The sequence below is a fragment of the Indicator indicator genome, chromosome 8, assembly GCF_027791375.1.
Source record: "Indicator indicator isolate 239-I01 chromosome 8, UM_Iind_1.1, whole genome shotgun sequence".
Classification (NCBI taxonomy): domain Eukaryota; kingdom Metazoa; phylum Chordata; class Aves; order Piciformes; family Indicatoridae; genus Indicator; species Indicator indicator.
The window spans coordinates 24,037,582-24,109,670 of NC_072017.1; the positions used below are offsets into that span (position 1 = coordinate 24,037,582).

General features: G+C 40.8%; 2 protein-coding genes across 2 annotated transcripts; both read left to right on the top strand.

Annotated features, from left to right (window-relative positions):
• The first annotated feature begins 750 nt into the window (after positions 1–750).
• Positions 751–2,415, top strand: TIGD4 (tigger transposable element derived 4). The gene has a single exon (XM_054382948.1). It carries the CDS (start codon positions 751–753, stop codon positions 2,413–2,415), a length of 1,665 nt encoding a protein of 554 aa, XP_054238923.1.
• A 16,406-nt stretch (positions 2,416–18,821) lies between these two features.
• Positions 18,822–32,699, top strand: TMEM154 (transmembrane protein 154). The gene is made up of 6 exons (XM_054382949.1): positions 18,822–18,888; positions 27,174–27,485; positions 29,207–29,234; positions 30,366–30,451; positions 31,989–32,049; positions 32,651–32,699. The coding sequence occupies exons 1-6, from the start codon at positions 18,822–18,824 to the stop codon at positions 32,697–32,699; spliced, it is 603 nt and encodes a 200-aa protein (XP_054238924.1).
• Positions 32,700–72,089: the final 39,390 nt, after the last annotated feature.

Sequence of the window (72,089 nt, forward strand, 5' to 3'; positions counted from 1 at the left end):
GAGGGAGGAAGCCGGACGGGGCGGTGCCGCTGCCCCCTCTCCAGCTTTATTTTCTTCCTTCTCCGGTACCAGCAGGAGCCGGAAGCGCTTGGCCGGAAAAGCAGCTGACGACGGACTCGGCGGGCAGGCGCGGCAGGCAACGGCCTCTCTAGGCTGCGGCGGGCGTGTCTATGGTCGCTGCCCCGCCGAGCTGTAGCCATAGCAACGAGAGCTGGGGCTGCAGCTCCTCACCCGACGGCAGGGCTGCGTGCTCTGCCCTGCTCTGCCCTGCCCTGCCCTGCCCTGCCCTGCCTTGCCCTGCCTTGCCTTGCCCTGCCTTGCTCTGCCTTGCCTTGGTCCGCTCTCCCTTGCCTTACTCTGCTCTGCCTGCCCTGTCCAGCCCTACCCGCGCACTGCCGGCGCTTATATTTTACTACCGCCCGGCGGATGTCTTCGGGGGCACCCAAAAGCGGGGAAGTGGTGAGATGGGGCTTCTCATCCCCCTCCGCTGGTAGCGGCTCCTCTCAAGGGAGCCTAGGGGTACAGTGGTCAGTGCAGTGGCTACGGTGGTCACTGCGGTGACGGCGTCAGCGTCCAGCCCTCAGCGTGTGGGGCGGCAGGCGCTCTCCGTCAGGACTGAGGCGCACTGCTGGGCCCGCGGCTCCGCACAGGCGGCGGCCCCAGGCTGAGGGGCCCGCAGACTGAAGCTTCGTGACGCTGGCGTGTGTGCCAGCTGGAAGCAGGAAGCTGTTCCAGCCTCTGCCAAGTGCCATGCGTATGAGATCAGAGTGTGGCCTTGAAAACCGGCCTCATCGAACGCGCCCGGAACCAAAAGCGGCAGAGGAGGAGCGCGGCCGCCTGGGGGTGGACGTGTGCGCCTGGAAGTGGGTGCTGTGTAGCATGGCAGAGTCTTCGGGGAGTCCTCTCTGCGAACCCGTAGTGAGGAGGAAAAAAAGCATATCCATACAGGAAAAAATTGACATCATAAGTGCTGTGGAGAGTGGCAAGAAAAAGGCAGACATCGCAGCCAAGTATGGCATAAAGAGGAATTCTTTGTCTTCGATTATGAAGAATAAAGAAAAAGTTTTGGAAGCCTTTGAATCTTTACGGTTTGATCCTAACAGAAAAAGATTAAGGACTGCTTTTTATACCGACCTGGAGGAGGCATTAGTGAAGTGGTACAGAATTGCTCAGTGCTTGAATGTGCCAGTAAACGGTCCCATGTTGCGCCTCAAGGCTAATGATTTTGCCCAGAAGCTTGGACACAGTGATTTTAAATGCAGTAATGGCTGGCTCGATCGTTTCAAGGCAAGGTATGGTTTAGTTTTCAGAGCTCAGCCTGTAGAAACAGCTCCTACTGCTCCAGTGGATGCTCCAAGTCTTTGGTACCAAAATGTTCTTCCATATTATGTAAATGATTATCAGCCAAAAAGTATGTTTTATATACAAGAGACTGGATTGTTGTATCAGATGTTACCACATCACACATTTGCATTTAAAGGGGAAACTTGTTCTGTGGGTAACCTAAGCAAAGAGAGAATAACTCTAGTGATGGGTACCAATATGGATGGCTCTGAGAAACTTCCTTTGCTTGTTATAGGAAAAAACAAAAGTTCACACTTTTTGAAAGATGTGAAGTCACTACCTGTGGACTATGAAGCAAATGATACGGCATTGATGACTTCAGAAGTATTTGAACAGTGGATGCATAAGCTCGATGACAGATTTCAAGCACAGCATCGACGAGTAGTTATTCTGGTTGATTCTTTCTCTACACACGCAGCAGTGAAGAACCTGAAGTCTGTTGAATTAGTGTTCTCTCCTTCAGACTCTTCATGTGTAGCTACAAAACAAGGAGTCATCAGAAGTCTGAAGGTTAAATACAGGCACTGTCTTATCAAGAGATTCATTGACTGTGTAAAAGGTAATAAAGAGTTTATGCTGACTCTTCTTGATGCAGTTGAGATGCTGAACCTATGCTGGCGGGAAATAGCACAAGAGACTATTGTAAAAAGTTATAATGAAGCAGGATTCAAATTAGAAACCAAAACAAATGGTAATGACACAGAGACTGAAAGTGATTTTGATTTGATTGCACATGCACAGGCAGCTGGAGTGGAGTTTCCAGAAGGTTTATCTTTTGAAGAATATGCAGCTTTAGATGATGGCTTGATAACTTATAAAATGCCAGAAAATAATGAAAAGATGTGCATCAAAGAAAGCATACTGGGTAACACTGAGACATTTGTGGGTGATGAAGATGGTGATGAAGATGATCAATTTCAAGTTGCTGAACAGCCTTCACCATCAAAAAATGAGGCTTTGAGTGCTTTAGATACCCTTAGAAAGTTTCTCAGAAGCCAAGACACAAATGATTCTCTTCATGATTCCCTATCTGACCTGGAGAATTTTATTCAACATGTAGCATGTAAATAGATATTTTAGCAAAGTGTGAAAGCATGTAACTGAAAAAAAAAAAAGGATTTGTGTAAGTAAAGAAAAATAAGCAGTTTAATAATGTGTTGTTGCAGTGCTCTCTAGTGTGTCTTCCTCGGGTGCCTAGATAAAATGAAATTTGAAATTAAGAAAAAGGGCTGTGAACTGAAGTTTCCCACAAAATCAGGAGGAAAGAACACACACTTTGGGGTGGAGACAGGAAATTAATTGAATCTTTAAAACCATAACTATAGTAAGTGCGTTGAAGGCAAAAGCAGTTCCTTGAGTGAAGAAGACATTAGCACTGCTTCACATAGATAATTTCACTGATGTCTTTGGCATTGCTGAGGGTGACCCAGAAAGTATTTATCAGGTTGGTGCTTTTGATACTTCAAAAAAAAAAATCATAACAGTGATTACACGCTTGAGTTCTGACAACTAAGGGGATTTTAATTTTTGATTGAATTTTCTTTTTTTGGTCCTTGTTCAAGAATTCTGGCCATAGTTTATTCTTGTAGCGAATGATGAACAGCAGAAAGCTAGCAGCTTTGGGTGTGCTTTGTTTTTTAAAAACTGCTTACATGTGAATACACCCAAATAGTGTAACCACTTATCAGAGAGTCCAAAGACAAACCTTCTTCTCCAAAGAGGTCAAAGAGGAAGGTCATTCTCTCCCTTTCAGCCTTTTTTGGTATTTGGATTTGATGTAGGTTCTTTTGTGCAACTCCATGTGTTTCTGCAGTAAATACAGAAAAAAAACCCTTACGTAGTAACTGCACTCAAAAGCTTATTGAACTTTTACTGGCTGTAACTTGAAGACTTTGCTGTAGGATTCAGTGCACCAGTGTGGTTTATTATTGTAAGTACTATTAACAGGGGTGCAGGTTGCATGAGTGCTGTGTGAGGCTGAGTAAATCATTGTACATTTACACGTCTTCAACTATGTATTTCAAGCAATTAAATCATACCAGAGTCAAAAATCTCAATGTATGTGAGACATACTGCTCGTGACTTTTTTTCAAACCCTGTTCCAAATATTTTCCATATCTATCAATTTTTATTTTTTTGAAAGTTAGAAATAGTAATTCTTCTAATTAAAGAAAGAAAATATTTGGTGGAAGCCCTTTAGGAAACCTGTGTAATAAACAATCTATTATGGTGCCTATAATTAAACCATGAGAAACAATCTTTTGCATATTTGAGTCTTAAATTTTCAATAAATAGTTTGGTAAAGCTTTTGTTTACTCTTCTTTCTGGTGGAGGACAGCCTATCCATTTGTGAAAGCATTTCAGAAAATAGAACAAATTGTTGGAGAAGTGGAAATACTGAGGGAGGAAGGAAAAAATGCTTATGACTGATCTGTGTGGATGTTTTACTAGAACCCCTCAAGAAAACCCCCACAAACTTCTGTTTTGTTGTTATAAAATTTCTGCTGTGAATTTCACCCAAAGGAGATTATGATTAAATAAAACACTTCCATTTAAATTCCAATAAATAAACACACACACAGATTTATAGATTCTCTGAAGAAGGTACCCTCTGCATTATCTCTTTTAACTATTACTTTAAAATACATGCAAAGATGCAAAGTCTGTTAAAGTCAGAAGCTGTGCCAAATAAATCAACACACTTTGCTTGCTTAAATACTTAAGAACAAGCTTATAAAAAGTACTCTTTTTTGGTTTGGGTTTTTGGTTGTTTTTTTTTTGGCTAAACTTGTTTGAAGTTCATATAAATCCCACAGAGCCCTACAGATCATTTTCCTGTGGTGATCTTTTCACTTAAAATCCATGGTTTTCTTTTCAAGACCTTCTCCTACCAAAGGCAAGTTTAGGATAAAGTTTCTATCATCCATGTGTATGAATGTATAAATGTGTATATTCTTTTAAGATTCAACACCACGTGGAGACCACCAGATAAGGAGATTCCCTGTTGCGTTCTAAAGAATTCTGAATGTGAAATTGTTGCAGCTGAGTGAGAAAAACTTGCGCAAGTGGCAAATCTTGGTTAAGCAAGGGTTCAATCTAGATATGTAATTCTTGCAAGATAAGGCTTACAAAATCAGGAGATAGGAAATAACGTCATTAGCTGTTAGTGAAGGAAGCAAATTACTAGGTTCTGCATACTGTCATACTCCCTTGTGAAAACAGCAGGATGGATGTATAAATTTGGCCTGTACTTGGAAGGAGAATTGTGGAACTTGCTGTAAAAAAAACATACAACCCACCAAAGTCCTGTAGCTTTAGAGAATATATATGAATTCTCCCAGGCTCCTGGTTTGTTCTGATAAACCAAGCTAAAATGCAATCACTGGAACTGGTTTTTTAGGTCAAACACTTTATATTCTAACTCTATAGCTTTCAGAATTCTTTAGGAGCCCAAATACTTCTTTTCACTTGGTTGCATTTACAGTCAGATAGAGAACATGAAATCCATTCTGAAGCTTGTTGCTATTTCATGTGTTTGTTCATGGGGAGATGCAGACTCCTGAGAACCAAAATGCTAGCAGTGAAAAAAAGGAAGTGGTGCGCTATGTAAATGTTAGCCATTTTAGCCGGTGTACATAGTTTGAGCTAGAGATTTGTTTACTTTGTCTAGGTAAACCATCAGGTGTCTGAGGTGGTATCTTTTGGAGGGAGAGGAAGAATATTGCTTTAGATTACGCTATATTTATAAAGAAGAACCTTTTCTACAGAAGGCAGACTATTACGGCTGTCATTTGCTTTAATACTTCAAATATTAGTTTGAACAACTATGTGCTTTTTTTCTGTACACTTTTCCGCTCTTTGCTATGGTTACATAATAACTATGTGCTTTGATGTCAAGTCAGCCAGGTGCTTTCAGTAACCCAAAGTGACTTCTAGAAGTGAGAACTGAAAATACAAAGTTTTAAAAATATAACTGACTTCCAAACAAGGCCAAAATAGAAAAACGTATTTTGAAAGTATGTTTGATATAATCAAAAGAGTCCTTGGAATCATTCTGGAGACAAATAATATGTAAAATTAATTATGCTTTTCAAAATGCATTGCATTTGCAAATGTTGATAAATATTATTAAATTACTAAATAAATTGGTTTTGTTCTTTTTGTGTGTGTTACTGCTTTGTGCAGTTCTGGATACCTTTCATGTCTATGAAACTACATCTCCTTTTAAAACTGTTATTCAAAGGAAGGTTACTCACCTCTAATGGCAAAAGGAAATGAAAAAGCCTTTGCACCCTTGGGCAAAAACAAGAGAGGGGGGAGTCAGAGATTTATAGGAGAGGAATCCCTACATGTCTGTCTCTGTCTCTGGAGAATTTCAAGGCCTGCCTGGACATGTTCCTGTGTGATCTGCTTTAGGTGATCCTGCTGTGGCAGAGAGCTTGAACTAAATGATCTTCAGAGGTCCCTTCCAACCCCCACCATTCTGTGATTCTATGTATACCTGAGATTTGTGACATTTTGGTAGCTAAGTAATGGAGGGAGTAAATAAGTAAACAGTTCCTCGTTATTAGGTAAATTTGAGAATTACAGTCTGAAATGCACAGAAATGCTAGTGATTTTAAATTTTAACTGCAATATTTTCCTAAATGGAAAATAAATTATAACTTTAAAATATTAATAAAATAGCTTCACGTCTTTTTTAGTGGTTGTGTTCATTGCAGTGGCAGTGAATATCATCCTACTCACGTTTAACCAAAACATGTAGCCTGTAGTGATAGGATAAGGGGCAATGGTTTTAAATTAGAGAAGAGTAGATTTAGATTGGATCTTAGGAACAAGTTCTTTACCATGAGGGTGGTGGAATGCTGGAACAGGTTGCACAGGAAGGCAGTTGAGGCCCCATCTCTGGAGGTATTCAGGGTCAGGTTTGACAACACTTTGGGCAACCTCATCTACTTGAGGATGTCCCTGCTGACTGCAGGGGCGTTGGTCTAAATGACCTTTGGAGGTCCCTTCCAACCCAAACCATTCTATGATTCTGTGCTCTGAGTGACAACATTTTAGGGGCTCCTTCCTTGAAAATCCAAGTCCAGTCAAATTGTAAGCAAACAAATCTAATGAATTTTGGTGATGTGATGAGTGACAGTGAGCTTCTGGCAATAGGTCCATTAATGATAGGAAAATTCTTGCAACAGATGAAAAGACAACAAATTTGTGTGCACATCTCATTTATAATGGTAAAGCAGCATTGTATAGACATGTGATTCCCTTTTAGTGGTACGACTGCACTGTGGTATAACCACATCATTTTTTTTCCAGGATTAGTAATTCAAGTTTAGCTCATTGCTCTTCTTGATAGTACAGTTACTCCATTTGAGATCTATTTTCTTTCTTAGAACTGTGTCTGTTTAACATCTTGCTCAGTAGCAAAGCTGAAAAGCTTTACTCTCTGGAGAAGTTCTTGCAAAACACTCACTGTTCAAGAAGGATTACTTTGACATGTGATAACTAGTTGCTGGATTTCTTATCTGAATTCTTTTGAGATATTCTGGGGGAATGCCACTGCATTCAGCATATAAGGAGAAAAATTACTGAAACCGCTGGTTTTTTTTTTAGTTCTAGCAGTGTTGGTGCCCCATATGTCTAAGCTGTATAAATGATACAATATGATATTTTGTTGTTCAAAAAGATATTTCTTTCCTCTTCCACCTTTTTTCATCCATTGCAGTCTATCACTTTATATTCACTGATATCCCACTAATTCTAGTGTTAACATTAGGTTTCTTGACACAACCTTTTGGCAAACTGCTTTTCTCCTTACTCTTGCTATTTCTAATATTATCTTTTGCAGGTGGTATTTTTGAATCATCTCATGTATCAACTAGTATCACCCTCTTGGTACACATGCTCATGATCTCAGGGCCTAATTTCTCCATTGCTGTATTTAGTGACCTTCCCAAATCCTTGCTTATTTTAGCTGAGAACATGTAGTGTGTCCATATTTTTTTTTGTCTTCTCTTTTTTTTTTTAGAGGAGGATGAGCAGTGATTTTTCCAGCAGACACCCAGGATATCTGAGAGAAGTGATAATAAAACATGTAATCTTTCTCTTCTTTCAGTTGTCTTCATTATACCTTCTGCTAGTAGTCCCTTCTGATCTGTACTTTTGAGATTTTCAATTTGACATTTAGTATCTTTGTCTAAACCATTCCCTTTTCTCTTTCATCTTTTACCCTTATCTGCCTGTATAGCATCCTTGTCACAGTTCATTCTTACATATCCATTTCTAAATATCATACCCCTAACCTCAGCTCTTTTGGTCTTTCTTCCCTCCTCTTTTACTGGCCCCATCTAATGTTTAAAATGCATTTCAAACACAATTTCTCCCCTTTTCATGATATGATGTCTATTTTTCTTCTCCAAAACCAAAGATCTAACTCTCTCAGAAGACAACCAGTTTTTTACTTTCTGTTTTACTTCATTATAATGAAGTGTATATATATAGTGTGTATATATATAGAGAGTGTGTATATATATATATATATAATGAAGGTGTTCCTTCATTATATTCTTAGAGCAAAGATTATGTAATAATTTGAGGTATGTTATTTTCCCTAAATTTTCTTCTTTGCATTCTCTCTCCCCCCCACCCCCTTCGCTTCTTTATTCTTAGCACTTCCATGTCTTTCCTTCGTTTGAGCCTTTCTTTTGCACTGCTGATCACCAGCATGAATTTGATTTATTTTTTAAGCTTGCAAAAACACAAACAAAACCTGCACAAAGAAAGTGTTCGGGTTTATTGGTTTACATAGCTAACCATGTTACAATGTTGCATAAAATAAATCAGACTTAAAGCCAGCTTGATTATCAGATAGTTTCTATCAAGTTTTTTCCTTGGAATTTACTTTTTTAATTGTTTATTTTCACTATAACTTTTCCTGTCAATAATTGCTTGTGATATTTCCGATATTTATGCCCTGTTTGGTTTTGTAGCCAGCCCATATGGCCTGAGATCATGGAGAAAAGCAGGTAATTATAAAAAAGAGGGAGTTGAAAGGTGAATCCCCAGTCCACTGCAATTTCCCTGCAGGAACTCAAGGAGAACTTGTTCATCAGGTAAAGCAGAGTTTTTTAGTTCAGAATCAATACTGAGAGTCTTCTGAAAGTCCACATCCATACACAAATTAGCCACACAAATTTAGACAAAAGATAACACCACAGGTTGTCTGACTTTAGGATGGCAAGAAATCACTACTCATAATTCAGCCCCACTTTAAAATTAATTGACATGAAGGTCTTTTCCAACCTGGTTAATTCTGTGATTCTGTGACATGAGTTGAATTTTTTTTCCCCAGAGCTAACAAGACATGATCTATGTAAACTGCGTCTCACTGCACTACCCACAGCTCATCTAAGTTCAGTAAGCAAACAGAAATTTGCTTAGAGACAAGGCAAGGCTGAAGCAGCATTTCTGTATAAGAGCAACATTTTTGTGGAGTCTAGATGTTACAGGAAGAGTCAGATGATCTTGGAAATTGGCATGGTATTTCAGAAGTTACTGAGAGACACTTTGTAGTACAGACTTGGGATTTGAGTTAGAGACTTACAAAGTGCAATTTCCAACAGCTACCAAACGACTTTTGAAAAGCTGGCCTGATGGATAGAAATCTTACTGCTCTGAAAATACAAGTGACAAAAAGCATTATATGTATATTCAACACAGACAAACATTACAATTCAAATTCTGTCAGAGACAAATGCTCAGTTGCCTGTAAGAGCTGAGGATGACCAGACTCACTGTGTTATATGGTGAGTGTCTGCAGAGAAGCAGGAGCAGACCTGGCACATGCTGTAGACATGCAACAGCAAGATGAAAAAGACAAGTACAGGCAGACAGAGTTACAGGCTCTCAGCTCCACTTGTTGAATGACTGTAAAGGACTGTCTTTTGCCCCATCATAAGACCTTTCCCTACACGTCCCATTGCTAGCCCATTTTTTTCCAAAAGCAAAAGAAATCATCTTATGAACTCAAAGAGATTTAAGATCTCATAATTTTGCACCAATTTGGCAATGTCATACTTCATACCCCTGTAGCATGTAGAAGTTGGCAGCAGTAACCAGAACTACAAAAGGTAAAACTGAATGAAGCTTGCAGGTTTTTATGTTCCAGTCTCACCTGGCCTTCACTCAGCTCACGTTGAGTTAGGTGCCTAAAATCATAGACTTCTAAGATTTGTCAAAATGTAATTTAATGACAGCAACTTACCCACTAGAGCTAACAGGAGAATGGTTGGCAGTCTTAATGCTTGAATGGTTAGAAACCATCTTGCAATTTTATCTGAAATATTCATGTTTTAAATAGCTTTATGAAATTAAAAGAACTTGATCAATTCCCTAACAATACCTACACCATTATTTACACCCCACCTTAATGCACATGTGGAACTCCAAACCTGTATTCCTCTTTTAAATGCCTGCATTCTCAGTGCTGATCCGCTGAGGACTAATACTGGGATGGCAGATAGAATGCTGCACAATAAGATTATATGAAATTTACATTAATGTAAGATTCCTAAGGGATTATTTAGAATGAGGATTAGGGAGCTTTATGAATTTAAAACTTCCTTCAGATTCCTTCATCCTCTCACCTCATCTCACAGAGGGGAGAACCCTGTGGCTTGAACAGGGAGTATTTTGAACAGCCTTCCTCCTGTGGGGAGCTCTGCTAGTATTCACCAACATATTATTCTGCAGGAATTAGGGTGAAATTTTGCAAAGGATGGAAAACAGCCCTTATGCTCCAGCCAGTGGGAGGTGTAACTGCTGCTCTGCCTCCTGGGTGGGTTGAGCCAGCCTCTTACTAGGGTGATGACTCCTCAGGCAAAGCACATATTTGTGAGATTACATCTACCAAAAGCAGAAATGCAGGTACTGATTTGCTTTTCATCATTCACCATGCACTCTCCTTCCTGTCTGCCATTCCAGATCCTCAGAGTTCAAAATTCCCTGTCGGCCACCTGCCTGATCTGATCCAGGCCCCCAGTTTGGAAACCTGGGATAGTTCTGTGCTGTCCACCTGCCTAATTTACAGGCTTTAAATATAGTGCCTATATTGGCAGGCATCTTTTTGCTTATTTTGAGTACCAGATATTTGCATTCTCTAAAAGTGTTTCCAGCCCTAATTGGAAAAGAATGAGTTGTGGACCTCAAATGAACTCCACATTTCTCTCTGTAGAGAAACAATTATTAGACTTTGTACTGTGCAAAGATCTGCCCTTACTACTTTGAAGGGGACTGTAGACTCAGGTTGTATATGACACTCGAAGACATGATAGAAGACGTAAATCTTTATCATTAAGTACTCAGAACCAAAATGTATTGAGAGGAGTTAAACATCCACTTTTAGGAAGCCTCTACTTCCTATAACATCATATCTACAATTCTTTCCATTGAGGGTTTTATTACCAGCCATTAGCACTGACCTCGTTTGATGCATCTGCCTGTAACTGGACAAATGCCAGTTCTCACAGGATTTTAATATTGCTTACCTCATACACAGGGTACACCCCAGTATAAAAATAGTACCTTCTGAGAGTAGATTGATCCTCAGGGAGCAGCATATAGGCAATGTAGCAGCCTGTCAGACCCAGGGATTTCTTATTCACACCACGCTTGGTGCGTCTACACTTACACAGAGTTGTGACTGTGGCATGGATAGGTATGTAGAAAAGGAGACATAGGAGTTAAGGGATATTGGTTTGTATTCTGCTGTTAGGAGAGGTAGTTGGGCTGCTAGCTCATAGTGAAGTATATTTCTCTGTCACAAAACTCTACAGTAACCAAAAGTATATCTAATAAAGGTTTGCCAACTTGCACTTCTATCACAGATACTGGTCAAAACATGGATCCACCCGAAAATGAGCTACAGCATACCTAACGCAGCTGTTTGGAAAACATTTCTCCCCATACCAGACTCAAGCAGGAGGAAGAGGACAGGCAGCTGCCTGTATCTTAGCAAATTCAGTGTTTCTACAACTTATACAAATTCATGAGGCTTCACTAACTGACATTTTAGTAAGCTCAGCACTTACACAACTTAATTAAATTCTTAAGGTTTCACTAAGTGACAGGTGTGTTGCAATGTAAACAGGAAGCCTTCTGTATATTCAGACAAAATGAAGAGAACTACTGCATGAAATTACTTTCACCGTGTAATAAACCAGTTACTTCAACCATGTAATAACTCAGCATAGTTTCCTAACGGGAATGAAGAAAGGCAGGGAGAGAGAAACAAAAATAAAGTATCAGAAGAGACACAAGGCAAAAATTCTGATTTTTTTTTTCTTTTTTCTGGTAGTCTTGTAGCACTACAGACAGGTAAACTGAACTGAAAGTTAAACACATGGTGCTGAGAAGTGGTGATTTCTGCCTTAACTCCACTCAATCTATTCTTCCCTGGGCTGTGACTGATGACAAGTAGGTGTATTTATCATGTGCATACAAGCAAGCCTCTTGCTTGTATACGCATCATAAATACAAAGTCTTTACAGACTGTCACACTTTTTCTTTTAATATCTGTCTGGTTTTCAGCTAGACGCCATCTCTTTGCTTCTATTGGGACTATTTACATACTTAAACATGTGCACAGCTTCTGCAGAGCTGGACTAAGACAGGACTGGAGGCTGCCTCCATGATTTTAGAGTGGCTCATAAGACTGGACTAGAATTGGTCTCTTGGGTTAGATCCTTTAAAGATATTTAAATGACCAAATAGGAAAATATGCTTTTTCAAAGTATCTAGGAACTAAAGTTGACCCAGATCAGATAGCCATACTCTTGATAGTCTACTATTTGCATTTTTAGTTGTTTGAGTAGCTTTAAAAAAGCTCATCTTTAATGTTTGTTTAGAGTCTGAACTCTGTATTAACACTTTATGAAGTAAAGTTCTGTAATTACAGTGAAAATATGCAAAGGAAAAATAAGAGAGCCTTTTAATTCAAGAATAGAGAAAGGGACTTATATGGGAGGATCAAATGAGAGCTGCCACAACCTAAAAAAGTATCGAGCACTATTTAAGCAACATTATCGTAGGACATCAAAGTTTATCTTCAGATACTTAAGGTGCGTCTGGAAAAATCTCACATTACAGTTCAGATGTGCTGGTGTGGTTTTTTATAGCTGAGTATTACCAAAAGAATGTGCTTTTCAGATTTTATTCTCTTCTTAGTAATTGTTCACTTCAAACCTTCAAACAGTCAGCTGAAGCACCCTACAAATAAAAATAAGAAGAGACTAAAAAAAAATCAAATTTACTTTCCCTCAAGTACCTTGTTTTTCTAGTATTCATTTTACTAAATTCACCAGTGATTACACCTAAGTCAGGTTTATGTTTGGTTTTCAATCCTTTACTCCATAAATCTCACTTTGTATTATCTCTCTAAGAGAGATGCTTCAGCTTCTTTGGGTTTTTTTTGAGCCAGTTCGTGAGCTAACACTGACTTGAAAGTGATGACTAATGAGTAGGTGCCTCTGTGTAAGACATGCACTACGGACATTTTATGTGAAGATACCTCACTGGCTAATGGCTTTTTCTCCCATTTATGTTGTTGGCTGCACGTCTATTGACTGAGCTGCACATGAAAGCCTGTGACCAGACAAGGCTCTGATCCTTGTGCCAGACACTCAGGCACTGTCATTTCTCCGGGAGCAGTTACAGAGCATTTCCATTCTCTGAAGTGTTTTTCCAAATTGCACAGATACTTTTTTTAGCATTTCAGTTTCATTGTCAGTCCTGTATCTGTCTGTACTGTGAGGTCTGCTTCCCTCCTGTGCCTGCACAGTCATTTCCATACTAAAAGGCTTTATTTCTGTTCCTGGAGAATGCAGTCAGCTTCTGCTCTGAACAGGCAATTGAGCACTCACATCCTGCTGCAAGGTGTCTGAAGCAATTTGTTCATCCTAGCTTATTACATGCCTCTACTTTTGGAGTCCTATTCTGGTCAGATGTCTTCCCAAACCTCTGGTGAGGAATGGAGGGAGACCCTCTCCTGACAACAGAATTGCAGTGCCTCGATGAACCACTTGTTTTTAAATTATTTTATTTTGAACTGTTTATACCAAATACGCACTTACAATATGAGTTTGGGGTACATTGCAACCCTGTTTCCATAGCTATTTTCAAAGCATGAGACAAATCTTTAGCTCTGCTGCTCAGCAAAGAAGTGAGAGCCTGATTTATTCAGACATAAAAGATCAGGAAAGTGACCCAAGCCCTTTCAAAAACTGGTGGTTTTTTTTTTAAAGTTTCATACCATCTCTGGCCTGGAAGGATCCTAATATACAATTTATTAATCTTTTTGATTCCTGTCACTATAGCAATATTGTTAGAACTAATAAAAATGCCTGAAAACTCTGTTTCCGAACTGCATTGTGTAGACCTTATCCAAGATGCTCATGGATTCATATCTCATGAGGGTGATCTGCATAGTTTTGAAATAAAGTAGGGCACGGACTTCTGGCCCAACCACCTAGGTTTTTCCATTTTTAACAGACAATTTTGGGGGTAAAATGGGGCAAGGCCACAACTCAGAAGCTGCAAAGTTAGGATAGAGCCCTTGTTATTCAACTGCTGAAGGGGACATGAAGCTGGTAGTGCTGAGGTAAGTACAGGTTTTCCCTAAAAACAAACCCTGAAGCTGTACTTTGGGCTGTTCAAACCATTGTTATCCAGCCTGCATTGAAACAAAGACAGATCTCATGGAGTCTCACTTAGATTTCAGTGGTAGGATTCTTGTAAGATCCTGCCTGGGTGAAGGATTTCATGGGCAAGCCTTGCACTTGGCTAGATGGAAGCACTGCTTGGGACTACCTATATTACATAGTAGAGCTGTATTTTTCTAGCTGTCAAATAAGAAGATGACTTTGCTGACCAGACACCAATCCTTTTGGAAGTGCAGTCTTCAGCTGTGGGTTTTACCTGAAGTAAAGCTAAGACCTCGGGAGGGAGTATATTTCAAAACAAAAATACAGGCATCATATTTTTCTTTCTTTCTCTTTTTTTTTTTCTTTCTTTGTCTTTTTTTTTCTTTTTTTTTTTCATTTTACATGAGTTACAAATAACTTCTGAATCTTTTGAAATGGGCAGAATTTATAATACGTGTACTGCTGCCAAAAAAATGAGTAGAACTGAAGTGTCCAGCTACACTTCAACATAAGTCTACCAGTGCTCCAGCTGGACCCTGTAGTCTTCTTTATTTCAGAGGATGTTTTTGCTGTTAGGAATATCTCTTTGATTCAATTTTTCATTTTGTTAAAGGAAACTTGCATACAAACATCTGCACTACTTTCAAGTAGTCTCTAAATTACTATAGCCATGATTTAACAGCCTGTGTTGTGTGTGAGGAAGAAAATAAAGAAAAAGACAATAAAAGAAAGCAGAAATTTACAAGCTCAGTTAAGCAAAGAGACACTTAAAACTGGCAGGTACTCAGTTTTATGCTTTTATTGTCATTCTCAGTTGTGTTATTTTATGATATGCAGTTAAAGACAGTATCTCATTGTTCTAAACATTGTTCTAATTTTGTGGCATTGATTTCAAAAAAGTATAAACCCTTTTCTTGAGCACCTCTGTGGCTGAAATAAAGTGTAATTTGTCTTTTCTTATAATTCAGAACTGAGAGAGTTTACTGGAGAGAGAGCTTTATGTCTGCAACTCACTCAGCTTGCTCAGAAACAAGTGTAACCATGGATGCAGTTCCAGATGACTGTGAAGCTTATACACAGGGATGCTGTGGAATGTAGCCTCAATTCTCAAGTCTTACTTATCTCAGAAGCCTGCTGAAGTGCCATCATAGACAGCATGCAAGCTAGCTTGAGAAGATCCCTGTGGGCTTTGCACACCCTCCTTTGCTTTGGGAACCTTTTTTTTAACGCTGCAGTGCAATTCTCATTCTCTCACAGTGACTCATGAGAAAATGTTATCTGTCCTTTCCCAACACATGTCAGAGGCAGAAAGAAGTCATTAAGAGACTAGCAGAGCTCAACTGATGCTAGCCCTTGCCTGCACTTCAGAGCAGGCAGATTAGCTGCTGACATCTGCAGCAGACTAGCTGCATTAGGAGGAGTTTCTAATGTAAGTCCTATAAGTAACAAGCAACTTGCTTCATCATTCTCAAATGTTTAGTTGTTGTTATTAGAGTTTTCCTATGAAAACGGAACAAGAAGAGTGTGGCTGCAGCTTTACAAAACATTTGTGGTTTTATGACAATGTCACACTGACAACATCCTCTGTGATGAAAACTCTTCTCTGATTAGGGAAGAACATTAGCAAACAGCCTAGCTAGGTGGTCAGAAATGCCCTTTGTGTGACAAAAAAACAATGAGACAGTACCAAAAGCATGCATAGATATTTTCCAGCTGGATAACATACACCAAAACCACTCCCAAAATGCAGTTATCATTTCTTTTTGCTGTGAAAAGCCATTTCTTTTTGCTAAGGTGCATTGTGGATCCTAGTAAATACACTAAACCATATGAAATTATCAGATACAATCTACCTCTTACAAAAATAATCTGTGACTGAATCCATGTGGGTTTCCAAATGCACAAATTTGCTTTGCAGCAAGGTTGTCATTATAGTTTTTGGTTTCCACACTTCTACTGTGAAAAGAGAAGTGTGCAGCTGAAGAGAACAACCATGGCAAGATACTAACCTTTTGAAAAAGGAAGCCTGTTGGGAGTGCTTCAGGGGAGCATGATTGCAGCACTGGTGGGATTGGACTGAGGTAACTGCCTTTCTGTGACAGTCCAATTCATCATCTTTGAAAATACCTTGCTTCTATTTCTCCACCTTTAAAAAAAAAAAAACAACTAAATAGTCAAATGCATTTCTATCACTCTAAAAGTCTTAATTAAAATGTAATGTGGCACTAAGTCACATTTCATGAACTTTAATTTGCCTTAGAAATCATTCATTTGGTACACACCAGTGGGTGGTTAGCTTGCTCTCAAGGGGCAGTGATGAGTTTAGATGAATGTGTGTCAAAAATAGTTGATGGGAATCTGAGTGGGAAATTCTACAAGCTATGTAGAAGGATTGTAAGCGAAAAGAGGAAAGGATATAAGCCTTGTACACTAGACATAGATGAAAATGCATGAGAGAGACAAACAAAAACACCCTCTCTTCCTTTCCAGTCTTTCAGTCTAGGTTTATGTAAAGGATGAGTGAGCTGCACTAAGTCTGCAGAATGGGGCAAAATAGTCAAATATGCACAGCAAGGTAAACCAGGAGAGCATGTTTGCAGCCCGTGTGATGTGAGAAAGACTGAGCAGCAAACTTGGGAAGGAGATGGGGAAGAAATGGGAAGTAGGATAACACATCATTTATACATTAAAGTGATAGAAATACTGTTAAAAAGTATGGTTTTACCTCCTGCTGACTAAAGTTAAAGAAAAGCTGAGGCTGAACAATAGTAACAGCCTTAAGAGCTGAGTCTATGCTCATGAAAACATTGTCTTTGCCCACACTGGCTCAGTGGCCAATCCTATTGCTGCACTAGACAAAGCTAGGGTGGCACTGAGCACATTTGAGGTGCCAAGGTAGGCTCAATTTTGGGGCTTTTGTATCTGAAAGTATCTATATCAATTAGTCACTATTATTAATACTTGGAACCTCCGTCATTTTTTAATGTGAAAATCTTAACAGCATTCAGAACTCTCACCCCTGATGCTTCTGTCTTGTGTTAGCATGCATTGCTATGATATCATGTTATATAATATATCTGAGAAATATTTAAGTAGTCAGAAGTTTCATAACTCAGAGCTCCTCCTTACCTTCTTGTGGCTGCATTGTTATAATTTTGCTTTGCTTTTTCCCCCACTGTTTTATGAAATGTGCAAATGTACATTGCCAATACTAAGCAACCAGTTAACTAAATCATTGAAGTGTTTTAAATCTATTAACAAGCACCAGCTTGAATCACTGGCCTATTTCTCAGCTACTCAAGCTAAGAAACTAAATGATGACCTATAAAAGCATCAGTGTGTTAAGAAAAGAATATGAGCTGGAGAGGTAAAGCAACAATTGGTTACTTCAGCAGCTCCCACCAATCTGAATAGAAAGATTCGGCAATGCTGGCTTCATCTAATTCACCAAAAATCAGATTTAGATGCAGACTAATGTCCAGGGGAAGTACTGTGAATCTGCTGCACAGGCAGCACACATCTCTTCTTTCTTAGCTAATTACTGGAAAAATTTATGCATGTATTTAAAATGGTTTGAACCTGGTATTCTCTCAAGTAAAATCTGGGGTTCAGGCTCTCCTGGACTCAGAGGGGTGAATTTTAGGCCTATTTGTGCAGTGGAAGAAACCAAACCTACCTGCCTGGGGCTAGGCATGGTTATTATCGGGCCCCAGATTCTGAGCCCTGCCTCAGCCCATCCCATATAGCAAGCATGTTTGGTTTTATGTTGAGCTCTCCATTGCACTTTTCAATGGACAGGTGAAACACAGAAGCCCTAGTCAACCCTTTCATGTTTCTGAGTGGGAAGTGGTGTGCAGTGGGGACAGAGGCTTGAGCAGTGTGGGAGAGGCACAGCCATGCCTTATGTTCTGTATACCCAGACAGAGACCACTGGGGCAGGGGAGAGAAAATCAAAAGGAGGGAGGAAGGGAAGCAAGACTTACTCGTCCCCTTGCCAACTCCATCAATTGTGGCACTGTTTACCCTCATGCTAGGCACTGCATCCTGGTAGAGCTCGTGACCTTCCATGCCCTGTCATGTACAGCCATTGTCGCACTGGTGTCTCAGTATTTTGCAGCTAAGCCACCTGCTCCTATCAAAAAATGATGTGATTTTCTGCTTTTTCCTCTTCCCTGGCTCAAACCACTTGAAAATACTCAGTTACAGGCTGCCAAGTGAAGCAGCCATTTCCCCCCGTTTGCTGGAGACAGCCCCACTTGGGGGTTGCCTTCTGTGCTCACAAATGCACACAGTGTGTCACCTTGCTAGCAGGAAAATTAACAGCTTGAAAACCAAGACAGAAGAGCATTATTGAAATCTGCTTGCACAACCACCCTAAAAAAGCAACCTAAACCCTTCCTGCTTACACACATAAATTAAATTTTGTGTCTAATTACTATTTTTATGATGTTTGTCCCCATGACACTGCATGTAGATGGAGAGTAGTAAAGTTGAGAGTCAAAAAAGTAGAGCACCTCATTCACCTAGAGTGTAAAGGTGCTTCTGCTGAGTTAGTGCTTGAAGAGCAAATTCTTTTTTTTTTTTTTCTTTTGCAATCATTGCTTGCTTGACAGGCCCAGACGGAATTACATCACTTCCTAAAACCCATCAAAGAGAGTCCATCTCCTGAAGAAATGCAGCTCAGATGCTCCCCGGCAGGAAGCAGGAAATGTAAATGTTTGGGTGAGGCAGGAGCCCTCCGAAGCACCCCTCCGGTGGGAGCGCTGCCAGGGTAGCATGCGAAAGCCAGACCTCCTTGCCTTGCTTGCTGCCCTGTCGCTGGCTAGAGGATCTGCTGGGAATGGTGAGTAAGAAAGTGCCTTTCGCCTTCTGAAGTGAGACCACGTTTCGTGCCTGCAGCACGGAGACGGAGGGCAACACCCTCCAAACTGAGTGCTAGAAGATCTGTGGGGACTTGCTCTCTGCTTCTTTTAGCTGTGTTTATCTCTCTGTTTTCAGCTGCCTGACTTTTTCAAAGCTTTGATTTTCTTTCTTCAAACCTAATCCCAAACAGCAGAACCAAATCCTACAATTCCTACGTTTCCTAAATTGCAGGTGTGTGGGGAACTGGAGTTTCCATGCTGGTTTCCAAGGCATTTTGGTTCTGATTTTAATTATTTGTTGTACTTTTTTAACCCTACACCCACACTATCAGCATTTAATAGTGAAATTAAAGATGGAGCATTGCTTCCATTCAAAAGATGACTGCCAGTTTCCGTAGTCCCAGTGCACTGAAACTAGTTTAACAAAAGAACAGACAGTTCTGGAGACAAATATTTTGAATTTTCAGCTGCAGAACAAAGTGACCAGCACCATGCTTGTAGGTTCTGACCTGAAGGGAAGAACTTTTAATGGAAAAGAAATAAAATGTTGAAGCGTTGGGATGTCATAGCAGAGGCTCTCACCTGTTTGCAGGGGGTAGTTTGTTCCACTGGCGTTTTGGCAGCCCATGACTGCTCAAGACAGCTCTTTTAGTAAAAGCTTGCCAGGTGGTGCTTATATACATTTTGGTGTCAAACAAATAGCTGCTGCAGTGTCTTTATGGATTGGAAGTGTTTATTGCCTCTGTGCTGCTGTTGCAAGCATGAGCTCCCCAGAAAGCTGGGAGAGAGAACCGTCACTGTCAGCTACGACTGAACTTCTTCTATTAAGGTTTTAAAATGCATTAGTGAAATAGGTGGTTTGGTATGGCTATTTTTTTTCCTGACAGCCAGTACTATTAGCAGGGATAAAGCTGGGCTGCTGGCTCCTGGCATGCTGCTGAGCTGCTTGTGGTTCACTGTAAGAGTGAGCTCAGTGACGTACAGAATGGTTTGGTCATGTCTGTGTTACCACAACCCTGCTGCATTACAGACACATTAGGAAAATATGCTTGCAGCACTGAATGTAGCTTAGAATCACAGTGTTCAGGGGAAAAAATGCTGCCATTGACAGAGCAAAAGGTAGGAAAACAGGGACACAACATCAGCAACACAGAGTGATCAGGCTCCAGCTTCCTGAACTTGTTTGCCTTATACTAACTTCTAGTATCTCATCACCATCTCCATAGAGTGGAGGGATGGGAATTAAAGGCTGGACAGAGCACTAGGCAGATGTCACATACCAGGTTTCCCACCCACTTCTCACTGCTTTTAGAGGCTTCCTCCCGGTTGGGCTGGAGGCTTCCTCCTCCTCCTCCTTTAAATTCTGGTTGATATTGAAATGATTTCGTGGAAGTCAGTCAGTCCTGCCACAACTCTCCCTGTCTGCTGTCAGCACTGGGTCTTCTGAGGCAGTCCTCAGATGCTGGCACTTTTTTCCTTCAGTGCCAGACACAGCACACACCTTTAAAGTGGTCTGCTGAAGAAAGGAGGCAGAAGCTCTTGGAGATCTCCCATGTCTCACCTCCACTGTCTAGAAACCATTTACAAAATAGGCAGTAGGAGTATGATTAAATCTTGCATCACAGACAGATTGAAACCTTTATAAGTCCTGTTTCCATATGTAAAACCCTGGCCTTGCCATTTGGATTATGATTAACAGACAGTTTTCTCATGGCTATGTTACAATTACTCTAAGCCAATACCTCTAAGAGCATGCCTGAGGTGCCAGCTCTCGGTGCTGGCCCTCTCTCTGCTACACACCAAGGGGACATCAGGGTTTGTACCAGTCCCCTTTCTCTTGTCCATCTCCTTGATTTATGCAGACAGGAAGTGTCCTGAGGAACAGTGGTGGCCTTCCCTCTCTGGGTGATGATGCTACCAAGGTATGTGCTGACCCTAGGAAGTGTTAAGACCCTTCTACAGCTTGTAGGAAAAGGTTCTGACCCTACAGGCATTTCCCAGGGCATGCCATCTCCCTTTGTGTTAAGTGAAATATAAGGCAAGTGCATCACAAGTGGTCTGACATGGGGAACAAGATAATGCATGAGAGAGAGGAGTTGGAAAGTGTGTGACACAAGTGGAAGAGCTGGGATGGCTGCAAGTAGTACTTTATTTTGGTTGTGACTCTGCACTGTTTTGTACTGTTGTTCAAGGAAGCAGTACTATTGAAAATCCAGATATTCAGCAGCTGTTACCATGAGCACAGGCAGCAACTCTGTCTTTGGCAGAGAAGTACCTTTTAGGTGAAGCCCCCTACAAAGCCAAGGTCTCTAAGGGAGTAGTATTTTTGACCTGTTCCCCACTACAGTAGTGAACTTGAGGTTGAGTTTGAACCCGAGTCACCTATTACAACTTTCTAGCAAAGCAACAGTGTAAGAAATAAGGATTTGGTACCTCCTCTCTTTCCAAAGTGCAGCCCCTTAAAAAGCAGATGAAAAACCCTTCTACTAAGCACATCAATTCCTTACACATCTTTATTTCTATTCCTTTTATCCACACACATAAATTTCCACTGTGCGGTATTTAAGTGCTTCAGGGGCATTTCAGGAAATTCCTCCTTTACATCAATAAGATTGTATACTAAATTTCCATCAGTGACCCCAGTCTATTTCTATTTTTATGATAGCTGGAGAGACAGTGGAGCTTTTGAATCTTTAATTTCAGAGTCATCTTGAGAGCAAGGAGCACCGAGAGATTTGTATCTCTGTGAGGTTGCAGGGGTGATGCAGTGATGCAGAGCTAGAAAGCCACAAGATTAAGTGGACACAACTAAATGCATGATTTGGTCTGGAAAATCTCCAGTACTAGGGGTGAGAAATGAGCCTATGGGTTCAGAGTTCGAGGCTAAGAAGCATGAAAACACCAGCAGTTAATGCAGGTGGATGGAAGTACAGTCAGGAGACAGCAGTTCCCATCGTCTGTAAATGAACTTGCACAGTTGTTTCCCCTTTCAGGTTGTACCTAGATAGCACTTTCTAAGCACCCCATTTTAATAGGATCTTGTCTACAGATCAGCCATCCTGAAATGTTTGTGCTCCCTCATCAGAGGAGCTTATGTACCCAAGAGCTAGCCTGCAGGCTTTTCAGGATTCTTCTTTCAGCCAGACTGACAGGCAGGACCTGCCACAACAGGCAGCTGGGCAAGCCATAGCCATGGCAAGGAACAGCCCTTCTTACAGCAACATGAAATACAGGAGAGGAACAGAACAAGCCTGAGTCAAGCAATAAGAAGGAGGATCATATAGGCCATGTGGAGCGGTATGACTATACCACCAAAAGCAGTGTGTGTACAGAGCAGAGTGATATAGGATGTGGCAACTTTACACCAGCATAGACAGCTTTATAGCCTCTCATGAACCTTCCTTTCACTGCACTTTTATAGCTTATAGAAAATTTTAAAGAAAAAAAAAATGCTTTCAAATGAATAACCCTGACTACTCCATTAACTTAACTCTTGCTTTTCCTTTATCCCATCCCTTTTTCTTCTATAAGTAGGTACTATAGTGTAATTTGAAAAATTCCCTCCAGAGACCCCAGCCCTTGAGTCTGATGAGAAGGCACCAGGGAGACTGATGATTTTACAACAGAACCAAATGTGCTGACTGCTGGCTATTTTCCTTTGCCATGCTTCCAACTGAAATCAGAAACCTGTTTGTCCACTTACTTCATCAAGGAATGATGAACCTCAGAGGAAGAAATGCTGCTACAACAGAAAAGTTGTTTGTTTGTTCAAGATGCAGTTGTCTGCACTACAATCTGTAAAGCTGCTTGGTTTATTCAACTCCCTCTGTCTCTCTTGAAAGACAGGCTTGAGAGCACCTCCAAAACACATGCAAAGTCCATCAGTAATCCAAGCATATTATTAAAATAGAAAATATTGAATAATCTCTTACACTATGGTACCTGCATACAGGGACATAGCCTTTTTATATTTTGTAAGAACTGTAATGGAACCTTTTTTTAGCCACTGCTAGTACTTGTTCAGGCATTTAGGAGCCCTGAGGACCAGAACCCTTAATACCTCAGTGATGGAAATCTGAGGACTTCTTGGATTCCAGATTCTTGTTTACCAGTTCTAGCTCTGCCTAGCTCTCCATCAGAGTGGGACACACTTGCATGCCAGTCCCTCTCACTTTTGCTCGTGAAAGCAAGGAAAGTAGCAATATGGGGTGGGCTGAAGTATCCTATATCCTATGTGTGTGTTCCTATCCATTTCCCTTTACATGGGGAGAAGTGTCCAGCACGTATGCTATATGTGGTCCAGGCAAAGCTGGAGCCAATGCTGTTGTAATGTGAGTGCCTGCTCCTTGACTGAGATGTGCAGAAGGCTGAGTATGGGTGTTAGAAACCATGACAACATGCTGACAACAGCATGAGGCTGAGCACGACAAAAGGAAGTGCACAAGCTTTGCAAAGTCAAGGAGATACCTACATGGTCAGATGTGACTTGTTCCTTCTTCCACTCCACTGGCTTTGGTATGGTATGGGTATGGTATGGGTATGGGTATGGCATGGCATGGCATGGCATGGCATGGTATGGTATGGCATGGTATGGCATGGCATGGTATGGTATGGCATGGTATGGTATGGTATGGCATGGTATGGTATGGTATGGTATGGTATGGTATGGTATGGTATGGCATGGTATGGTATGGCATGGCATGGTATGGTATGGCATGGTATGGTATGGTATGGCATGGCATGGTATGGCATGGCATGGTATGGTATGGCATGGTATGGTATGGTATGGCATGGTATGGTATGGTATGGTATGGTATGGTATGGTATGGCATGGTATGGTATGGTATGGTATGGTATGGTATGGTATGGCATGGCATGGCATGGTATGGTATGGTATGGTATGGTATGGTATGGTATGGTATGGTATGGTATGGTATGGTATGGTATGGTATGGTATGGTATGGTATGGTATGGTATGGTATGGTATGGTATGGTCAGACTTCCTTTGGGAGGGAGCTAATATATCTCCACAAGATGAAACCCAAGTATAGCTGACAAGACAGTTCATGAATGACCACTGCAAATTTCTCTGCCTCCAGGCATGGAGAAAATGTTTTAATAGCATCTCACAGACTTTCTGACTTTCAGATGCTCTCCTGCCCTGTTCCAAACCATGCAATTGTCCACCTTTCACTTACCCTACAAAACAGATGCAACAGCACCTGCTCCCTATTTTGAGCACTTTAAATTGTAATAACAACCTTGGGGCCAATCACATTGGTCCCACGTGTCCCAGGCAGCTGGGTGCAATGAGCGCTGTGCCTGCATTGGGAGGCCTAAGTCCATCCCTCCCCACCAGGCTGGAGGTACAAATGCTCCTTTGGTGCAAGCCAGGTGCACATCCACCCAGGTGCAGGTCTTGATTTTCCTGCCACATAAAACATGTGATGTGTGGGTGGCCCAAGAGTGAGAGCAGCCCCTGCGTGACAGGTAAGGCATCCCTCAGGCATTAGCTCTAGTCTTCAGAGGTGACAGGCAGAAGAGGTGGAGGGGGATGTGTTAATGCAGCAGGTGAAACACAGGAAATAAGAGCAATATCCTTGCAAGAACATTGTGCAATTGGCTGCCTTTCTGCTGAAAGATGTGTTTAATTCACTTGGAGAAAATATCTCTAAGAAGAAACGGTCTTCACAGAAGAGATGTCGTTTTGTCCCCAGAATTATGCAAAGTGAACAGAATACATGGCAGCAAGGTCACTCCCTGTGATTTGCTGTATTCCTTGCCTAGAGACTAGAAATGGTAATTCTATTTCACACAGAGACAAATGATGTGAAATCTGCCTCATAGCTCAAAAACAGGCAAATAATAAGTACCAGAGACATCGGAAAAGTCTCTCTTGGAAATCAAGCACAGCATACACTGCAGCTCAAAGTTTAGTAGTGCAGTTAATGAGGTGTGACTGTTTGCTTTTGCTTTAAAGTCACATCATGCTTCAGACATTTGAAAAATCCATTTTAGCTCTAAGAGTAAATGAAAAATATGGCATTTCCCCCACACCCTTCCCTATTTGTACTATTTTAAGCAGCAGGCTTGTCCTTGTCAACATATCAAATGTGGCAGATGACAGCTTTCAAGGGCAATGGCTAGAGGAGGAAAATGAAGCAAGGCTGTCCAAGTGGTCCAGGGAGGCTGTGGTGGTCCATCAGCTCTGCCAGCACCATGGTCCATCACACCACAGTCTGCAGTGTGACCATCTCTAGTGATATCTCACCACTTTGCAGCAGCATCAACTGTAATGGAGTGGCCACAGGCACCAGGGACTATAAAATACCTTGGGAAAGAAAAGTCAAGTGGCTAAACTAGTAAAGGAGATGAGCTCTTCCTCCCATCCTCTGCAACAGGATTAAGGATAGACAGCAGGTCACAGGGAGGGGTGGAGGAGCACATGTGTAAAGGGTCATTAGCTGCAAGGGAGGTAGAGATTGTGTTTTGCTCCTGACTGAAATGGTAAGTAGAGAAGAAAGCTACAGAGAGACCCAATGTAAAGTGTTTTGCCACTGGAAAGCTAACATTTTCATTGTCATATCATGTTGAAAAGGTCTGGTGGCCTTTGCAGTATTAAATGCTGTATTGAAGTATCAGGTGTTATTTCTTAAGTATTAAAATTCTTTCCTAGTTTTTAGTAAAGGGTGAAACAATTAAGTGACTGAGTGATGAGCACAGCATAAAAATTTAGATAAATCAATACTGTCATACTCAAATAAGTTTGCTTGTTTAAAACTGGGTTTCCTGGAGTACGGTCTCATGAGATACTCATCTCCTCTTTGAGAAAAAACTGACAGGAGAGGAGGTGCTGCAGAACGGACTAGACAAGAGGTAGCGCTCTAATCCTAGTTTTCCTCTCTCACTTGCCATCCCTGGAAAGGACAGCATCCCTGTCCTCTGATTCCTCATTTGTAAAATGGAGATGATAACTGTTCATCTCTCAGGGCCATTATGAAGATTAATGTGTTTACAAAAGCATTTAAAATGCTAAGTACTTTGGTTCCAGTCCTGTGAGATTGGAAATGCCTGAACTGAGGTGCTGAAAACCTAAAGCTCTTTCTAACTCTAGTGGAAATGTGATTGGCCAGCACTTTACAAGAGCAGGGAGAAATATGTCATTGCAAAAGTCATGAAATCCATTCCTGCATTATTGCATAAAACGAGAGCTGCATCATGCCAGCATTGTACCTGAAAGGGCAGGTAATACAAAAGGTGATCATTTAATTTCATGCAAAGAAAATCAGTGAAGGCTTTGCATTTAGAAACACATTGGTGTAATTTATCTAAGGACTGATTCCTACATCTTTGTCTACAACAAGATGTTTGGCACCAGTATAGAAAACAGTATCAGCCCAGAATTTGCTGCACTTCCATTAAACTTTAAACTCCACAACAGTCAACGCAGACTCTTAACTAGCCTCAACACCCCCGTCTTTCATTATTATTGATACCAATTCTCTTGCAAAATGCGTGATAGATGAAACCAAAACCCACATCAAGGCTCAAAACCATTTGTCTTAGCTTTTGTGAAGACTAACCAGCACTGACCCTTTACCACATGCTCCTTTGGCCAGCCCATGTGATCAGAAAGAGCAGCTGTTAATTGCATGTGTAAAGTAAAGCAAAGTACGTGTGTTACTACTACCTCTTCTATGCAGAAGTGAAAGCCAGCAGCTTCTGTAGGCTTCAGACTTCCTATCACTAATTCTGTTTTTCACAGTGAAACATATTTAACAAATCTGAGAAAAGTGTGGAAACAAGGATATGAGTGAGCCAGAGGAATCTGTGAACTGCAGAAAATGGTCTCCCCAAAGGGAGTACTAACTCTTTTGGTGAGGAGGGGGATGAAAGAGATTGCACTGTATGCACCAAGGCTGAGGAGCAAAGCACGTTGGAGTGGTTCACTGAGAAGCACAAGGGTGAGACCGGATGCCAACCTGCAGGAAACAAGTCTGTGTGAGACAGCTGTGTGCAGAAAGGCCACACATGCTAATGCTAATCCAGCTGACAAAGGTGATCGGGGCTGGTAAGATCTGGTGACAAATTGTTAATTTTATATCTGATGCCCAAAACTTAAAATCTGTGTATATGGGGCATCTGCCAATTTGTTTTTTTTAAGACAACACATCAAAAATACATATTAATGCTGTGTGCCTTGACTCACTGATGATAATAGCAATAAAATCCTGGAAATGCTAAACTGTCCTCATATATTTGGCAGGGTCTGAAAATGATGGTTCAGGAGATGGATTGCTGATATTACCCACCGTTGCAGTAACACCTCCTCCTGCTACACGTCCTTCAACCACGGGTGACCACGAGCCAGTACTTGTCACTGCAAGCACTGTTGAAAGCAGCTTCGAAACAAAAAGTACTCTGAGTACCGAATTGGATGTTGAGAACAATCAGGACAGCCTAGAAGCAGCAGAACAATCTATCTTAATATACGTTGTCCCCCTTGTGCTGTTGGTCCTGCTGCTGATGCTGATCATATTTTTTGTAACGCACCATAAAAGGAAAAAGTCTAAGCAAGGTAAATTTTTCTTCTCATGCATCAGAAGGATATTTTTAGGATGTGCTCAGCATTAACAAAATGTTGTTTGGAGGCCTGGGATACCACATCTAGGATGTACTTCTCTAGTTGTAGTTGCATGTTTGATGGATGGGAAAAGGGATCTACCCTTGGCCAGCAGTATCTGCGCACACTACTTTCCTTGTTCTGTTTCTTGGCTCCTCTTGCTTACACTTCACACCCATGGGAGCTGTGGCACTGAGGTCCAGCTCCCATCAATGCCAGGAACAGGGTATGGATGTAACTCTGTGCCTGTAAAGACTTCTGCCTTTATACTTAATCACTTCATATGTGGTGAATTTGACGTTTCTATTGCCTATACTGCTCACAAAGTGAAGCTGATTGGGGCTTCAATAGAATAAGAACAAAAGCATTTTAAAGAACACTTTTAAAGGATCCTGTAGGGTGGTGGCATGTATGAAGATATCACAATAAAAGAGCTAGGAATCCTGTGGACAGACAGCCTGGAAGCACTTCAGGACAGTATCTTGATCTGCTACCAAAGAAATTGGTAACTTGGAGTGTCAAGCCACAAGAAACAAACCTAGATGTCATATTAAAACCACACAGTTGGTAAGTCCTGAAATGATCACATCAGCATCTCTACACAAGAGTGCAGCTGTGAGCTCCTCAGCCTGCAGACATGACTTACTTTTAACATAGATTTCAAGTCTTTTTTTCAGGTCATTTTTCACCTGCACGTTTTTAGAGTCACTATCGTAGCAAACTCTGAACTCACAACCAGACACCTAGTTACCTACCTCTTTCTGGATGACCCAAAATGCAGGTACACCCTTCAGAGGGATGGAAAACATAATACCTTGCAGGAACACAATCCTGAGATCTCTTGTCCTGTGCCTATTGCATGAAGCTGAGATTTTGGGCATCCTCAAGGCAGGAGCAGATGGCTCCCTAGAGTGGCACTGCAGTCAGGGAATGTGCTGGAAAAAGTGGGAAGGTGTCAGCTCCCATTGGCAACAATTAATTAAAAATAGGCTAATTTAAGACAGTATACAATGTTAATCCTATGTGTAGTTTTTGGGGTTTTTTGAGGGCTAAGGCTTTTCAGTCACTTAATTCCTGGAGGGAAAGTTATTTATCTGAATAATGGCTGTTACACTATTTCCCCCTCCCCCTCCCCCCCATTTGCTTTGTCTTAGGGTCCTAACGAGCTTTTGACATCTGGCTAGGTCAGCTTCATTTGCCCAGCTGAGATTTAATCTGCCATGCAAGTCCGTCTCCCCCATTCTTTTCTCCATGAGCAACTCCCAGAGTCTCCCAGCAGAGCTGGATTGCCTGCATGCATTCTGCCTGGCAGTAAAATGTTCTGATGCTTCCAATAAACCATTTGTTTGCAGCAGTGGTTCCTTTTCAGGATACCATTTCTCTCTCAACATCTGTTTTGCTCAGGGAAGTGTGCATCTGCAAGGTCCTGCCCACTGCAGTGCTAGCAGCTGGTTTCCTCCCAGCACGGCTGTGCTAATAATGAGCTGCTTTTCATGTGTTCAAGATTAAAAATAATGGGTTCCTCTGAAAATTACAAACAGGATGAGATGTTTTGTCTTTCATCTACAAGTTAACTATGATGGCTTTTGAAAATGCAACTTGTTTTATGTGACCCTTGTTTGCAGTCTGTATATACAAAGAGCAGAACTATGAACACCAAGTTTTTTCTTTTCCAGAGGAGCTGGGAAGTGAAAATGTGAAAAGGTAAAGTTTATTAATATAACTTTAAAAAAAATTATTCTTTAACTCTTAATGGGATTTTATTATTTTTAGCTCCTTCACCACCTGTTTTAATGTAATTGTACACTGAACACTATTACTGTTTGCCATCAGTTGCTCCAGTTAGCTACCTCTAGAGGTGGCTAAAGCGTGACTTCAGTATCTCACTGAAAGTGTAAGACTAGAGCAGAACAGAGACCAGCAAGAGCTGTCCACAGGCACCCAGTGCCCACAGCTGCTGCTACACCTGCTCTAGGCACCCCCAGCTCCACCAGCCACCATACAAGGTGCCTCATGAGCAAAAGGTTCAGTTCCCAGGCTCATTGCAGACTTTCACTATTCATAATAAACACTGTGTCTTGCTCCCCTGTTTTACAAGTTTGTCTTCTCACTCTTGAGATAGGTCAGAAAGGCTCACCCAGTTGTGGAAGCAATGCCTTAGCTGCTGGGAAAACAAGCAAAAAACCTGCATAGGTCTTATCAGACTGAAATTTTTATGGTGACTTTTTAGTAAGCTACATCTTGCTGATCAATGCTACTAATGTTACTAAATTGGCTTCAAAGGGGAAAAAGAAAGTTTTTTTTCTCATTTTTTTCCCTACCATACAACTTCAGGAATGATCAGCAAAAGGAAAAAGCTAAATGGAGCCATTTAGATGATCTTTTCTTTTGAAGTTGCTGCCAATGTCAGTCACAGCTAGGATGAAACTTCAGGCCCTCCACTTTTATCACTGGAGCCACAGGACTTTTGACATGTTCCATCAGGGCAGAGACAAACACTTTTATTTTTCAGTTTTCTATTTACAGTAGGGACATTTCTGGAATAGCTGCAGCTCTGGCATACCCTAGAGTGTACTGTCTGAGTTCCCCACCATGTGATATCCCGGTCAGCCCTACCTCCGCCTGGAAGCGGCATCTCACCACCGCTCCTTCGCATCTTTTTGCAGCCATTTCGTTCACACCCATCAAGCTGACATCTTCTCAAATTACTAGGCTAGGATGGCTTTCCAGACTTTATACATATGTCTGGAATTATGAAGGATTCATGCAAAATTTCTATACTGTAAGTTATTTGAACTCAGCATTTTTTGTAATGCCTTTTTTTCTCTTCTCAAGTCCTATTTTTGAAGAAGACACCCCCTCTGTTATGGAGATAGAAATGGAAGAGCTTGATAAATGGATGAACAGCATGAACAAAAATGGTACACGGTAACCTCTTTACTCCATCATCTCTCTCTTTCTAGCTGGGGTAGATCCCATGCATATCAAAAAACCCAATGGAAGACATTTTGTATGTGTGCCACTGCTTTTCCTACAACATTTTTAGCTGTGTTCTCGGCTCCCAGATACTAAAATAACAGCATAAATGTCATGGGTAGAATTGTTCAGAGGAGTATTTTAGTTTGTGTGGGAGCTTATTTTTAACATATGATGGAATACCATAAATGTTTTGTGTTTCTAGTAGACACTCTGTTAAATACATGTATAGCTGTGAACAGTATTTAGATTTTTAAATATACATTTTTAATGCTAAATACTAATTTCTCTGAAGCATTTAGCCCTTGAAGAGTTTCTCCAGTTCTGTGCTTCGCACTGTGCTATTGCAGAAGAAAAACATATATACTCGTGGTTTAGACCACTATTTACTTACAATTGCTGCCAGGATCCTATGAATGCATCTCTTCACTCTTATGCCCCTTTAGTCACTTGCCATCTCTACCACATGAAACAGCTGCTCTTTGCTGCCAGCACTGTTCACCATTGACATCCTCTGTGTCAAGTCTATCAGCCCATTCAGTGATCAATACCTGTGACAAATACCACCAGCAGTATCTTCAGCTCCTTCTTAGTTCCTTCTAAGCATTTTTTATTTTTAAGCCCATTTGCCTCCCAACTGAAATCTCCCCAGTCAAAGTTTCTCAAATGCTCTGCGTCCTCTTTGAAGGCTTTCCTTAGAATAAATGCAGATGTTCAGTAAACGAGGAATTAACCAAGGCCTGGTTTTGAACTGCTAGCAGTTTTTCACTGGCTAGGAAATGCTGAAGTCCTGATATTTTCTTTATTCCTGGGCCCTTGCCTTATATCCAAATGGCTCATTTGCCTGACCTTCTAGGGATGTTTTGTTTTTCAGGATGTAAAACTCCTTGGGGCATTTCTTTGTGTTAACACAAAGCTCCACAATGATGAGGTTTTGACCTTTGTGATCTGTAATATCTAGTAGAAAACATGTGCTAAGCAGCAGTGCTGAAAGACAGACATTAAATATAGTACAGTACCCAGGGAAATAGTATTTTTAATTCTGTGGAAAGGAGCAAATATTTGACAGATGTGAGTTTTTAAATTTGTTGTTTGTTTTTTGTTAGTGTTCCTTGAGCCCCAACCCCAAATTCTCAGCTGGACTACAAAGCATAAGTGCAATTCAAAGATCAACAAACAGTCCTCCTCATGGTAGTTTATAGAAAACAATCCTCAAAAGTAGTTCATGTGTATAGGTGTACATAAACCAGCTGTAATATATATAACCAAGAAGTTACAGCAACACCCATCAAAGGGAAAGAGGATTGAAACCACATAACATTTATGCTATGGAGATCATACATGTTTTACAAAGAAAAGGGTGCAGAAGAGCATCTGGAGTTCTGCATTCTAGAGGAACTGCCTGATAAAAGTTGATGCAACTTCTGAAAGAAATGTAGAAGTACTGCCAAAAGTGACCCCACTCTTTCTTCTTTTTTTCAGCTGACTGTGAATGTTTGCCTACTGTAAGAGAAGAAGAAAAGGAATCAATTGCCAACCCAAGGTACTTTTAATTCATTACATTTGAAGAAATATGGTCACTGTGATTCCAAAATAATCTAATGTTTTTAATATGTAATTATAAGTAGAGTGATCCTTTGGTCTATTTAAGTTCTAAAGTTTTTATATATGGGGATTTTGAATTTAACTTACACAAAATGTTTGACACATTTCTAAGCTGGTCTCTGCCTGTAAATTGCACCACTAAATAATCTTGTGGTTCTAAACCTGTGTGAGACAGACAACCAGATGGCACAGATGGAGTTTCGTTTGCTGATCAGACTTTAATCACAGTTTCCCAAGGTGTTAATACAGGCATTCAGCATAGCTTCCTTGGCACTCTGCACCCACGCAGATATCCAGCTCTCTTCTGCCACCAGGTGCCTATAGGTCCTTGAGACACTGCCAGATGTTTTGTCTGGAGCTGTGACCAAGCAGGGACTTGTCTGACCCTAAAAGAAACTCAATAGATCTTCCTGGTGCCCTTGTGTAGTGCTCCTCTGGAGCTGGCACTACTTCACGGTCCAAGCAGAGATCCCAGAGGGATGCAAATCCACAATCCTAACAGCTTGTAAACTTGTAAACTTTCTGGCTGCCTTCTTCAGGGCTTTGGCCAGAACTCCAAAAGCCCTCTTTAACTCCCGCTTTCTCTAATTAAAAATTCTGGTTCCATCTGGAAGCAAGGGGCTTGCCTGCATGCTTGGGTTGCAGCTGCATTTTGGGGAAGGAGCAAAGCAGCTCCTCTGTGCCAGATTACAATAATAATCATCAGTTAAACTATCCTGTGTGCCAGGAAAATCCCTGGTGCAGTGGAAGCAACAGAACAGCAGGCAAAGCTGGGAGCAGGGAGGGGTAGCAGCAGGACCTAGGTCTTCCCTTTCCCATAGCACTATGTAACTCAGTTCATCATCCCTCTCTGACAGAGCTGCAGCTCCTGTTGTAGACCATCACAGTGTCTTCCTCCACTTTTCTGAGCTCCCTTACTCAGGAGTGAAATAGTGGCATTACATCACCACTGCTGGAGAGTTTGCAACTCAGTTACTCCAAAGCTGCAGTTTCAGGGTAGCTTTTGGATGAGGTTGCTTTACCACAGCTATTTGTATTTAAAAGGCTTCTGCTTACACCTGTTGCAAGAGAAATCATTGTCTTGTGGGGGGCTTTTTTTTGTTGCTGTTTTTTGGTTGGTTTGTTCTTTTGTGGTTGGTTGGGTTTGTTTTGTTGTTGTTTGTTTGTTTTTTTTTTCTTCCCAATGAAAGACATCAATCCAAGGTTCTTGATGCAAGCAAATGCAGTATTTCACCCTGAACAGCTGGAAAAGATGCTGGATTTACTAACCATCTGGGTCTTCCCCTCCAGCCTCTACATGGTACCCTACAGTGAGAAAATTAAGGAGCTTGCACCTTGGTTTTCTAAAAACAGACTTACTGAGCATACCACTATAGGAAGTATAGGACAAAACAGGCTTGAGCTGTATGATAACATAAGCAGAAGTTAGTTATACTGTAAAAGGCTTTTTAGGCACAATGACACTCTAGGCGTTAAATTTACTTTCCAAAACTTAAACAGTTCACTTTCAGAAGAAAAATCATTATGACCTACCAGCTTGAGATAACATTTAGAAACCATCTACTAATGTGCCTTTGTACTGGATTTGCATTAACTCCCTCAGAGGGTGGGGTTTGTGCTCCCGACTGGCAAAAAGTATCTTTAGGCTACACCCTACCTCAAGTTCCCCATCAGTAAAATAGATATTGGGATTTCAGAACCCTATGTAGTGAGGCTTACACCCTCAAACAAAAAGCAGCCCTATGCAGATAAGTATGCTTCAGTCAGAGTGAAGGTACACATGTTATTTAAGCACAATTCCTTATGACTGGTATTTTGGGACCACACTGTAGAGAAGTTTATGCCTCTAAATTGTAGGAAGGCAAACAAATGCAAACAAATATATATATATATATATATATATATACACACACACCTTCATAGTGCTCAGACAAAGGATTGAAAACAAGGTGCTAGATTATTAGGTTCAGTTTCAGATTCTGAAAGGCTGCTTGCTTTGGCCAAATTTCTCCTCAAACTACAATAATGCCTTTTTAAGATTTTACCAGTATTTCAATGTGGGAAACATCTCAAGGCTTCACTGAAGACAAATGGCTGAGTGTTGTTTTCCTGCTTCATAAAGATGCTGGGAAGACTTCACCAAGACCCAAATGTTTTGAACTATGAATTGATTCTGTTAAAAATATAATTTTGAAAATATCAGATTCTAAACAGTTCAAGAATGACATTTTCACAATTTCAGAATGAAAGTTGTTCCAAAACCACATTTCAGATAATTGACTTTTTAATATAGCTTTTAAAAAGTGTTTAAATTATAGCCCCTCTGGTAGTGAAATTTCTAAGTATTTCCCTTGATCAAAACTATTTTTTCAAATTTCATTTTACATGAAATTTTGAAACATGCTACATGACAAAGCAAAAAGGTAACTGAAGCAGGATTTCCTGACTTTTTTCTGAAATTGAACCTTATCAGAGCAAGATCTGCTGCTTATCCTGACCAAACTCTTAGCTAAATAAATAACATCAGAAAGAGAACTACATACAGATAAATACATATTTTCAGCAGCTCTTGTGAGCAAGGAAATTGAAAGACTATGAAGTAAATTGAAACAAAGCTATTACTACAGCAAAAATTTGTACTCATGCGTATCAAGGCTGCATATTTGTGCACTAGAGGCAAGACATGACAGCCCAGGTTCCTTTGTAGGTGGAGGTCACCTGACTTGCACATAAGTTAGTTAGGAAAAAACCCCAAAACCAAAACCAAACCAACAAACAAAACTTGCCTTTGTAAATCTAGTACTAAAAAACAGAGAACCACAAAAGTTCCCCAGCCTTGCTGAGGTTGAGGTTCCTGTCCCATACAAGCAGAAGGAGCAGGCAGGTGGGCACAGAGGTGGCAGGGAAAAGCTGATGTTTCTTTAGTGCACAAGTTGTGCATGACCAGTTTCTTCTCTGGGGACCTTTACCCCCCTGGCAAAACAGAAGTGCCACCTGTCCTGTTGATAGCATGGGTCTTTGTGGGCTGCTGAGTATGATGAGCAATCCCCCTGTGCTTTATCACACCTCCCAGAGTGGATTGGTTTTCTCTGGACACTGCTAGGTGCCCTCCTAGTATTTCTCTCCAAGAAAGGGTAACTCTTTCTTATAGAGAGATGTTCTAGGTAGGTAATAAGTCAGTAGAGAACAAAATACTCCTTTCCCACACTGCCTAAGTTTAGCAAGCCATTTAAAAAACATGTGAAATATTATTATGAGTGGCCCTTTTAACTGCAGAAACAGTTTAAACCCCTTCTGTTAATACTGACTGAAATCTAATCAATAAAACAAACAAACAAAACCCCAAAAGGCACATAGTCAAAACTGACATGAACCAAGCATTACTAAGAAAGTGCTAGGCAACAAGCTAACTAGGCAGAAACCAGTGGGGCAAAGAGAAAAATCATGTTATGAGGTAAAATTTAATACAAATATTCTCACCAGTGGAGAGAGGGCAGTTTTATTGCTCAGTTCTCACCTGGGAGCAGGAGAAAAGATGGACTGGGTAGCCACTAACCAGCAGAGGAATCAGACCAGCCTTTGCTGCCAGCATCTAGCACCACAGATGGGTCCTTTCACATGTTGCAGGGCTGACACATTTGCCTTCTGATAACATCTTCTCATGGACTGGAGAGATACTCCTGCATATTATTTCTTGCTGAGACAGCTAACCCAACAACATGACAGTGGTGTGTTATTTTTTTTTTTCTTTTCCATGTATACACAGTGATGGAGAATCATGAAGTCAGAACAGCAAAGAACTGATTGAAGGAAAGCACCACACAAGCTAATGGTCCCCCAGATACTGGATGAACTGAATTTAAATATAATTCATCTCAAAAGGACAGAGAAGAAAATGGTTTTGTTGTGTCCTGCCGTATTCAGAAAGGAAACATCACCAAGGGGAACAAAACCAGCCCCAAAATAACAACAAACAGCAAATAAACAAACAAACAAACCCCAACAACAACAAAAGATAAAAAGGGAAAGCACTGTTATAAGACTAGGAGCTGATTTAAACTCCTTCTTCAATGAGATTCATCACAAATCAAGAGAAGCCTCTTTTCCCTGCCTCATCCCAAAAGTCTGCAGAACAGTCCACATTGCTGTCTAGTTCTTCAGTTGTGTATCATGCAGAACCACTTCTGTTCCCAGTTTGGTGTGTTTCTTTGTATTTTTTGTGGTTTGGTTTGTTTGTTAATTTTAAAAATATCAATATAAACAGCATCCATAATTCTGGAGTACTCTGGCTTGATGGTTGTGAAGCTCATACCTATGCAATGTTTTTCTGTCTGGTTTTTGGTAATTGAGCACTGATTTCACACAACTTAGGCTGGGAAGGTACCAGGCTAGCACTGACAGATCCGGCCTGGGGGCAGGCAGAGCAGCTGAAAAGACTCTCAAAGGATTTGATGGGAACAACTGCAGGCAAACAAAGACATGATCTTTGCAACATGCTTTTTTTGGTTTTCAAATTAAAGGCATTGTAGAACTGAAAAAAATATTCTGAGATTGCCTTTCAGTTTGTCTTCACAGATTAGTACCTTGGGCCAGCTTGCACCATTTAATCATCCTCTTTAACAGCCACCTACTTCAGGAATATTCAGCTTGAAAAACTTTTTTTTTTTTTTTTTAAGAGAGGTTGAAAAACTGAACACTTCAGTATTCATACCAAACAGAAATTTAGGTGAATATGTGTTCTGCAATAACTGTCTTGGTTGAGGTTTCCAGTAAGGTTTCTGCTGCTTCTTTTTTTGAGCACTGAGCTTGGAATATCTGAAAGATAGATTTCTAAATGTGCCTGGTCATCTTTGATCACACCAAGAATAAAATAAACAAGTAACTCAGACTCCTGAGATACCTCAGGGTGGGAAGATAAATATCATAATCACATCCACTGGTTTTAGATGGCATATCTCATGGATTTAGTTCAAATATGTAACACAACACAAAAGTGAATCCTGGTCTTTGCAAAGCTTCACTCACCTTATTTAAGATATTAAATCCACTTTCTACCATATCTTGTATCCCACCCTATCGTATCCTTCTTATCCTTATCTTCTATTAAGTACGTAACTTCTTCCTACTCAGAACTTGTTTAATGATAAGTTTTGTTTGGCCTGCAAATATTTCACTAATACATTATCATGCATAGCCTAGTTAAAGAGAGCAAATGCATTCCCCAAGCCTCTGGGATGCCAGCTAAGTGTCACTATCAGCTGACAGAGGAGGGTTCAGCTTTGTCAGTAATTGGGGATGTGTCAAAATATAAAAGGAAAAAAATGTTTACAGCTAACCATATTAATTCATCGCTGAATATGACTTGACTAGTAATTTTCTCAAATAATAAAATATTTCTTCATTGTTCCAAAACAAATTTAATATGTGACGGTAAAATAATATTTCCTGCTTGGATGATTTTTAACATTGAAAACGTGCTTTATGTTCACCTATGACAACTTTTTTTAATTTTCCACAAGTTCCTTACAGTAAACTTATTCTTTGGAATATTGGTTTGAAATAATGCTGTCACAAGGAGTAATTTGCAAAGCAGCAAACTGGAGCTGCCCAAAGCAGGGAATGTTTTCTTTAACAGCACAAGATAAGATGATGTATTTTGAAAACATTACCAACTGTGTGCTTGGAAGGTAGTCAGTGGTGACCCAGCAGTTTGCAATGCCAGTGCCCAGCAGTGACTCTCACACAAGCTTATGCAGCTCTGCATCCAGCAACCACCACTTTCTCCCTAAAGAGAACTAAAGCACAACTGGGACCTGAAGAATTGGAGTCTTTGTTATTTTGGTTTCACACTTGTGGTCATTTCCTATTGCACTGTTTATCTCAATATTTAAATCTTATAGGTGGATTGAATCACAAGGGATTCAGACCATTCTATTCCTACATCAGTACAGCCCAAACGTTGTAATATTCCAATTTATGAGCACGACCTTTACATCCTCTGTCAATGCATCTTTATTTTCCCCTAAGTGATGCACACATCCTTGTCCTCTAACCCATAACACTAAAAAAGAACACCCAGTTAGGAGATAAGATGCTAGCATATTTTTAAAATTGTTTTCATATGGCCATGCTCTACACAGTATTTATGCCTTTGCTGCAATATCCTCATCATCAGCCTGATCTGAGCTGACCCATCTCACCATCATCTTGCAACATCTACCACCAACTGATACGTTATTATCTCTCAGTAGAAATTGAGAAATGGCATGCAAACACACAGTCACTTGCAGTATTATTCTAATAATGTTTAGCATATGTGATGATCCCTAAGGAACTGTTGCCTCATCTTCCATTTTCTTCAAGTATTTTGGTAGTTCTACAGCACTTCTCAAGACAATTGGACATTAAATTTCCAGCGTGAGAACTTTTTGCCCTAGAGAAGGTGGAAAATCTACAGTTCCAAAGGAGGAATTGTTTGAGAAATATGTGGATAAAAACAAAGTTAATTAAAACCCAGCATCCCCCCTAAGTATGATAAAAATCAGTATCTTAAGGGAGAATTTTTCAACAAAATAGAAATAGCTCCTGTATAAAGTTACAAACATAAGATCAGGCATTACCAGCAGTTAATTAACACCATAATAGTCCTGCACTTGTAAAACACAACTCTAACATTAACCTCAGCAAAATATAATGTTGTTTTTAGTTTCTAAGTAGTTTTAAATCATGGATACATAGATAACTACTAATCTGAGATTTTAAACAAAATTAAAAATTGTTTTGCAATGCTAAACCTGATGGAGGGCTATAAACCCAACTTTTATTCACTATCTGTACATGAAACTATATATCTGTATATGTATGTGCAACAGTTTTATAAAATAGCTGTTTCAAGCGATTTAAGTATTTCAATCACAATATTACTTAATTGTATTTAAGAGTTTGAGATTTTAAAGAACTTTTTCTAATAAAGGTTTATAGGAGTTTTTAGGGTCTACAAGTTCTCTTTTTCCCATAATCCTGCTAATGGATACAAGTCAAAAAGTGCTAATTATTTGGTATTGATGTCAAGATTACTTTGGCCCTAGAAGATGTACAAAGATATGTGGTATGTTGATGTATTACTCGGCTCTCTAAAATTCAAGCAAAACCCTAGAAGACTAATGCACTAGCCTTCACAAATTACAGAAATGCTTTGAAATTAATTTTACCTAAGTAAAAAAAGGAAAAAAAAAAAAAAAAAGAAAGCTCCTTTAGATCTCATTATATTTTCACTGAAAGATTCCAGATTGTCTTCATCGGTAGTCGAATTCTGACACCAAAATGACACCAAAGTGGGAGTCTCCCAATTGATAAGGCTGCTAAACTAATTTTTCCTGGATTCAAGGAAAGAGGAAAACCAAACCAAACCCTCACACACACACGGAAGTATTCTGACACCCTGGGGAGTAACAAAGTTATTCTTCCATTCCCAGGCACTCACACTTGCCCTGTTCTGCTCCTGTTAGTACCATCACTCTGCCTTATAGACCAGGGGCTCCTCCAATGTGAACCAAAAGGTGGTTGGAAGGGGTCGTTGGGGAACGGATTTGGCAAAAGGAGAAAAGATGAGGAATGCTCAGGGGACAAATCCTGCGGCAGCATTAGTAACAACATCCATGGAAGTACACCCTAAGCACTAACTTCCATTTTAAGAATGGTCAAAGTCACACTGTCTGTGAATATTAGTGAAAAGAACGCAGTAGCAGCATGGTCTGATATGACAGTGAAGGGCAGCACCAGCTGCTTTCCCACAGGCTGGCACACCCTTGCAGTGCATTGTTGCTTCAGGTCTGATTTTGCACAGAATCGGTTCCCTGGCCTGATTTTGGGTGGGATACTACATGCTGAAGGCTGGGGGTGCTTCCCTGCTACCCCCCCACCCACATATACAGACACTGCAAAAGGGTGCAGGACAAGGGTACAAGAAGCAGCAGCATCACCCTCCTCTACAACATAAACACAGCCTGTGGGCAGTGGGTTTGTGCAATCATGTAAATGATTATAAACACATGGCTTTGGGAGCAAAGTGCACATCATTTCCACACCCAGGCCCCTGAGCAGTGGCAAAACAGTGCTACAGAGAGACATAATCACACCACCATGCTCACAAGGTTGGGGATTTTCTGAGCAGTGCATTATTACATCCCAATTTGCACTTTCCTACAGGTTTTTATTTGTATATTACTCTGTCTTTCTTTATTGCCAGATTTTCAATGGGTTTTTTTATGCCAGCAATGCAGAAGTGTCGTGTGAGAATTGTCAGCTTGGTTCTGGCAACTGGAGAAGAAAAAAAAGTGCTCATCTGGGCACCTGAAAAACACAAGAAGCCATTTGATATATGCCAAGAGAATTTTTGGCACAGAGAATAGGTTTCTTCTCTGATTTTTAAAAAGATTAGATGTGGTATATAATCTTCCTCTGTGGGTTTGGAGCTTTTAAAAAAGCTATCTCAATAGAATTATCAGGACATCTTTTGGCTAGTTGCTCTTTCAGGAGAAGGATGAATTTTCTCAAAACCAAACATTAAGTATAGATGTTTCAGTGGTTTTCAACTTCTGCAGATTTTTTAAGATTACTGAAAAGGGACTTCTCAACATTTTGGAGGAAAGTTTTGAAACAAGTATTTTTCCATATAGAATACCAACATCAAGCTCAGAAGTAGAGTGAAACTCGTTAGCTCAGTTAACCTATCCCCTCACTCTCACCCACCAACACAAATTTTGTTTATTCTTACTTCTGTTCACAGGAGAGGCTAAAGTTTGAGGCTTATGCTTTTTAAAACAGAGGAAAGGAAATCTACTACAAAAAAACCCACTTGGATATTACTGCTAAAAATATCAGCTCAGAAAACTAAACCCACATCTAAAGTTGAACTTATTTGATTTTGGGAAATGACATCCAATGAAGATGCCTACAGAACCATCAGCAACAAGTAGGTAGTACTCTCGGTTTTAATTTTCTCCACAAGCTGAAGAGATCATGGAGTAGACACATGGAGTAAAACACTTGCTTTGTAGTATCTGATAGTTAACAAATTTGTCAGGTTTCATGAATGTGCCTAGGACTTGTTTGTCATAATCAGGCTTCTGTTCCATTTTACAATACCAAATAAGGAATGCAAAATGCTACGTCACTGTCATTGGGATTTGCATGCCAAGGCATCAAAACTAGGATGTTTCCTCAATAGAAGAAGCAGTTTTTTTAATTCCTTATTCAAGTAATTCTAACAGATTCACCTTTTTTTTTTTTTTTTAAATAAACATAGTTTAGTTTAATTTCTTTTCTCAAAGATGATAGCTAGGCTTTTTGTTGAAACACTGTCTCTTTTACAGCAGGTCCAAATAACACCTGGGAAAAAAATTATTTACAATGTCTCCAGCCTCTGTAGCAAATACATTCAGGCAGTAGATGTAATTATAGCAATAGCTTATCTGCTTCAGACTTCTGAGGTTACCTGCTGCAGATTAGCTGTAACTTGTATTGTTCAGGCAACCACCCTTTCTGGACAGAAGTACCTGCATGCTTGTCCTGCTACACACTTTTGCTGTAGAATACAGCAAGCTGTATTCTTTTTCAGGGAAAAAGATCAGTAAACTATTAGAAATTATGAACAGGATAGAATAATATTATCAGAAGGTCCTTGTCCCTATATTTGGGCATGGTATTACAATGAATCAAAGGGTTTTCCTTTCAGCAAGGGGCAGAAGGCTTGCTTCCTAGCCTCCTAGCTATCACAAAAGGAGAAATTTTGGCTCTAGTTACACTGCTGGGGATTCTCCCAGTCGTACTTTGGCTTAAGACACCTGCTTTACTCTGCCTTAGATGCATCCAGCTCTGGTTCAAAACGATACTCCGACTGCCACCCCCAGGAGGCAATCCTGACCTGCAGCTGCAGAAATGCTTTTGACTGCAGTGCATATTCTACATCACACTATAATTCCCCTCATGAAAGAAAAACTTGAAAGTTTAGGGGTAGTTTGCCTTGGCAGCAGAGCCTGCAGCATGGGGACAGTTTGCCTGCATTGCTCCCCAGTGTTTGGCCTGGATTGTTTACAAGCCAATTGCTCTCTCCCTAGGGAAGGGGTTCCCAACGCTTTCTGAGGAGCACCACTGACCCTTATTATCTGCCCATCATCCTGGGGGCTCACTGCAGCTGCAAGATTTTAAGATGTCTCTCTGTGCTGGTGGGATCAGCTGTAAGGGTCATCACAGCAGAGGATGAAGACATGCTGGTCAGTGCCACAGGCAGAGCAAAACTTTTTCCAGTATAAGGTCACCTACAGCCCAAACTTCTTCCATGTGAACATATGGGTTTAACTCCCACAGAACACCAAAGTAGTATGATCTTCAGTCAGATCTTTTCTGGTTTATCTGATGCTAGCCATCCAGATCAATCCTACCAACAATAGTATTCTTGTTAGAGCACTGAAAATTACTCTTACAATCTGTATTTTGACCATTTTCCTCAAACAGGACTTCTTTCAAGTCAGGACTACAAGTTTGAACCTGATTGCTTAAGAGCAGCATTTACTTTCCCAAATATTAAATTATTTTAAATAAAACATAATAATATTTTGTAGCAAAATAGGGGCAGTTTAAGAAAGAACAAACACACATAACATCTTTTTTTCCCCTGGAATAAGTACAAGCATTTTCATAGGAAAAAACAGATACTTATCCACACTAGGCTCTACAGCTTGCACATAAAATTCATGCAGAAGAAATCAGAAAACAATTTAAATCAACCAATTTAAGAAGTCTAGTTTCTTTCAGTTGCTATATAGCCAGATCTGTCAAAGGGTTTAATGGTTTATTCTCAAAGAGCAAGGAAGGGAAGCAAGACTCATGGAGACAGTAAAGGGGAAATTTTTCTGAAAATGGTTCACCTGGTGTTTAGATGACAATGGCAAATGGATACATGCAAAGAGCATCGCTGTCTGTGGAGCAGTGACTGGCAGAGTACAGAGATAAAAGGGGTAACCAAAGAGAAATAATTGAGTGGATATAAAATAAGGGGCCTACAACCCTACAGGAAAAATAAAGATTTGTATAGCCATGCGTTAGTTACATTCACAGAGGTCACGTTTTTGGAAAGCACATGAACAATGAAAAGCCCCTTTGCTGTAATTTAAACACTTAAGGTTAAACATACTGCTAGCATCCATAACATAATTTAACTGTAGATAATTCTCTCCAGTTTTTAGTGTTGTGAACAGCAGAACTAGTAAACCCATAAAAGACCACAGACTAAAAAAGACAGATCCTTGTGTTACCTCGCTTGAGCCAAATTACTGAACTGAAAGGAAAAACCAGAAGGAGGCATGAATTGAAGTATTATCCTTGTGCATTCCATGAGCACGACAAGAGCTGAGGTCTAGGGGAGGACTCATAGGTCCTGGCAGGCAGCACACTAAACTGGGTCCTATCAATTCTGTTTACTTACGTTCACAAAGGGATACACTCTGTGCAAAGATTAATCACAGGAGACTCAAGTTAATACTATTTATGGATATACATATTAGCATAAAATAATATCAGCCACAAACTGCTCCCTCAGGTTTTGTTCAAGTGTTATTTATTAATAATTAGGTTTAATGCTCCCATCCACTAGACCTCAGAACTTGTTTACACCACTTCATGCCAAAGCTTCAAATGCATTAAAGGGGAAGTTTATTATTTTTGATTTATCATTATCTATGTCAAGAAAGATCTTAGACAAGAGCAGAAGAAAGAAGGAAAGGATCTACTCATCATCTGTTTATGCAACTACTACAAAGAGGCATGTGATAGTTTTGGTCTCAGCCCAGCTACCATTCATCTTCATAGGATTTTTCCTATGACTCTCATACAAGCATCATGAAGCCCTTTTTAATCTTGAAACAGCTCAGGTGTAGACAGCCATTACTCTCAGTCTACAATTCCAAGCTGGTGCCTTATGGCTGCTGAGCTATCAAGTGACAGAACAAGAGATTTATTGATACATGGCCTTACTGCATCTCCTGCAAATAAATTTTCCTGTAGCCTCAGTGATTTGTGTCCCTCCTGTCCCCAGGTCATTAACTACCAACTGAGGAAGTCAACCAGACTTGTGTAGTTCTGGGAAACCTAGGTAGAGAAAAAACCCAACCAGCCAAAACTGTTTTTAAACCCAGTAACTTCATTTATGACAGCTCTGGAGCCATGTTGTTCCCTGATGCAACCTGTGTGCACCAAGCAAGAGTGCCCCAGCAGCAGCCCATTTTGCCCCCTCCTCATGCCCAGGCAGGGCTACTCCAAGGGCTCAGCAGCTTGAGCAGCTTTAGCAAGCGCCTCAACACCACAGCTCCATCCCTGCAGCACTGCAGCAAATGCAACTTGACAAGCAAGGCTTGGCAAGTTCCCTGCCCAGCTCCCCACATCCCATCTCTGCCTGCCCCCATTCATTAAATCTCACAAATGCATGGAGCAGTGGGGAGTTTTTCCCCACAGGAGACAGTACTTGGACATGTACATTTTATTATTAGGGTCCTTTCCACATTGGGGAACTCAATCAAAGCAACTTGTAATTTTACAGCCATCATTTGCTTGACCTACCCACTGTTTATGTCTTTTTGCCTCCTCCTCCCCTCTAGTCTATTTAAAATGAGAACCATAAAACCCTAGAGATTTATTCCTCACTGCTAGAGATCCTTTTCAGAGTTTTGACCACATCCATGTACATATGCATTTTATTCCCAGTAGCTCTTAATCTCATTACCCTTGTCTTACCTTAGCCCCCAGATTTATGGTTTTGTTTGCTGTTTTCTTGCCTGCAGTTCTGTGCCTTGTTTATTTTCCTGATGTCTCTGTCTGCTTTTGTAATGTAATCCTTGATCCTAGACAGACATGGCCTGAATCTTTTTGCTTTACAAAAAAAAGACAAAAGAAACCTCCTAGTGATTCTCCCAGCAATAAATCTCTCATCTCTTTCAGATTAATACAAAAAGTTCAGATTAATATGAAATTCAAGCATTTCAGTTTTACTTTCAGCCAGTGTATTCTTGCATTTGTGCATATAAAGTGTTTTACACTTGAATATAAAGCTGAAATGAATAAAGCAGATTAATTGCTTGGTCCCTCCCATCCATTCTAAACTGCATTTACAGTATTCTTTCCATCACCACATAAACATCTCACTCTTTGGCCCCCTAACCTAGCTGCCTTATAATAAGGAGCAGCATAATTGGCTGCTCTGTTTTCCTTCCCCCTCCACCTCACTCAGCATGCAGGTTCTCCACAGAGAAGCCGCACAGGGCTTCAGCAGTGAGCTTGGGCTGTCGCTGCAGCAGGGGATAGCTCAAAGGACTGAGTCTGTGCCAGGTTACACTGGGCCCTGAATTTACTCCTCCTAGGTTTTGAGAGAAGCAGAAATACAGCTTAAAGCTATCTTTCTAAGTTCACTCATACAAAAGATACTGCAACAGCTATACAGCTACAAATTCAGTTCTTTACTTTTGCTCAGGTATTAAACCACTCCTCTTCTCTGTTCCTATAGCTGCAGCATGCTGCTTCCCCAGCTATGACTTTGCTCTCCGAGGCAGCTGGGGAGGACAACAGTGCAGCTTGCAGATGAAAAGCTATCCACCTTCTCTCACCCAACTCAAGGGCATTAGCACCTGATTTCTCAGTGCTGTGAATTACTGCCTGGATTCACACTTAGCATGTAAGAGAGAGCATTGAGCAGCAGAGCAGAACAAAGAGCAGTAGAGAGAACATTGCAACTTTGCAGTAGCAGGTGAAAGACAGAGTCACTGGATACCTGTAAGCAGAAGATGACAGACTATTATTTTTATACACAGATTGCACAAGCACCTTTAGGCCTGTATTAATCATTAGTTTTGAGATAAAGTTTGCAGGGCTGTTATTCTTTTCTCAGTTAAATGTATATGTTCTCAGTCCCAAGATTATGCCTTTAATGGTCTTGTTTCAATGTCCTTTAGGTAGAGGCAAACGTGCTCATCTGTACTGTTGAAGGCAATTAACTGAAGGGAAATACTGAGATTGGGAGAGATGGGAACCCAAGGCTAACAGAGTACACATCCAAAAGAAATTGCGTTAGAAAGACTCTGATATAATAGCCCAGAAGAACAGGCAGGGGAAGAGCAAGATCTAAAAGAATCCAATTACTGTCTCATTAAATCCTTAATCTATAAAAAGGACACTGAAATTAGATGACATCTACACATTGTGATAGCTTCCTTTATATAGATGGATGTAGTTTCTAGTGACTAATAGAAAGCAAGCAAGCAGAGCAGTTACTAATTTTACTGTGGAAAACCAGTCCACCACAGTGATTTCAAATTGCCCTGTCTGTAAGTGACCAACAAAGGAAAAGGGCTTCTGATTGCAGCATCTGTGAGAAGCTCTTCATCCTTCTCACTCTTGTAAATGTACTTTCAACACTGGATGTTCTTACAGCTCTGAAGTGCTTTGTTTGGGTGGCATTAGAAGAAGAGGTTTCCAGACAGATGCTTTATATGAAGCCTGTAATTCTCCAAGTACAAATCTGCCACAGTAAAGAATTATTTGTATATAAAAAAGTAATACTATATTTCAGGTACTATTTTACCATGTGACAGATTCCAGTTGAAACTCTAGTATTTTATACGTCTCAACAATGGGAAATTTTTACTGTAGAAAGCTCTTGAACCTATGGTCTGTATTAAAAGGTTCAATGGATAAAAGCTGGAGCTCGACAAGTGCAAAGCAAAGAAACATTTCTAACAAAAATGATAACTAACTCAGGACCAGGATGCATTTGTTATTCTGTGACTGCTTCTGCAGAAATCTCACTTTCCCTCCATGACACGGGAACTCTAAACTACATCAGAAGCTGGCTAAAGTGAAGACATTTACTATCTGAGACACAGTTAGAAAAGTTTCTAACATCCCTAAGGTCCTGCAGTTATGAAGATGCCTCCGGTGTACAGTCTTCAACACATTTAGCAAAGAGCCTATTTTTCGCGGATGCCAGGGGCATGACTGGAGGATACTAGTAAAGGTGAGATACATGGAAGTTATAGGCCAAGTTCATTCCTTATCTTCTACTTTAGACTACCTAGAAGTCAGTAGGTCAAGAAGATTTGAATTGTGAACTAGATTGTTTATTTGTTTTTTTGAATCAATGTTTCTCAGACTTGCGATCCCTCAGCACACATCACTCTGGATTAAAGCTCATAATTCAACTCTTTGCTGAGGCATTCCCCCCCATCACCAAGCTGCCTCCCAACCACACAGTAGGACATATTCCAGCACATTTCACCTTGCACCTACTTCTCACAAGTCCACACCACAGCAAGCTTCCACTGCAGCTCTTACAAACCCATTGGAAATAATGGTTGTAAAGGGTTTTGTCTCATTTGTAGCTGTTCAGAGTTTCATCTGGCCACAGATACGAGCCTAAATGTGTCTAGTTTGCTGCCTTCCTACAATAGATAGAAGAAACTGCTCAAATTTGAACCCACACCCTGTTGCTTGCCAACGTATCTAACTGAATCATCACATTGCTGTTAGAAGTTCCAGCTGTAATCATTTACTGCTATTGCCATTTACTTCACAAACTTCCTCCCCTGCCAAGATCCATTTGAAGTATCTTTCTTGGTTTTTTTACAGTACTGAAATATTCCTTCCAGTTATTTCTCAACCTTCAGCAGTTCTGTCTTCTTTTGCTAGCCTGCTGCATGTGGTTGCTTTTCAGTTACCATGACACCCACTAAAATGCAGAAGACTAAACCCTAAGAACAGAAAACAGCGAAGTCTCATGAGAAGACGGACAAGTTGTCAAGCAGATAAGGCTAAAAAGCAAACAGAGGCTCCTCAGCTGATGTCAATCAGCGAAGTACTCTTGAAATCAGAATTATAAAACTCTCCTTCCAACTCAGTAAATACCTTTAGGGATGAGAGAGCTGTACCTGCAATTTGCGGTGCAGGAACAAATGCGTTGCTACAGATACCATTTTGCCATTTCAGGCTTCACGTGTCAGAGCACAGCTGATTCTAGATATACACTTAGAATTGCTATTCTTCCCCACCCCTTTTTGCTGCTTCAAACATTTTGAAATACTACAGAATACTCAATTTCAATCAACACTAAGTGGTTAGAAACATTTAGTAGCAACAACAAATAATAACAATATGAAGCACTCACTGTTTGTCACATTGCAAGTCTGACCATCACTCTGAAGCACTACTGCCCTAGGCAATAAGACATCTGTTCTAATATCTTCTTTTCTTGGTTTTCCCTTGGTCACATTACAAACTGCCTGACTCCCAAAGGGGCCTCTGAACAGCAGTCCAGAAAACCCTGTGCTGAGCCAGGAGATACTGAGAGCAGACCAACTGAAACACTCAGCACAGGGATATATCCAATTTTCCCTCTGGAAACATAAAAGCAGGCCAGCTGAAAACAGCTCCAAGAACACTAAAAAAAAAAAAGAGACTTAGAAAAACCTCTGTTCAGCATTCACTTGTAATGGCTACTTTCTAATCCAACATACCATTTATCAAGAGAAATCTCTGAGGCATTGGTTGCTTTCCTATCACCACACAAAATAAACACACCTAACTCATAGCTCTGATGCAGGTTTCAACAGGTTCATAGAAAGCCATTATTTAGGGTTTTGTGAGCCCAAGTACTCCCTAACATGCATCTTACCTTGGAGCTGCAAAAACTAGCATTATTCTGCCTACTTAACCTGGCAGGAACTCAGGCAATCAGCCTTGCTTTAATTTCCATGCTTGTCTCAAATATCAGTCCACAGGTGTGAGCCAGAAACACAAAGCTGTGGCACTGCTGCTTGAAATCTGCAGGGTTAAGGGGACCACAACAAAGCAAACTGGTGGGCAAGGTCACTCCAGGTAATTCCTGTTCCTGAGGCTGGGCTGAATTGCTCCTAAGGGCTGAGTGAGATGTAATGACTTCCAGTGCAAGTAGCTGCTGGTTGGTTCAAGTGAAGGATGGTTTGAAGGGCATGCTTTGATGTCAGTGCAGATAAAGCCTCAAAAGTTGGTCACTGACTTATCTAGATTTTAGGCACCTGAATTCTTTAGTGGCTCTAGCATCTATCTAATATTACATAGGAAGCTTGTAGCTGATGAGAAAGTAGAGAGTGACTTCATGCATCCAGTGCTGACAAATACTGTTTTTCTTTGTATTTGGCTTGGTAGAAATCTCTTCTTTCCTTTTCCAACCTAAATGTCTTCCACTTCAGTTCTGGTCTTCCCATATACAGAGGCTACTAATTGTGGCTGATAGAAACTAGATTTAAATAACGAAATTCATATGGTATGGGAGCTATGATGAAATGGAGTTTGGGACTTCATCAGTGAAAGCCTAATGTGTTAACCCTACTAACTGTGCTTCTGATGTTAGAAAATAAATGGATCTTAATGAAATATGATGTAGTTCTAAAATTATCTACAAGACTGTAGACTATTTTAAGTAAAAAGAGACTGATGAAGGAAAAAAAAGTAAGAAAATGTGTCATTAAGCAATTTGCTCAACAAGTTCAGTGTCTTGACATTGTCCATGACAAATACATAGTGTTTCAAAGAGCAAATCCTCCTACAGTATATCTAGATTCCATGGGTTTACAACACTAAAAATTCCTCCTTTGTTCCTGTAGTTATTATAAAGCATCAAATTTAATTATCGTACTATAAATTTAAGGCAGTTACTTAAAAATTTCATCTTGTTCTATACATTTTAAACAATTAGCAGCTTTTCTTTTGCAAGAAGGTTTTTAAAGGGGGACTACTTAGAGTGCAATAATTTAGACAAGAAAATGTTTGCAGTTCTACCATTGTAATAGTGCAGACCAAAGCTAAGCTCTGGCAGCCAGTTTGCTGAAATCCTTGTGATCCATAACGTGTTACTCACCTGGACTGCCTGCTGAATTTTAGTAAATAAAAAGACATAAGATGAAGAAAACGAATGCTGTGGGTTTTGTTGATGGAGTTGAACTTCTAGGAACTACAGTTACAGATTTAAGAAATAAACACAAACACAGATGTAGGTACGTAAATTGGCATTTATCAAAAGGTATTGAATGACTTTCCTGGAAGCATAACAACAAAAAGCAGCTAACACTGTGTATGAAATACAAACACTTAAAGAAAAGTGGAGGTGAAACTAAAAATCAGATCCACAGGGCATGAAATAGATTTTAATTTCATGGCACAAACTTTCCTCCCTACTCAGAGACTCATCCCTGAATATCAAATGCTTAAAATCCAAGCAACCAATAGGAAAAAATAAACCAAGTTTCAAACTCTCCTTCCTGCGGGAAAGTACAAGGTAAGAAATGCATGATCTTTCATCTTCTGCATTAGAAGATCAAGCCACATCCAGCTTGGAAGGCTTTATGGCAGCTGTGGGCCAGGAAAGTTTACTATGACACCACAAGAAATATTTGATTTCCCTTTTATTTAAATGTGTGAAGTCCTAGACCAAGTAAGATCAATGTGACTTCTGCCAGTGGTTTGGGAACCCCTCTTTTACGTTTGGTTTAACAGCCATTTAACAGAAATAATTGAAGCCTTTGGGAGGCTACATGAAATGCAACCTGCCGTATGCTGGGTTCCATAGCAGGTTGGATTTGGGAAGCTCCTGCTTCCTTAGCCACATGTTCTCGTGTGGACTCAGTGCACCAACATCAACATCACCACATCATAGATAAAAAAGGAGCAATTAGCTGACTGACCTTCAAAATAAACCCTCAAGAAGGGATTATTTCTGATCTGGTTTTCATTAAGGCTGTACAAAAAGCTGGTATCATAGTTGGGGTGGGTATAGGGCAGTGCAGCATGGAGATGAGATGGGCCCACAGAGCTGACTGAAGGAGTGGTTATTGCTGTAGCCTGGGCTCCCAGAGGAATGTAGGGCTGCAGTCTGCTGGTGTGCACCTGTCCAGGCTCTGCCTGCTGAGCTTTATCGTGTTGCATTTCCTCAGCAGCTTTGTACACGGGAGTAACGCTCTCCTTCCCAAATTCTGCACTGTAAGCAGTGTCAGGAACTGGTAATAGCTTTTCCTCAGCTGTAGCAACCATTTTCAGTTCTGTGACATCAAGGCATGCTCCCAGGAGGCTGAGGAACATGACGCTGTTTGAGAACTATCTAGATTAAGGATCTCAGCACTATTAATATTAATGCAACTGATTCAGTATTGCAACTTTAGGCATTTTTTCAACAAACACTGTGAGTCTGGAGGTTTCTTGCTGAATTAGGAAAAGTTTTATTGCATGGCAGCATACTGAGCAACACTGAAGATAGCTGAGAAGATGTCCTGGCTGAGAAATTTTTGTTCTTTTCTAGTAGTGCTTCTGCTAAGGGGTAATTCTACAAAATAATGTGTAGGGTCGTTGCTTTGCTTAATAGAAACAGTGAGAAAACTGACCTGAGCAGAACCATAGAAGAGATATTATGCTATTTTACTCTTGTTCAAGCTTACGACATGGTACAAGCCCATTATACTAGCTAAACTACAATAAATATTTGACCTGTGAGTGCTAGAAGGGAATTAATCCTCATTTCCTTCCCCCAATTACATAAATCTGAATGACAAGCTATTTAATCTGAGTAACAGTTAACAGTCTCTGATTGCAGCTGTTAATATTACCCCAAGGAATACAAGCTCTAGTCAAGAAAGCTGTGGTAACACCTTGCTAATGAGAACCATATTTGAGGTTACTCAGCCTAACAGTTTGATTCCCATAAACACATTGATTTGAAAAAAAAAATAAAATTTGCTTTTATTATGACAGGAACAGTAAGAAAGCCCAACTATACCAAAAGCCTGTTAAATATTGGAAACTTACTTAGAGTGCTTCTGAACATCCTGGAATTTCTTTCAGCTTTCCCTCTCAGGCAGCTGAGACTATTTCTTGCTTCTAATAAACAAGTGCTTTCAGGCTAGTTTCTTTAATTAAAAATTTTAAAGCACTTAATATCCATTTACATATAGGCTGTACAGAAGCACCAACTCTAAAAGTCATGATGACTGTCAGAGTAACCCTTGAAAATACTAGGAAATTTTTTTTGATGTTTCCTCTCTCTTCTCCTCCATTTCCCAACCTCCCCCTCCACCCCTGCCCCTTTTCTTTCCCTTGTGTTTCAGGGAAATCTTTCCTGATGAGACTTGGAGATCTTCAATTTTACCCTCTGGAAAGGAGGCTGCACTCCTAACTTTTATATCTGAGATAGATGAAACAGAATAATCTGAAGGTATTGCTCATCATAACAATTGTCAGGGCTGTAACATCCCCTCTCTTCAGGATTTCCTTTTGTTCAGGGGTAAAAAAGACAGTATCCAGCACTAGGTAGTGTAGGTCTCTACTATCCTGGAAAATTTTGTGTTACCTGCCTACAGCAAAAGTATGCTCTGAAGAAAGAATAATTCTGTAGCTTTCTGCTTGGTTCCTCAGGTAATATCTGTTGGTTCTGCCTTTGAAAAGAAAGCCTGGGAATTCTTTCTATGAAGCTGGGCTCTTGGATGCAGATATTTTCAATGTTTAGTGTTCTCTACATGCTGAATGTTTCTATTTCTCGATGCTCTCAGTTGCCTTTGGACTTAAGGTGATACAGATTTAGCTGATGAGAAAAGACATTTTCTAAAGGGAGCCAGAGAGTGTAGCACTGAGCTTTACCTTTGCCATGCAGAAGACACTCTTTGCTATATAATTTAATAATTTTCTGTTAAGTTGTTGCTAGCACTGAAAAATTATCCCAAAGAGCACTGAGGAAGTGTAAAATGTTAAACCTTGGTATCTTACTGTTCTTCCTAGGGCCCTGGATTTATTCGGCTGAGGCTAAATTATAAAAAGGTTTCAGCATGACTGCCTAAACAAAACTGTTATTTTTGGTTGCACCATTAAAAGGTAGCAAGATTTTTCTTTTTTCATAACTTCCCAACTCTATATAGTTTTCAGATTGTACTGTACACTTCTGTGTAACAGCTATATCTTGATTTTTTTTAGTACACAGCTAAGTATTCTAAAAATTGTTCCTGGTCTCTATCTGTATGTATATATATATAAAACAAAAATATAATTATTGAAATATAAGTAGTTAAAGTTTGTCTAATCTAGAGCAGCACAACTACACAAAAGAGTTTGATTTGCTTAGACATGGGAAAAGTAAGAATGTACTATCAAGTAACAGCCAACAACACAGGAAACAAATTATTAATTGGAAAGCATGAAAAGTAATTGAAATAAGGTTACAGGTTTATATTAACTTGCCAATATTTTTGATCACAAAACATAATCTCAGAAAAGCCTCAAAGGCTATAATTTGACTAGATCCCGTTGCCACTCCATGGCAGTACTAACAGCCTAATTCATATAAATTGAGAACTGTCTCTCTCAGAAAGGCTTTGGGAAGGTCCCCTTACCTCCATTCTACTGACTTAATTAGTTTGCAGGACCAGGGGCTGGTTGCCTAAAACTTCAATGTCCCATTTTATAGCCATATAATTAAAATCGAAAGTAGAAATGGCTTCAGAAACTTTAACTGATGAGAATTCTGTGTTGCCTATTACAGTTAGTGATTACATGAGCCCAATGTCTTTTTCTCCCTAAGATTGTCTTTTATTACATTTGTGCAAACCTTTTTGCCAGAGCTGATGGACTGAATGATTGTTTAACAAAATGTAACTGTTGGAGGGGACTGTTGATGGCCAAAGGAAGATGGCAGAACAAAATATTAATTCTATTGAAGGACAGTGTCAGATAATATTTGAAATAAAAGTGAAATACAGAGACTCAAATGTAAGTCAAAACATGAATGTTACATTTTGTAGAACTAATTCTGGAAATGTGGACAAAAAGTAACAAAGTTTCTGTAAAAAACAGGGGTTCTGGTCTTATTCAGCATTAAGATCAACGTGTAGCAAAAACCAGCAACGTTACTGAAAACAGGTTTCCACAGTGGTTTCTTATGAACTGTTGCTTACTGCTATTACAAATAGTTTAAATACTACAACTGTGACTCAGTTATTTTCAGTGGCAGTGGATACCTTATTAGGGTTTGCTCCCACCAAAGCTGTTTTGCTTAACTATGACAGTTAGACTATAATTGCTAAATATAGATTATAGAAGAAAGGTGCTAACGTTTTCAAGTACATACTTAGAGAAATATTATAAATAAGGTGATGTTTTGTAAGCTAGTACTTGACAGAGGCACAGAATAGATGCTCTCCTGTGGGATTTTCTGTACTCCCTCTGTGGATTTTATGGGAACAAATAGCTGCCTTTAGCTGGGTATCTGAGATATTTTTTTTTAACTATTAATTTCAGGCATAATTGCAGCAAGAGACTGACAAAGCTTGCTAGCAGAGAGCTCTCAAGCAAGCTGTTCAATATAGTTCTGCCAATATATTGATCTCCAGTACCTATGCTATATCTGCTCTGACTTTTCCAGCATTCAGTTAATTTTAAACAAGGCTCTAGTGCTGGTTTAGCCCTGCTGTAATCATGGCCTTGGTAGACCTGCCAAACTTTGTGTCTTGGTGTGGATTTGGAGAACATTCAGAAATCAGTTCACTTGAGCGTGTTATCAGGTGCGTTAGTAGTAAGAGTAGAGTTAAATACCTGCCCATAAAGCTTCTAAGATTGGAGATCTGAGCCTGCAGTGTTGCACAGATGAGGTTGAACTGGAGGTCTGTTCCAAAGGTTTGACAATACTCAGTATTTTTGTTTAAAGCTGTGTATTTTAAAAGTACAATTTAGCATGCAGTGGCAGGACAAGAGGTAACAAGTACAAACTTGAACATAGGAAGTTCCATTTAAACATGAGGAGGAACGTCTTTACTTTGAGGGTGGTAGAGCACTGGAACAGGCTGCCCAGAGATGGTGGAGTCTGCTTCTCTGGAGTCATCCAAAATCTTCCTGGGTGGCATTCTGTGCAGTCTGCTCTAGGTGAATCTGCTCTGGAATGGGGGTTGGACTAGATGATCTTTCCAACACATATCATTCTGTGATTCTGTGATGCAGTACTGTAAAGAAAAACAGCAGAAATGCTCTTGTTTTATAAGCAAATTAAAATATCAATGTATAGAATGCTTAGGCCAGACCTGATTTAACTTGAATAATATTTGCATTAGGCTATAGACAGACAAGCAAAGGTAATTAACTCTATCATGAAAACTAGCATATGTGTATAGACAATCTTTAGCCAACATTCTCACTGATAACACTGTTTCTCTTATTTCATTAGTTACTCCCATCAAAACCATGACGGTACCTGTAACAGGACAAGCAGAAATGGAGTAACAGAATTGGGGAAAAAAAACCCACAACAAACCCAACAAAAGTGTTGCACTGTATCACCTCTGTAAGTATCAAAAATGAGGCTGTTTTCCTGAATTCACAAACCCCCTCAGATATGATATTACAGCTGTGAAATTTATAAGTAGATGTCAATGGCAAAGGACATCAAGACCTATGGTTTGAGACTGAAATTCCCTGTTGGTGAGATCATCTGTGCTATCAGTTTCCTGTGCTGGTGCTGTCACAGCATCATCCTTTATCTTTACTTGCAGTGTGATCCTGGCTCTCCGCTAGTTATGTCTGGCTTAACTTTCATCGATGTTGGCTGCAGTACATTTACTCCCTGAGTCTGCCAAGCAGGGCGGAGGCTTGGGAAATTTAGACTCCAGTTGTTTGACTGCATCCATGAAAATTGGCCTTATCTACCTTGGAAATTTCTTCTCTCTTTCCCAGACTTTCTGTCTGCAACTGGGAAGTTTTAGGCTGCTGCATCGCTTGGCAGTGAGATCTTGGCTAGCTATTTTTTCTTTACCTGTTCCTTTTATTGGAACAGAAAATTTACATTATAACTGCTTGAGATCAGTATGTCTGTGAGCCTACAGAAATGAAGAGGAAAGACAGTTTTAATTCTTGTTTTCTTGTCACTTCTGCTGCATCTTCCATGTTTTATTTGAATACAACGGGTTCTTTCTTCAACTGTGATTTTAGTGGCTATGCCAGGAGCAACTTGCTTGAGCACTTTACAGCACTCAGCAAAACAATTGGGGAAATGTGAATTATGCCTTACCAGTGACTCTAAAAATATTCTTGAAAAGGACAGCAAGAAAGCAAAAACGAATCAAATATCTAGCTTCTAGGATGGAGGAGCTTTCGGTTCTATCATTCAAGGTACTTAAAATGATCTTCTCAAGGTCAGCTAGAACTGCAGTTTCATTTGTTGGAAATTAAAGGTAGAACTAACTGTGACATTGCTAGGAAGGTTGTCTATAGAAACAAGAGTTCTTTCCTTCTTGAAGTCTGTCATATCCTTACATGAAACACAGGATGTTTCACACAACTTAGGAAGTGGCAGCAGGCAATCTGAGTTAGTAGATTCAGTAAGAAGGTTTTGACAGCAACCTTGCCTCAGAAACCTTCTCCAGCCCAGGAACCTCACATGTGTGCATAACCTGTGACCCCAATGTATGGGCTTCCTGCTTCTCCAGTTGCAATTCTGCAGGTGGTGTGATGCACAGCCCTGTAAACCATTAGGATGTATCTGTAAACACTCAAGACAAACAGTCTAAAACAAAATAAGAATGAACTTAAATTGTACTGGCCAAAATGGACTGAGCCTTGTACAGAAGGCCTCCTTGCACATTAATGTCATTTGTGTCCATGTTTTCTTGCAAAAGAAATTCTTTATGCTTCCCTTTACATGCAACAGCACTTCAAGCTTACAAAATTTATCATAGACATCTGATAAAATCAGAAATATGGGAAAATAATCAGATTTTTAACATGGTCATTTAGTATTTGAATTTCCTCCTTTCATTTGGTTAGTTCACCTTATTTATCTAATTTTAAGGATGACATAGTGAAATACAAGATCAGTTTTCCTCTGTAATAACAATTCTGTAGATTTGTTACTAACATATGTACCCTCTCTTTCCTGGCTAGCACATATTTTCAAACAATCATCTATATTTCCTGTGCCTTCTTTTTAGTTACCAAGGTCACAGGGAAGTTTTAATGTATCTCAGTGCATTTTTTTTTTATACGTGCATTAAAAGTGTAATAAAAAATGATAGATTGCAGTCTTGCCATTAAGCTTAGTTCCACCTTCTGGTACAGATGGAAGTCCATCAAGATTAAAAACATCATGGGAAGAAAATACTTTCAGTCAGCAGGTATTCCTTCAGCCTCTAGACAGAGTACTTAAAACCAGCTTTTCTCTTGCTCTGTCACTATTTCATGCACAGTAATAACTTCTGGCAAGTTTTTTTTGTGTGTTCTCACTGGATTGCATGTTGAAAACAATACAGTTCTGCATAAAACTGTTCTGTTTTACTTTTAAAATAAGTTTTATTGAAATTGTATGTGGGGTGACAGTAGTCTGGCATACAACAATGTTAAATCTCCCTGTTTATTTCTGTCAATGAATTGATTTGCAGTACAACTCCTATTTTTATCCCTACTGTTTGAAGTACAGTCAGTCATGACCACATTTCCATTAATGACTAGGCAGTGAACCATTTTAATCTGTGATTAATATAAAATTTTAACATTTTCATTAAATCCACAGAGTCTCAGCACCGTCATCACTGCTGGCAGAGCAGTCCTGTTTCTTGAGTGATGCATCTGCCATTGTCAATGATTTATACTGATCAGACAGACAACTTTTTCCTTCACTCCCAAGTAATTGTACTCGGTAATAATGTCTCAGATGTGTTTGATCCGTGTGCAAATCTAACTGGTAGGAGGAGAACTCCACGTGGGGGGGGTGGTGGGGTGGGGACAGGAAAGCCAAAAGAATAAGCAATAGAGTGAAGAAACAGGAACTAGTAGCCCCTTAACACGGATAAGGTTTGAAAGGAGCTACCTCCCTTGTCCTAGCTCTAGGAAGAAAGTTCCACACTGTAGATGTAAAAGGTTTAGCACACTATGTCCTCTGTAAAGGGAAATAATGCACATGGGTTTTTGTAAATTTAAGAAAAAAACCCAGTTTACCAAAGTAAAAAGATTAGAATTAGATTACTCATGCAGAGTTACTTCCTGCCTGCTCCAGAAATATAAAGTTTAAATTAATTACCTGGTTACATATTTACTTATTTACAATGGGAAAGGTGAGTGATGCTCTGCGAGGATATATGCTCGCTAGCAAAGGAGGCTGCTCTCTGCAAAAGCACCCCCTGCCAATTTGTGACAAAAAGGACAAGCTGAGCAGCGACTGAGGTGTGGAGCTTCAGCTTGTAAGCTTGTAAGAAGGGGACCTGGCTGTAAGGCTGAAGAGTCAAGAGTGCTCTTCTACTTTGTTCCAGAAGGGACAAGACAAAAGAGAGGTTGGGAGACTCAGGTAAACTCAAACATCTGTTTTTAACACACAGGAAGAGAATAATCCTGTAAATGAATCTATGAGAATGGGTGAAGAAACATCAAGTGTAAGATGATGAAGAGAGAGTAATAAAACTGAGCGGCAGAGAGGGAGAAGCTAGTGTGCAATTAGGCAGCTTCTAATGTGGTTAGATAGCCTTGGGTGTGGGGTCCAGGCAGGGCAGTTATCTCGTCTGCGGTCTGTGCTTCCCAGAAGATGATACATCAACATGGCAAAGATTAGCACTCAAAGGGTAGGAAATGCCAGATGTGAGTAATCTTTATTTTGCTGTTCTGTATGTGGGGTATGATAGCAACATGACCAAATACCACCTTTTTTTTCATTTTCTTTTTTTTTTTCTGGAGGGCCTGAGCTTTTCTCAGTACACAGGCTGGATGCTGAGAGCAGCCATCCCACACACTTAATGAGCGACAATTAACTATTTTATGTTTTCCTTGTATTCAATGAACGGTGTCTTATCTTCTACACCAGATGGTAACAGAAGGCTGGTGAAGCGCGCCTACAACGGCCACAACTCTGTAATGCATGTAAGAAGGTCCTATAATTACGAATTTCTATATTTTTTTCCTAATCTTTAGGAGAAGAGGGCCTGCATAACCATTTACTGAGTCTGAGGCACCCAGATCTCCGCGGCCCGAGGAGCAAAACGAGGTCCTGTTGGGGACGAGTACGTCCCGGGGCTCTGGAAGCACCTGCGCGGCTGAGGCACAGCAAGAGCAGCCAGGTGTTAGCCCTTCGCCGCCGTCGTTTCTTCAAAAGGAAGGGGTTACGGTCAGGCAGCGATACGAGCCAGGGGCCTCCCGTTCCCATGGCAGCGCCAACGCCCGCCGCCGGGGCGGGGGCACGCGCACGTGCGTGCGAGCAAGGGCTTAAAACCCTCCCCGCGTCTCTGACGTCACGCTGGCCCCCTCCCCCATTCCATCCCAAGTTAAGCTCCTGAGCTGGGCCGAGGCTATCCACTGCGGCTGCGCACAAGCCCCTTGTCCCGGACTGAACCGTGCAGTCGCGGCGGCACCAGCTTGGCTCCGCCTTGCCTGCCTGTAGCGTCATCGTCCGGCGTCCGCACGGGGGTGGGGCGGAGCCTGTTGCTCGGTTACGGCTGTCATCTGTGTGCGCCGCCGCCGTGCTTGCTCTCTTGCCCGCCCTCCCCGCCCCCTCCCGGCGCCGCAGGAAACGAGCGGATCCCGGGGCGCTGCTGCTTGCCGCCCCCTTGCGCCCCGCGCCTGGCTCCCTCCCGGTCCGGCCCTGCCACGCCGCCCAGCGCCCCGCGCCGCCGCTCCCACATGCGGGAGAGCGGAGCGGCCGCGGCGCCGAGCCCCGCCGCCCGGCTGCCCCGCGCCGCCCGGCTGGGGCCCTAGCGGCTCCTCTCGGCCGCTGGAGCCGAGGCCCGGCGGCGCCCGCAGTGTATGAGAGCGAGGTGGGGGCCGCAGCCCGAGCCACTTGCCTCCCGGCCGGCGGCGACACGGGGACCGGCCCGGGGGGCAGCGAGGCGGTGTCTCCATGTGAGAGGACGCGGAGGCGCACCTGAGCCTCTGGGACAGCCGCAGCTGGGGGCTGGTGGTGAGCAGTCGCGGGGCCCGGCCCCGAAGACCACCTGCTTTGCAGCCTGCCCCGGCGGGGGCTGGACCCGCCTGCCCCCTTGAAGCCGCCCGGCCCCCGGCGGCAGCCCCAGGACAGGGGGCAGCGGGCCTCCTCCCGCCGGGGAAGGGGGGGCTCCGCCTCGCTGCCGGCTTCGCCCCGCCGGCGGGAAGGTGTGTGAGCCGCGACCGGAGGGAGAGCCTAGCGAAGCCCGTCCCGAAAAGTAAGTATAAGCGGGAGGAGCCCCTAGAGTGGGGGGTTCGGGCGCCCTGGGTCTGCTGGTGGAGTACGTGGGGGCCGGCTCGGGGGGCGCGGCGCCGCCGTCGCTTCCCATGCGGCTCACGTTGCCAGCTGCGCACGGTCTGGTGCCCCGCGGGCGGGTGGCCCCCGCCTCGCTCCCGCCCACCGCAGCATGAGGAGACGGGGGTGGGCTCCTCCGCTGTGGCCCCCAGGAAGGGTCGAGGTCTTCTCCGCAACTTCTGCCGCCCTCTTTGTACCCGCTGCGGCGTGGGCCAGGAGCACCGGTCCCTGCGAACAAAGGCGGCGGGCGGTGAAAGGGCTCGGGACCCCTCTGTCCCCACCCGTCAGAGCCGAGCGGAACCGCCGGGGCGGAAAGTTGTGCAAGGCTGGGAGCGAAACGCACGGCCACGGGGCTGGAAACCGGGAGGTTTTCAAACATCCCCCACCCCCCTGTGCCTTTTTTTTTTTTCTCTCCTTTTTTTTTTTTTTTTCTTCTTGTCCTTTTAAAAGGGTTGAGTGGCTCGTAATAGACTCAGTGGCAGTCGCCTGTCTGTTCCTCTACGTAAGACTTGTGTGGAAAATGGTACTGTCACGGGAAAACGTTATTAAGGAGCTGCTTTTTCACATAAAGCATTTTAAAATGCTGTTTAGAAGGAAGAAGTAGCATTGGCTCTTCATCGGGCACGTTGCATCCTTACGAAACACGAGCAAGTGCCGTTGCCCTCGCTCCAAACCTTACTCTGAGGCTGGGGAACGAAGGGCCTTGTTTGGGAACGGGACCTTATTTGTTTCCCTGAGTTTCGTTTTACTTTGATTTTTACCGTTTCTGCAGCGTGCAGAATTCACCTCTAAGTAAAAAAAATACAGCAAAACTTATTTTAGTAGGGTATTTTAACTTGCTCTTAACCGAAGAGAGCACTACCACAGTAATTAGTCAAGGAAGGAACGTTTATGTTTGCCAATGTTCAGCTATACTATTCAGAAGTTGAAATTTATACAACATTTAGTTTCATATACTTAAGAGGTGAAGAGTGGAGATTAAATCTCATTTATTTGATGAGATGGTATTCAGACATAGGCTCAGAAATCACAACTGTGTGGAAACTGTGTGAGTGTAGCCTGAGCACTGTTTCTCCGCACCTCTGTGGATGGAGTCTAGAAAGACTTTGAAGGGCAAAAGTGTAGGATTTGTCTGATTCTTCAGTAAAAGAATAAACAGCTTGTCATCATCCCATGATTTGGTTGCCAGGGTCATACTCTTCAGAGTTTTCTTTATCAGACTGAATTTAGAGAAAAATAGGAGGTAGCAGAAACGTATAGTGGCTGAAGGTCCGAAAACCTGACATATGTATGGAAAGCCATACCACAGAATTCCATCAGTGTGTGCTGGCTCTGTGCTTTAGTTTGTGCTGTGCTTTTGGGAGTTTCCCAAATATGTACTTGTCTCTTTCACTGAGAAAGCTCAGGAGAAAACCTATACATCAGTAGGAAGTTCAAAGGTAGAGCACTTGACTTCATGCAGTTTCTTTTTGAGACCAAGAATGCTGACAGGTAGGAAGACTCTATTTTTTAGACCAAAACATCTCTGTATCTTAACATCTTTTCAGTTTTTGCTTTTGTTGGCCCCAGAACTAGGAGGTCTGGAAAGGAAGTTGCATTCTCTTCAGGCCCTACTGTTAAGGAGATGGCCAATGCTATGATGTATTTAATATCCCCAGGAGCTAACAGGCACTATGTCCTTTTTTGATATGGTGATTACACCTGCATTTACGTCATTTCCTCCTTCCAAAAGTAAATCAGCCGTTCCCACTCTCTGTCACCTGGTTCTTAATGGCAGTCTGGCTTTGTCTTTTGATGGCACATAGACATTCTTCTTGGTGCTCCAGGTTCATTGGTATCTCAAGAAGATACATCATTTAGATCTTGACAAAAATCATTGTAGTAACACTAAGATTTTCCTTCTATTGCAGCTTAGATCTAATCAGTGTAGTTCCTTTGTTCAAACTGAATAATTTACTATTACAGTTGTATCTATTTGGAAACATGAATGTTTCTCAAAGGATGTGCATTTCATTTGCATTAGCTGCTAAGGAAGCTTTTATATTATGTAGCTTTTTAGTTTAGGGTAAGAAATAATTTTTATCTTTAGACTCTTACAGTGACAAATTAACTTTGCTTCCTCCCATTATGTGTGTGTGTGGTACTTCGCAAAAGTTTTGTTAATTATTTCAGTGGAATTTGTTGTCTCTGAATCAGTAAAAGAAAGGAATGGTGTGTGATGATTTAGGCCTGGCAATGTTATTAAACAGAGAGGAATGCTATTCTTCTGTTTCTTTAAAGTAAACTAAGTTAGTTATCTTTTAGTCAGCATGTTTTAAATTGAGACTGTATTTAATGAACATATTTAATCTTCTGGATGTTCTTCTAAAGAACACATGCCTGTTAACTGACTATGTGTACATTACATTTGAAATAAAAGTAGCATAAACACCCTATCTGCAGAGTTGCTTCACCCTTCTTTTATGTGGGCTGTGTGAAATTAGGTAATTCTTGAAAGAGACAATGAGGATTACACGTAATCACTCTTGAAAATGCTCTTCCATAACAGAAAGTATTGTGATTTAGTGAATTTTTCAAAACTGCTGGATGGTTCTGTACTGAAGTGCTCCCTGTAGTGACAGGATAGACAAAAGCTGTTTACTAGAAAACTTTACTAGAATCATTAATATGGACTTTAAAATAGTCTCTTGTGACAGCCAAGGGTACAAAGACTTCAGATATGTCTGGAAGACCTAGAACCACCTAAATGTAGAAGTCAGCTTATTGTTAACAAACTTCTTGGTCTTGATGTGTGGTGGTATGGCGGCTGTTTGTGAGATGGCCTGTGCTTGCTTAAATTGAAGGTCAGTTTAGCCCAGTATCTCATGTCTCTCAGTAGTCTTTAGTGGATGTCTGTGAAAGACTGAGCAGCACTATGTGCTTACAAGTCCTTGTCGCAGAACACCCTTGTGGTCACTGTCAGTGTGTGTTTTAGGGCAGTGTTGTTTGTGTGCATTTTGCAACCCTTAGTGGCTTCCTCTTGGGTGAACTTGTTTGGTGACTTCAAGGGAAGAGGGGTCAGTTCACTGCTTAGTGACTTGATCTGAGTATACAAGTCAACTGTGTGGGGTGCCTTATAATTTCTGTGTGAGGAGAGAGGAATGCTTTCTTCCTGTCCACACCTGTCACAGTTTCATGTTCAACAGAAAATGAAACATAGTTCTACAGCTTTCACTTGTGGGTAAAATAGTGAAGTAGTAATTTTTTTTAATCTGGTTGGTTTTTTTTTTTTTTTTTTCCTGATCAGCTGGAATTAGTAAATAAACTTAGTAGCTTGATTAGGTGCTTTCTTAAGTATTAAAGCACATATGTTTTTCTCCTTTGAGAGCTTTGCATATGCAATCATTTTTTTGGTTGTAATGAATGTTAGAGTCATTGCAGCTCAGTTGTGAGGGAACGTTTTGTGGGTAGAGAAAGGGAATAGGGGCAATTACTCTCTTCCACTGTTGTGAATCCTGCTTAGTTACTTCCACCACCATATGAATGGTGTGAGCTGCCTGTTGCATCTCTGGAGAAGCAGCACTGAGAACTCTGAGCCCCTCAGTGTAGTGTAGAAAGACTGAGGTGAGATGTACTCAAGAGGGCAGGGCATGCTTATGAAGCAATACTTTCCAAGCACAAGATTTGCCTCCTTGCCAAAAGCAGGAAAGCTGTCCACAGGTAGAGCCAAGAGGTGTGCACATGCTATGGTGAGACCTGGCCTTGTGGTGCTGGAGCTGTGGAGAAGGGGACGTTGGGGAAGAAGGCACTGTAATGGTTTCTTCTAAACTCTCCATAAACCTGGATCAAAGAGTCTTGCCAGTGTACTATCCCAGGCAGTAATCATGGATTCTTTCTTTCCCTTCTCTAGTTCCCCTCTTTATATATTGGTCTCTCTTTAAAAATTAGAAACTTGAACTGATTCTGGGATAATTGTTATACTTGTTCCTGTGTTCCCTTCTGCAGTTTGGTCTTTTGGTTTGATATCAAAGCTTGTTGTTCTCCCTTTTTCAATACTTCCTCCTTTAGAAATGTTGCTCTGGGTGGCTAGGAAGGTGGGAGGATACAGGTTACCAGAAACTTCCCTTGTGTGTTCCCTTGCTGAAATGATCAAAGAGCTTAAGGGTGGTGGTGGAGAAATGACTGTACTTGGAGTGCTGGGGGTTCTTTTCGATGAATTGAAATACTCCTGAACTTGGTCAGGCTGAGTCAGTGTTACTCAGCTGTGGTTTTGCATTGTAGGTTGTAGCAATTGCTCTGAATTTCTGAAGGGCAGGACCACTTTGACTGGCATAATGTCCTTACTAGACATATTGTTGGTATTTTCACAGGTGCTGGTGAATACTGTTGGAGCATGTGCTTTTCAGGGTAAAGTCTATGAGGTTTTGTCTAAGATGAACCATTACATTTAGATCTGCTGTAGCTTGCAGTATCTGCCTCTGCTCCTAGGGAGTTAGGTGTATTACAAGCTGTGCATGTATGTGAAATGCTTTATAGAATAGTATGTGTCCCCCTATATCTAGAGGAGTGAAAATAGTCAAAATATTTTCAGAAGTGAAGAGGCTAATTCAGGACAAACTACTTGTCTTTCTAAATGACTGACAAACCCAAAACACCACAAACCAAAGCTGGTGGGGAAGAAAACGTTTCAAGCTTTTTCTCAAGTTCCCTTTTTAGGAGGGTAAACTGCTCAGTGTGTTCCCTGGCGAGTGCAAGCCTCTCAGCATTGTAGCATAGCTCATGCTTGAGAAGTCTCTCACTGGCTATTGTAGTAGCGTTCTGTTGCTAGACCTGACTGCATGCTTTTGTTGACTTCTTCATTGCCTAATAAGGCTGTTTTTTAAATGAGTATTTTCTTCAGTGTTTAAGGCTGTAAGCATTTAATAATGATAACAAAAACTACTACTTTGGTGTGAGGCCTCTCTGAAGAAATGTTACTCATCTTTTGTGGCTGGCATGGTCCCATGTAGCATGGCATGGTGTTGAGTATCTGTCGAAGGCAGGATGTCTACACCTTTGCATTACCAAATGCTATGTCTGTGCTAAGCAGTGTTACTTGTAGCCCTGAGCATAGGTTGAGTGGTCAGTAAACTTGCAGTTTGCTGGGAGTGCCTACTTCTGTTGCTGTTTATGTCTTGTTAGTTTGTTTTAATTCATGCACTGAAGCTCAAAGCAAGATACCCTCATCCAAATGATTTTTAATGTTTTTTTTAATGAGTTCTGCTGTGGCAGTTTTGTCTGTTGCCAGAGCTGATGAATATGTCTTCAGATATGTGGCATTTCTGTGAGTGGGTGGATCACTCCAATGACAGGTAACTTTCTTTACTGCAGAGTACAGTACAGTAGTGATTTTTCTTTTTTTTTTTTTTTTTTTTGATCTATGTCATGCTAAGGCAAAGTAGCTGTGTTTAGTTTTTGGTGGTTTCCTTTTTTTTTTTTTTTGGGTGGTAGGAGGGGAATAGTTTTGTTTTTTTTGTATGTGTGTGTGTGCCTGTAAAGTGCTGTTTCTTCTGTATCTAGATAGCGGGGCCTACTGCATATTCCAGCAAGATGCAATTCAAAATTATTAGTTTGTTTGGGGCACTGTGAAAATTGGTTTTTTTCCTAACTTGATACATGTTGCAAGAGTCCTGTCATACTGCCCATCTGGTGCATATTTAAACTTCTCTGTGTAGTCAAGGAGGGAGGCAGATGGGGTACCTTTGTGATAAGCCTCTGGTAGAAGGGAGTAGTTGTACCACTCTTCTTTCATGGCGTGTTAGTTGCATTATCTGTGGTAGCAGGTGGATTCACACACTGCTGTCTGTAGTCTGGTTAAGAGCAACTTAGTCATTGCTTGCCTTCCTGCTTGCTGGACTTCGTCTTGCCCTGGACTTGCTCTGTGTAACCAGCTGTGGGGCACATAGCCCTGAACGACCGCTTCATTTTCATGAAACATGAAGAGTAGCATGCAAGTTTTGGTAGCCTCTTAGTAGTAATGCTCTTTTCACATACTGTGTCTTTAGGGAAATGGTAATACGTGTGAAATAGATTCTATTAGGAGTATCTTATGTGGACTGCTATAGACAAGTCTCCTTTCCATTTTTCAAGCCCATAATAGAGAAGTGTGCTTGTGTTAATGATCCTGATTATTTTCATAATGGCAGTTTCTTAGCTTGTCTATAAATTAATTTTTAAAGTTTTATGTACCCGAGAGCTCACTAAACCTAGAGCAGTTCTTTTACATGGTTTGCTGTAGCAAAGCAGCTTTGATGATCATGGTTAATATCTGATTTGTTTTCCAGGACATACTGTTTTTTCATTTCAAGTTTTGTGTTGTATTCCCAGCTTTTTAGCTTATTGCCATGGTAAATCTTGCAAATTGTCTTGTTGTTATTTGTCCTTTGAATACTGGAATGCTTGAGTATGTTGAAAACAAGTAATTCCTGATACGCAACAGAAAAGTAGTGGTCTGATTCTGAAATAACTGAGGCTCAAACTTCAGCTCAGCCACTACTGATGTTTGGCTGTGCCTGGCAGGAGTGCTAGATAACACTCAGTATGACTCAGGAGCACAGGCAGGATTGTTTTGTTCAAAGGGTAGAGATGGATGGTGGCCTATGTCATGGGGTGGATGTGTGGCTGTCTGGTTAGGGGAACTACATGCTGCAATTGCTGACTCCCTATGTAGAAGGTATATACACTCATCCCGCTCAGCTTGCATGCTGTTTACATGGGCTGTGGGAACCCTTTGAAAGGGAGCTGGGAATGACTGGGAAAGCAAAAGCTTGTTTGGTGGCACAAAAGCAGTATTAACATTTTAGTCCTTCACATTCCTATTGTTTACACGGCAGTGTGGTGGGAACAAAATTGATTGCATAGGTTAGGTATGACCTAGCAAAGATTAAAAAGAGAGAAACTTGAAACAATCTACCCCTCTTTCCTTCCTTCATAAAATCTGAAATTACAGACTGAAGGTTCCTGAGTTTGTTCTATTACCTCATCCTTTACAGGGTTATCATTTCATATTACGTTTGACCTGCTTAGCTGCTGCTGTTCCAAATAGCTTCTGCCTCCTCCAACCTCTTCCTGTGCTAGCTGTTGAGTTTAATCTGACTTCTTGGTAATTAATTTTGTGCTGTTGGTTTTCTACCATTTTAGTTCCCTGAATTTAAATGAGAAGGGAACTAAAACTCAAACTGAGTTGGCTCAGTGTGAGATGGCATGTGCATTAGAGCTGACACTGGGAATGCACAGTGAATCTTTCAGCACTGAATGTCCATTAGATCTGCTTAACTGTGCCCTGAAACATCTCAGCTGTGGTTTGATGATCTGCTGGAGCTTGTGTGGAGTATGTGCTGCAACCAAAAGGACTGATCTTACACACCACCACCCCACTTTCTGGCTTTTGTGGTACTGCTGTCCACTCTTCAAATCCAGCTGGTTGTGAACCAACTTGAGTGTTAGGTGCTGCCTGACTTCTTAGCCTTTTGGGTAAGACGAGAGTGGGATTACCCCTACTAAAAGCAAGAAAAATGAAGTAATCTAAAAATCTTATAATACATATATTAAACTGCAGAAGTGTTGTTGTATGTATCATACTGTAAACTATATGTGTGACAAAACCCCACTGTCAGCTACTGTCCATTTAACCTACAAAATTGAGCATGCACTTCACGGTCAAAGGCTTTTCCCTGGAGTTCTCTTGATATCACAGTTGTAGTTGTGCCAGTCTGGACAAACTAATCCTTTTATTCAGTAAAGCTGCATTTAACGCAGCGATCAAAGCAGAAATATTAGTATTCAAATCTGTAAAACACAAGGGAAACAAATTGTTCTGTGAGCAGCAAAGCTGACAAAACCTGGTTTCCTGCAGATTTGGATCCTCTGCTGCTGTATCCCACCACTGCAGTAACAGAGTTCTCATTACTGTTCTGTTTTCTTCAGTGACCTCCCTTATCTCAATACATTCAGATCCTGCAGCCTGACTACTAGGGTACTCCCATATAACCTACCAAATTTAAAAAAAAAATTTTTAGTTTGCTAGCTGGGCTAAAGGCACCATGCGCTATGACTATTGCAGAGCTGTTGTGTGTGCTTGCTGGCTTCTGCAAAAGAGGGGGGTGTGGAATTCATATTTAAAAAGTCTAATGACTGTAGAGCTGAGATTTTAACTTTTGTGGTAACTACTCTACCTTTAGTTGCTATCTCCAAAAAATAATTAGGATTTCATTACAGGACATATGTATCTTGCTGTCTTTCTTGGAGAATCACTTTTTGGAAAGATATGTAGTGCCCTCGAAAAGTTTCACTTACAAAACTTTTAGTAGCTCACAGTTCTTCAAGTTATCAGTCTCAGTTGTTTTTACAGTTTATTATGCTGTTTAATAAAGCATGTAATCCTTTTTAAAAGTATGTTAAGATTGTAGCTTAATTTAAAAAAAAAGTTTGGGGATCTGAGGAATTATTGTATAGAAGTTGGACTTGATGATCTCTGAGGTATTTTCCAACCTTGTTGATTCTATGATTCTAAGTATACTGTCTCATATTAACCACGAATTTCATAGTTCTGTCTTAAGTTCTTTGTGGTGTTTTAACCCCACTCCAGCTGAATATATTCGTGTTACAAAATTCAGATGTCATAGTTTTTTTCCTATACTTTTTCCTGTGTATTACTGTATAACTCTTGGTTACAGTTAACATACATTCTGATGCTTTTTGGCCTCCCCTTTAAGATGACTGTTGTCAACTTTGACCTTCATTGAAACTGATTAGCATTTCAAATCAGTCTTTACATTGTGTGCCCACTTGGGAGTGATGTATATTTACAAAGTGCCTTTTGGGAATGCTGTATTCAGGTTGTAGTGTACCAATTATAACCTTTTCCAAAACATTTTATAGACTTCCTAACTATTTTTAGTGAACACCATGCTTAAGTGGACTATTGAAAGACAGCATGTCTCTGAATTTGTTGTTAAAATCCAGGAAGTTGGTGAGTAGCATCTTCACCTTGACATATAATACTTTGCTGATTGTTCTTTCTGTTTGTCATCAATTTCCCTTTTTATCTATCTTGTTTAGACTATCTGAAGTTCTTACACCTCCTTCTCTTGTATTATTCTTAATAATTTTTATGTGAATTTTGCCACATTTTGTTTCTGGGTCATTGGAGACTCTGTAAAGTGGCTTAGGTAGGTAACCTTGGCCTTCTACTATTGACCCTTTTCTGCGAGTTTATATTGCTACTACTTCTTTTGATGCCTTGGTGGTGGCATCTAAACACAATGTTTTCCCCTAATGCCAAGATTAATTTTACTTAATGGCCTCTTGAGACTTTGGGGGAGGCTTTTTGAAAGTCAGTTTTTCATCAATTTCTCCAGAGTTCACTGTTGTTATAAAGTACAACTAGCATAAAAAAGCATGGTTTCTGGAAAGGAAAATATGCTGTGTATATTCTCTGATATCAACCTGTGTATGTCTTGCAATAGTATTGTCTTAAACAATTGTTTGAGCCAGCCTCCTGATGCATGAAAGGTTTGGGTTTTTTTGTGACACACTTAATCATATTTATTGGCTTTTTTAAATCTAGGTAAGTACTATGTTTTCTCTCATTCTAATATTAGATACATTTAGGAGGAGGTTAATATAATTTTAAAAATATTTACAAATTAATTTTTTCCCCCTCTTGCTCCTCTGACATAAACCAGTTCTGTTTTCTGCTAATAACATAAGAAAATGCAAAATTACTGGATTTTTTCCAAATGTTTTAGTTTCCTGGCTGTGTTCCATTCTCCAAAACTGTGTAGTGGAGTGCTGGCAGCTGAGAAATGTGGGTGCTTAGGTAGTGTTTTGTAGATTTTGAATTTAGCATCTTGGAGGTGTTGAGTTCAGGTGATAGAAACACTGTGAGATGTGTAGTGGAAAGTGAACAAAGGAGAGTATAGAAGTCTCCCTAACTAGTGAACAGGCTGACACCTGTGACCTGTTCTTTTTTTTTTTTTTTTTTTTTTTTTTTTTACAACCTGCAAATCCAACCCAGGTTTGGGCATGTAGCTTTTCTGAGGAGAAAAATGGTATCCAGGACTGTTTGGTAGTAGACTATGCTACTGCCCACTAAGCTTTGGCACACAGTGTGTAGAAGGCAAAGCAATGAAACTGTTGTAGAAGGTTTGCTGGTGAATAATCAATAATGTTATTCCAGTAAACACGTAACAATTTTTTAACTAATATTTTGAATGAAAGGTCAAGCTCATCAAAACTGCTGGATAAAGCACGGGCTGGATGGCTGGCCCCAAAGAGTGGAGTTAAATCCACCTGGTGGCTGGTCACAAGTGGTGTTCCTTCAGGGCTCAGTGTTGGGACCACTTCTGTTTAACATCTTTATTGATGATCTTGGTAAGGTCATAGAGTGTATCATCAGTAAGTTTGCAGACAACACCAAGTTAAGTGGGAGTGTTGATCTGCATGAGGGTAGGGAGGCTCTACACAGAGGCTTGGATAGATCGCATTGATGTTTTAGCTGTATGAGCTTCAGCAAGGCCAGGTGCCAGGTCCTGCACTTGGGCCACAACCACCCCATGCAATGCTGCAGGCTTGGGGAAGTGTGGCTGGAAAGCTGTGTAGCAGAAAGGGACCTAGGGGTTCTAATCGACAAGGGGCTGAGTATGAGCAAGCAGTGTGCCCAAGTGGCCAGGAAGCCAATGGCATCCTGGCTTGTATCAGAAACAGTGTGTCCACCAGGAGCAGGGAGGTGATTTCCCCCTCCCCCCTCACCATACTTGGCACTGGTGAGGCCGCACCTCAAGTATTGTGTTAAGTGTTGGGCACCTCAATACCAGAAAGATGTGGAGGTGCTGGAGTGAGTGGAGGAATGATTCTATGATTCAAATTTAATGTGTTTTATCAAGCTGGCAGTTTTGATAGTAGCATGCAAACATTAAAATAAGTTTTCTATATTTTACTTTGAATGTTATGTTTTAAAATACTTTCATTAAATAATTTTAAAACAGAAGAGTTGCCACACTGGATGCCACTGACATTTTTCTTCTCCTAGTGTCCCCTGATAGCAGATAGAAGAGAGAAAATTACATACAGGAACCCACAAGTTCCCTGACTCCTCCCATGACCCATCTGAAAAACATCTGGAAGTGGATGCAAAGGGCATGCTGCGAACACGAGAAGTGTTAGATATTTTTCGTGCTTGCTCTTCAGCTACTTCCAGCTCAAGGAATCTCTGAGCCTGATATTGTTTCTGTTTATTCAGTAACTCTTGAATGGTTTCTCTTCTGTGAACTTGTCCAGTCTCTCCTTGAACCCATGTAAAATTTTCATCTCCATTGCATCCTTTTGCAATGAATTCTATGGGTCTGCTAGCTATTGCCTGAGGAGTTAGTCATGTTTTTAAGGTGGCCTCTACCAGCTTCATTAGCTGCTGTCTAATGTTTGTGTCGGAGGCGGAACTAAGTCTGTCAGGTACCACTGTGCTTTGCCTCTGGTGTAGTCTGTTGAAATTGGTGCCAGTTCTTATATACTTGGGTGTTTTTTTCTGAAACAGTGCACGTATGTTAGAAGGCAGTATTTCTTCACTAACTGCCTGAATTTTTCTATTTAATTTATTTAAAAAGAGGTGTTCTTTGGGCACCAGTTCTTAATAGTGTTTCAAGATGGAAGTTTAAGCCTAGGAA

What these genes read in the sequence shown, in the direction of transcription:
- TIGD4 (XM_054382948.1), top strand. Translation starts at nt 751, where the DNA reads ATGCGTATGAGATCAGAGTGTGGCCTTGAAAACCGGCCTCATCGAACG.
- TMEM154 (XM_054382949.1), top strand. Translation starts at nt 18,822, where the DNA reads ATGCGAAAGCCAGACCTCCTTGCCTTGCTTGCTGCCCTGTCGCTGGCT. An exon ending in AAGGAAAAAGTCTAAGCAAG is followed by an intron (nt 27,486 to 29,206) that starts GTAAATTTTTCT and finishes TTTCTTTTCCAG; the next exon opens with AGGAGCTGGGAAGTGAAAAT. An exon ending in GAATCAATTGCCAACCCAAG is followed by an intron (nt 32,050 to 32,650) that starts GTACTTTTAATT and finishes TGCCTTCTTCAG; the next exon opens with GGCTTTGGCCAGAACTCCAA.